General features: G+C 44.6%; 1 long non-coding RNA gene and 1 other non-coding gene across 3 annotated transcripts; both read right to left on the bottom strand.

The window, feature by feature from the left end:
- Positions 1 to 38,622: 38,622 nt before the first annotated feature.
- LOC128564029 (uncharacterized) lies at positions 38,623 to 43,435 on the bottom strand. 2 transcript variants are annotated; one of them, XR_008373946.1, is made up of 3 exons: positions 43,311 to 43,435; positions 40,349 to 40,456; positions 38,623 to 39,182 (listed from the first exon to the last, which is right to left on the bottom strand). It is a non-coding gene; the product is annotated as an uncharacterized LOC128564029 (long non-coding RNA). The 2 variants fall into 2 exon arrangements; XR_008373945.1 differs by having other exon boundaries at positions 40,349 to 40,515; positions 43,311 to 43,425.
- A 9,493-nt stretch (positions 43,436 to 52,928) lies between these two features.
- LOC128564072 (U6 spliceosomal RNA) lies at positions 52,929 to 53,035 on the bottom strand. The gene has a single exon (XR_008373961.1). It is a non-coding gene; the product is annotated as a U6 spliceosomal RNA (small nuclear RNA).
- Between the last annotated feature and the right edge of the window lie 19,054 nt (positions 53,036 to 72,089).

The following is a 72,089-nucleotide window of genomic DNA, read 5'->3' as shown; positions in this document are numbered from 1 at the left end:
CGGCTGGAAAGGAAGGGAGGAGGAGACCCTACATTCTGAGATGGCTCCTCATTCATGTTCTTCAAGAGAAACAGGTAAAGTGTGTAAGAGCTTTGCAAATACTCTTCCTTGTCGGAGTGTCTTTCTTCGAAAATGACAGTCACCAAAGAGGAATGCTTCAGGGCTCTGGGATTTGAGTACTGGTAATGGTTAGTAAAAGCAGTACTGGTAGGAGTGCAGGAGAGGGCAGTAGAGATACCACAGAGGGCTCAACAACCCAGCAAGTCACATTCACTCTTCAGACCTCAGCCTCTTTGTCTGCAAAATAAAGACATGAGAAACCCCTTCTTAGCCTCATATCCTGTGAGTTTACTCACATCCACCAAGTTTCTAGTCTTGAATGAGGTGCTACAAAGAGAAACCCAAGGATATATCACACCTGATTCTATCCCCCAGGATTTGACTTCTTGCTGTTTCCTCACACTCGTGGCTGATTTCTGCCCCAGGGCCTTTGCACTGGCTCTTTCTGCTGCTTGAAATGCTTTTCCCCAAGTGTTCACAATAGTCTGTCCCTCGCCTCTTTCAGCTTTTTGCTATGCTGTCGCTTGCTCAGTGAATCTTCCCTGACTACCTTACCTAAAATCTCTGCTCCCCTTCATTTGGCACTCTCTGTCTGCCTTCCCTGCTGGATTCTCCACTGTACTTGTCACCATCTAATATATTACAATTCAGGGGTCCTCAAACTATGGCCCACGGGCCACATGAGGCGGCGTGATTATATTTGTTCCCATTTTGTTTTTTTTTTACTTCAAAATGAGGTATGTGCAGCACGCATAGGAATTTGTTCATAGTTTTTTTTTTTAAATGATATTCCGGCCCTCCAATGGTCTGAGGGACAGTGAACTGGCCCCCTGTTTAAAAAGTTTGAGGACCCCTGCAATAATACATTGACTTATTATCTGTTATAGCACCTCAGAATTTACGGCACAGTAGGACAGGAATTCTTTTCTGTTTTACTCATTTGTACATCCCCAGCAGCCACAGTAGTGACTGACGGGTGGCAGGGGCTTGGTGAATAGCTATTAGATGAATGAAGAGGAGCTATGACATTCCTTGGTCAAACAGCAGTACAGCAAGCCTTAATACACATAAGAATCAAAAACAAATACACTCAAGGAATTCAGAGGGGCACTCAGCTGGAGCAGTTAGGAAAAGGCCGTGGGATGGGGAATATTACACAGTGTAACATGGACCTCCTCTCTGATGATCTTTGAGACAGTCAAACAAAGAGGGGGTGTGGGTTACCTTTTCATTATTTTTACTTTGGAAATCTTTAGCTATTGGGATGGGCTACTTAACATGAGCCCTTTCTGAGACTGGACCATATGAGTCCCCAAAATAATGACGATTATAATTGAAAATATATTGTATTCTTCACTGCAACACCTGCAATGCACAATTTGAGCTCTTCGAACCAATCATAGCTCTTTCATTCATTTTACCAGCGTTTCTCAAACAACTGCTGGGTGTCAGGAATCTATTAAATCACCAGGGATGATGAAGTTTTTGGTGAAGCAAGAGAAAACAGAAGAAAATTCTGCTGTACACAGAGACACCCAAGATTCAGTTCAGGGACTGTATTATGAAATGTCATTGTTTTTTTAAAATAAAGACATAAAGGCTTTGGGAATCTGGAGAATATGTGTTATTTAATAGTTAATATGGCAAAACATCAAAAGTTTGATCTTTGTGACTCCAACTCTTTTCTTGGACCTCTTCCCCTTTCCTCATAAAAACATTCTTGAACTGAGCCTTCAGTGACAGTCTATCATGATGTCTAAACTGAAGCCTTATCTGACACCCAGAAGCCATTACCACCCATTCACCCCAGGGCTTGGGCACTGCACTTGTAGGCCATCAGTGACAACCTCCCCTCCGGTGTTTGTCCATTGGCAACCCACAAAGATCAGCCAAGGAACAGGAATGTAAAGGTCTTAGCAAAATAACTAAGAAAATGCTACAAAAGCTATGTTAACTAGTGTGATGAAAATGTGTCAAACGATCTATGAATCAAGTGTATGGTGCCCCACGATCATACTAATGTACACGGCTATGGTTTAATAAAAATAAATAAAAAAAAAAAGTGTCTTAAAGATATTGCATCAGGCTTCCCCCAGTGACAGGGCTGGTTTGCCCTCTGTAAAGACACCTGCTGTGATTGCCTAGTGACTCTGATAGGCTCAGTAAACATTAGATAAGGCTTTTCTCAAGCTCCCAGATGTTATTAGGCAGCATGGAGAGAGAAGTCAAAGTGGTACAGAGGCATGACCTTCAAGAGGCAGAATAAAATACATATGATGGCCTAAGTGTGAAAGAATAAAACTGCTCTCATGCTTAGCTACATTCTCCATGATTCTGACATGTTTAGGGCCCCAGGGCCTCCAAGATCTTTGCTATTGTCTCAAAAACAAGCAAGTCATTTGGTCTAGGAAAATCTTCACAATGCGAAGTGTAAAATGGGGCTATTACCTGCACAGGATTATTTAGAAAATTTTAAAAAATTTTATATGTAAAGTGCCTAAACTAGTGTGTGTACATAGGATCAGATATACGAGGGCTCTTTTGCAGTCTCTTCCGTAACACTATTAAATGTTATAGGGCCTGGCCTGGCAGGCATTTGTTCTCCTAAGGGAAGCCGAGAGAGAAGTAAAAGACTTACAGGATTGAGCCCAATATTTCAAGAGCAAGTCATTCGAATTCAAGTGTAGCTCAATGCGATAGAAGGTGAAACTTACTAAATGCAGAATACAAATGTCTACATACAATAACTAAGAAAATGCCATGAAGGTAGCTACGTTGAACAGTTTGATGAGAATATTTCAGATTGTATATGAAACCCTCACATTGTACCCCTTGATTGCACTAATGTACACGGCTATGATTTAACAGTAAAAATAAATAAATTTAAAAAAAGAAAGAAAGAAAGACCAGAGGTTAGGAGAGCTGTACTCTAGTTCTCACTTTAACCACTCACTCATTCTTTTTACCCCAGCATGTTCCCTATAATCTACACCTAGATGTGACTTGATTTCCTCATACTAGATATAGCATAGCTCAACCTCATACATGGTGGTGTGGTTTGCATCAAATTCAAATAACAGGCAGAGGTGAAAGTGATTAGAAAATTTGAAGAAGTTATTAAATGTGAAGTCATTGTTATTATTGTTGGTAAAAATGCGTCCCTGGGACTAGATAATCTCCAAGCTCACTTCAAGCTCTGACACTGCGATGTCGGGGCCTTTCACCCACTCCAGATCCTGGTCCAGTCTCTTTGCCTCTTCCTTTCTGCATCCCTGACCCAGCCTTTCACCTGGGGCAGACACAATATTAAGAATATTTCAAATATGTGCACATTTACCACAAAAACAGTGAAAGCACTTTGTTCTAGAGCCATCCAATTTGACTTTACATCTACATTACACAATAGGACAAATCAGAATCCCAAGTATTGTTTTATTAGGTCAGCTCAAGCTCTCTGCCATGATTGATTTAACACAAATCGGCATTTTAGGCCTGAGCAAACACTTCCAAGGGAAAATCTCAAGTCAGACTCGAATTATTTCATCCCATTACTTGCAGACCAACCAGCATTTGAAATTCAGTAGCTGCAGCAGATTAAAGGCCTCTACAAATGTAAAATAAGATGGAGATTTTGTATCTTTTGTGTTTACCTAGATGGAGTTGAAACACATTCTTCCTAGTAAAGTATCTCAAGAAGTGGGGGGGGGGGGGGGGGTTTGCTCCTGTGGCTCTAAGGAGTAGGGCTCTGGCCTCATATACCAGAGGTGGTGGGTTCAAACCCAGCCCTGGCCAAAACTGAAAAAAAAAAAAAAAAGAGTGGGGGGTGGGGGAAGTATCCAATATGCTCAATACTCATATGAAACCAACGTATAAACAACTAGATGCCCACAGGAAAGAAAAAACTCTAGCCTAGCGGGGGGGGGGGGGGAGAAAGTGATTGGTGGGATCTCACCTAAGAGCAGGGAGGGAAGAAAGCGATTGGTGGGATCTCACCTAAGAGCAGGGAAGGAAGAAAGCGATTGGTGGGATCTCACCTAAGAGCAGGGAGGGAAGAAAGCGATTGGTGGGATCTCACCTAAGAGCAGGGAGGGAAGAAAGCGATTGGTGGGATCTCACCTAATTGCACAATGTGGGGCTGCTCAGCACTCTCCCTGGGTGAAGGGTTCAACCACAGCTTCTACTTTATCTTAGAAATGAAAACAATGTAACCTGAACATTTGTACCCTCATATTAATCTGAAATTTAAAAAAAGATGTCTGCAATGTCATTCAAGCTTTAAAAAGAAGGAAATTCTGACATATGCCACAACATGAACGAATCTTGAAGACAATAATGCTAAGTAAAATCAGCCACTCACCAAAGGCCAAACCCTGTAAGAATTCCTAATAGGAGCTACCTAGAGTAGTCAGATTCATAAAGATGGTGAGTAGACCTGCAGGGGCCGCCGTCTGGAGACTGAGAAGACGGGGAGTTACAGTTTAAAGTGTTGGAAGCTTCAGTGTCATGATGAGAAGAGCTCTGGAGATGGGCTGCAGGTGGATGGACGACATGGCTGTACGTGCTGCCACCGCACTGTATACTTTGAAATGGTAAATTTTACGTCACATGTATTTTAGCACAATACTAGAAAAAGATAGCTGTGAAATCTTCGCTATTTCTCCCATTGAAAAGTGGAACCTAATTCGCCCCTTGAAATTAGTCAGGTCATGGCAACTTTCTTGACTAACAGAAAGCAGAAGTGAAGCTCTGGGGTCCCAAGCTGAGGCCTTGAGAAGCTTTGTAGCTTCTGCAGGGGCCTCTTGGAATACCTGCTCAGGGTTGTCCATAGGAGAAGGGCAAGGCATTTGGTTCCCAGGTGACATATGGCAATGTCAGAGATATCTTTAATTGTCACAACTTGAGTGAGTAGAGTCCGGGGAAACTGTTAAACAGCAGTATCACCCAGGACAAGAATTATCGACCTCGAAGAGTCAACAGTGCCTATGTTGAGAATCCCAGCCCTGGGGGAAGCCAGCTGCCATGTAAGAATGCCTTCTACCCAGAAATTGTCCTGTTATGAAGAAACCCAAGCTAACTATAGGCACAGAAAATGTGGAGAAAAAGAAAATGTCTGACTCAGCACCCATGCTCAGTGGTTAGGGCACTGATCACATGCACCAGGACTGGTGGGTTCGAACGCAGTCCAGGCCTACTAAAACAACAATGACAACAACAGCAAAAAATAAATATCCAGGCATTGTGGCAGGTGCCTATAGTCCAACTACTTGGGAGACTGAGGCAAGAGAATCGTTTAAGCTCAAGAGTTTGAAGTTGCTGTGAGTTGTAACTCCACCGCACTCTACCAAGTGCAACATAGTGAGACTCTATCTCAAAAAAAGAAAGAGGAAGGAAGGAAGGAAGGAAGGAAGGAAGGAAGGAAGGAAGGAAGGAAGGAAGGAAGGAAGGAAGGAAGGAAGGAAGGAAGGAAGGAAGGAAGGAAGGAAATGCCTGACTAGCTCCAAAGGTGCTCACCCCAGCAGAAGCAGGGTGAGGAAGAACCAAAGATCGCAGCAGACAGCCCTGGATATGTGGAGTCAGACAATGAAGTTCACGAATTCATCTAGAAAAAGTGCTACATACCCCATTCCTGAATATCACTACTTCAAAGTACTCCCCTTGGCCATCTGGTGACTGTAGTAATATTCAGGAATGAGGTTATGTGAATAAGTTTACAAATTTAATTGTCAAACCTCATATAGCTCCAGCTGACCAGCTGGATGTCAACAGAAATCAACCCTACTCCAGCTGAGCACTCCAGCAAAAAGCTATCTTTGCTGCGTGTAGCCTGAATTCATGACCAGCAGACACGTGAACATGGTAAAAAGATTGTTCACGTGATTTTGGGGAGTGATTTGCTCATAGCAGCGGATAACCAGAGTAACAGCCTGTTAATGTCATAGAAGAGACTAACCCTTAGCAACTTTAGACCTGATTTCAGAAAAACCAGAACAAAGTGGACAGTGCAGGCTAATTCAAACTTAACCTCAATTATTGCACCTATAAAATGGTGATATTATTTTATAATCTCTATCCTGAAAGACATGGAGAAAATTAAGTAAGATTGAGTATTTAAAAGCACTTAGAATAATATGTGGTTTAGTAAAGCCATTCAAAAAATGGGTTCAGATTGGATTTGATCTGGTTTGCCTTACAAAGCAAAGATGACCTTTCCTTCAGACTAGCATTGCTTCAAGATGGAGTAATTTAAATGGACGTAAAGTGGTTTTGCCTCAGTAACCCTCTCCTTCCCCCCACTTTATGTAAATATCTCCTACAAATCTTCATCAAACAGTCATAAGTCGCAGTTCTGCTTCTAAACCTTACTAACTGCGTAACTATGAGTTACCAGCATCTGCCATGGTCTGAATAAGTGTTTCCCCCAAAAAAATTTATCTGTTGAACTCCTAACCTCCAAGGCAATTAGGAAATGTGGCCTTTGGGAGGTGATTGGAAGTGAATACAAAGCCCTCATGAAAGGGATTAGTGCCTTTATAAAAAAGGCCCCAGAAATCAACCTTGTCCCTTTACTGTGTGAGGACACGGCAAAAAGACACCATCTCTGTGAACAAGGAAAGGAGGACTCACCAGACACCCAACCTGCCAGCTGCCAAAACTGTGAGCAATAACTTTCTGTTGTCTATAAACCACCCTGTTGGTGACATTTTATTATAGCAGCACAAATGGCTGAAAACGGTATCTCTAAGCCTCCTTCTTTTGTATAAAATAAAGATAATGATAACACACGTATCTCACAGAGGGCTGGATGGATTAAACGGGATAAATGCACAGAAAGCCCTCGGCACAGTCCCAGTGTAAACCTTGCTCTCAGTCTCGCGTGGCTGACTTGTGGATTGCATGCCTGCCCCTCAACTTATCTGACATTTCTGAATCCCAGCAGTGGGAAAAACTCAAATTCTAATTGGTCCCTTCACAATGGTCATAAAATAAACCTTCTCCAACTTTGAATTGGTACCTAAGAAACTGTAACTGTGAAAGAAAAGACAAATCCTTTCTCCTTTTTAGTAATAATCAAAGTGCTGCTCACAGCCCAGGGACATTTTCAGAAAGTCCAAAGGGAAATGTTATGACTTCTTTGGAAGTCAGGATGTGAGGAATCCTCTGCTGTGTAAACATCCAGAAAGAAAATAGGCCCCAGATGTACCAGGCTGGAGCATCTCACTGTGCAAGATGTGGGACCCATCAGCCCCAGATGTACCAGGCTGGAGCATCTCACTGTGGAAGCTGGGGACCCATCAGCCCCAGATGTACCAGGCTGATGCACCTCACTGTGGAAGCTGGGGGATGCATCAGCCCCAGATGTATCAGGTTGGAGCACCTCACCGTGGAAGCTGGGGGACCCATCAGCCCCAGATATACCAGGCTGGTGCACCTCACTGTGGAAGCTGTAGGACCCATCAGCCCCAGATGTACCAGGCTGGAGCACCTCACTGTGGAAGCTGGGGGACCCATCAGCCCCAGATGTACCAGGCTGGAGCACCTCACTGTGGAAGCTGGGGACCCATCAGCCCCGATATACCAGGCTGGAGCACCTCACTGTGGAAGCTAGGGGATGCATCATCCCCAGATGTATCAGGCTGGAGCACCTCACTGTGGAAGCTGGGGGACCCATCAGCCCCAGATATACCAGGCTGGTGCACCTCACTGTGGAAGCTGGGGACCCATCAGCCCCGATATACCAGGCTGGAGCACCTCACTGTGGAAGCTAGGGGATGCATCATCCCCAGATGTATCAGGCTGGAGCACCTCACTGTGGAAGCTGGGGGACCCATCAGCCCCAGATGTATCAGGCTGAAGCACCTCACTGTGGAAGCCGGGGGACCCATCAGCCCCAGATGTATCAGGCTGAAGCACCTCACCGTGGAAGCTGTGGGACCCAGAAGCCCCAGATTTACCAGGCTGGAGCACCTCACTGTGGAATTGGGAGACCCACATTGGCAAGTTCTTTTTCAGGCTTCACCACCTGCTGTTCTGCCCAACACACACACAAAAAAAACATCACTCTGCAAAATATGAAGAAGTACTGATCTGAGTCAGGTTATTTTCCAGGCTTGAGTAAAAAGCATTGTACAAAAGCTATTACAACACCTATCAGCAAGAAATTAGACTGGTCATTGAGATGCACGTCCTGTTCCCTCCCTCACAGCTGGTAGAGTTCATTACAACCAGTGACCATGCCCTTCTGTCCTGAACACTGCGCCCAAGTGCTCTTGCAAGACTTTTCTGTGAAGCCTGGAAGCACAAAAGCTGCACCACAGGCAAATGATCCAAATGAACCCCTCACCCCCAATAGCGAGGCTCTCCAATTCGAGGCAAATACTTGGTGCTCAGGAAAATAAATGAGGAATACATGCAGACAAATTGGATTGATTTCTTTAAGAATCGTGAAATGAAGAGGAAAATTCCAATTTCTTATTTGAAAAATGGACTCCCCTTCTGGGCTATGGAGTCTGTGGTTTAAAATGAGCCCTGAAACCCATTTTAAGGAGGATTGCTGGATTCAATGATTATGCTGTCTGTCTGAAGGAAATACTGTGCACACACATGCTCATTAGCCCCTCAATAAAACACTTGGTTCCTTTTTTTTTCCAGGTAATGATGCCCATTTAGAGTTCTATTAATTCTATACACTCCCTGGTTTTAAAAATTCTCTAAAATTTTTAAGACTGCAGTGCTATGAATGAAACAAACAAAATAATTTTCAATACTTGGGGCAACAAAATATTTTCACATACATGATGATTAATATCACAAAAACGTTACAACTTAAATGGCCACCCACATCACCTCTGAGTGCCACCACCCTCCCTGCTGACAGGGCACATTTTCCTCATGTATGTGTTCATTTTCTGTTTTGCCTGACAGAATATGAGCTCCACGAGTTGGATATTTCCCCTGTTTTGTTCACTGCCCTCTCCAGGGGGCCTAGAACCATGCCTGGTCCACGGTCAGCCCTTGTAAAACTCAGGGTCCAGTCAGGAGACAGGCCCCACACACACCCCAGCAATTTAAGCAGACAATTAAAAATTATTAATGAGCCATAAAGTTATTAATGTTAACTAAATGATTAAAAAGAGAACTCAAAGTAACTACCTAAAGAAAAGGCTGAAATTATTAAAACGTGGAGACTCGAATAAGGAGCCTCATGGAGGCATCGAGGAGGGGACACTGCTGGGCTGAGGCTGGTGGCTCTGAGCTCAGAGGAAGACCTCAGAAGCCTGGGACCCGGATCTGGACACCGACCACTGATGTCTTCGAGGTGGAATGTGGTGAGTCTGGCTCCCTAAGTGTTAGAAAAACTGGAAATTTGATTCAGCGGCTGCTACAGAGATGATGCCATCATGAACCGTAAGCCCAAGTGAAGCCCCAGCAAGCCCCTGTCTGCTTCCTTCTCCGGCTTTCAAATGTGGTCTGGGAAGTCCCAATCCCCAAATCAAAAGGCTAAGTGTGGAAGGCTCAGTGTTTACAGGTAACAATGTCAAGTGATAGGTAAAGATTTATAGAAGAAAGAAAACAAAAGTAGAGAAAGAAAGAAAGAAGAGGAAAAGAGAAGAAAATTAAAGAGATTGGACATCGCAGAAGATAAATAACTTCATGACATTGAGAGTAAGAACATAACGACACCCACCAAGTGAGCTATTTACACATATCCTCTCTCGAACTCTCACAACTCTGTAATATGGGATTTATTTTTCTCATTTTATAGATGAAAAAACTGAGAAGGTTGGGGTCCTTGCCCAAGGTAACAGAGTTAATAAATGCTGGAGCGGAGATTTGAACCCAGGTCTGTTTAGTCCTAAAGCCCATATTTTCTCATCCCATGGTCATTGGCAAATGTGTAGTTGGAATGTTGGTTATTTCAGGTTAAGGGTAGAGTCAGAAAAGAATCATGGTCCAATAAACTCAAAGTTAGAACACATGGGTCTGAGGGTTGATGCTCCAACAAAGTCACTCTACATGTTCTCGGTCATTTATCATCCTCCAGCTTCACATCTGTATAGAATGGAAATAACAAAACCTATTCTGGGGTGGGTAACAGATGAATGACTTCTGTGAAACCATGTTGATGACATCAAAGGAGTCATTTAGATGCAGTTTCCTTCAACAGTGACCCACACTTTCTTCCTTGCTGAAGGAGGTTCAGTTTAGCTTCAGAAATTAGGGGCCACAGGATTTGTGATTCCTCCCAGTCCCAAAAATGAAGTTGATTGCTCTAAGTCAGTCATATTAGTTCTATTCTCCCTACCGAAGACTGACATAGAAATGAGCATGTGACACAGCCCTAGTCAAACAGGCCACTTCATTTTTCTCACTCTTAATAATAGGCAAGACAGGGACTGCTTGTTTTCTCCCTCTGAACATAAGTAGGTGAAAAGGTGAAGACTGGAGCTGCTGCTGTTATGTTATAACCATGAGGAGAAGCCATTCGCTGAAACCATCCTACCTATCACTATCAGAAATAATAACTACTTTATTGTTTAAGCCCGTTGCAGTGTCTGAGTTTTCTGATATTTTAAGTAAAAGTATTTGAACTGATCAGAAGTATTCTCAGCGGTATATTTTCTCAAACTGCTATCCCCCACTCTCCTTAGGCGACGTAGCCTAAAGCAGTGAGGGGTGGAAAGTTTTCAATTTGATGAGAATATACAGTATCAATGATTGCACTAGACTCTACCAGAGTTATACTATTATACTAGTACTGGAGTTATGCAATTTTTATTGAGAGATTTTTAATGTCAAAACCAGGCATCCTCAAACTGCGGCCCGCGGGCCACATGAAGCCGTGTGATTGTATTTGTTCCCATTTTCTTTTTTTACTTCAAAATAAGATATGTGCAATGTGCATAGGAATTTGTTCATAGTTTTTTGTTTTTTTTTAAACTATAGTCCGGCCCTCCAACGGTCTGAGGAACAGTGAATTGGCCCCCTGTTTAAAAAGTTTGAGGACGCCTAGTCAAAACAAAGGGACTAGTCATTTATTTTCTAGTAATGATTTAGAAAAAGAAACTTGGGAGACTGTTCACAATTGTCTTTAGGAAAAGAGAAGTAGTTGTTCACAAAGGATGGTTGAAAGGATATTGAGTATCCATCCAATCAGCTAGTTACAGGTGCACCAGTCATGCAGGGGCCTGGCCCGGCCACCCTCACTCTGTCACTGTGCTCTGTGCTGAGCCACGTTGATCATGTAACAGCCCTAAGTCATATGATGTAAAGTGACAAGGAATCAAAATTACGGTCTTTCACTTCACCAAATCCAAGGCTCTTTCCAGGGAACTGACTGGTGTCCATTCGGGGACACAGCGCTGCATAGCAGTGGCCCTGCCTGAAGTAGAGTATGTGGGGTCTTGTTCACTTATTCATTTGTTTTTTGTTTTGTTTATTTGGCTGCGTGCTGCACATGGCAGGGAAGGGGGCAGAGCTAAGATGGGGCATCCAGGGGAGAGAAGAGAGGAGAGCGGAAGACAAGTCGGGGTCTCAGCCTCTGTGTTCCAGTGTTAGGCCCTAACTCCATCTTGCTAAAGACTTTGCTAAGGGCTGTTAACACTCCTCCAGTAAATAGGCAGCTCAGCTGAAAGACTTTAGTAATAACTGTAAAATCCTGTGACAAGCCAGCTCCCCCTTGTAAGCAAGCACTCCCCTTACCAGGTGTTGCCTCTTATGAAATTCAGCTTGCGTTAAAGACTCCCTCTCCCCTACTGAAAGCCCCTTATAAAAGGCTTCCACCCCTGCTTCTAGGGGTCGAGAAAGTTTGAGGTATAAGCTTGCTCTCGGCCTGGCCAATCAATAGAGGACCTTGCTTAGTTTGGACTCAGTGTGCTGGTATTTCTCTATTCTACTCTCTTCGGGTAGAACACCAGGGGCAAGGTCCTAAGGGGCTATGACATCTTTGGGGGCCATGGGTGACCTCACCCCAAGCAGCCAGGCTAAACAGGAGCAGTAGACGCTGTGCCCCCAGGTGCCACCCTCCCACCAGGGGGTACCAACAGCACTGGCCACTGCAAGGCTCCCTGGTAAGCCTAGCGGAAAGTGGACATCATGAAAGAATGCTTCGGGGAGAGGAAAAACATGAGCACCTGGGGAGAAGGGCATTCTCTGGGGCAGAAGACGGCTTTGGCCTTCACAGGGGTCCAAGGGTCTACACAGCATGAGGGGGTCGTATGTTGTACCCACTGGTGACACTTTTCTCATGTTGGTGAACTTTGAGTAATGCAAATTGCCCTCCCTCATCCAATAAGTTGAAGGCCTGGCTAGAAAGCAGGAAGGCTTTAACAAAGGATGGAAAGAAAAAAAGAATGGAAGAAAGAAAAAAAAAAAGAGGAGAGGAAAGGAGGGGAGGAGAAGAGTGCAGGGGGGAGAAAGACAAGGGAGGGAGAAAGACCATTCCGCTTGTTACCCTCCCCATGCAGACAACTGCAGGAGAGATTCAACTTCTCTCCCTTTCTTTCAACCAGAGAAAAACAAGCTGTAATGAGGTTATTTATTCCCCCCAAGAAGCACTGCGGTAATAAGTCCCTTAGCTGACTGCTCTGGGGTTGTGCTTCCTCACAAATGGATGGAATGCCCAAACCCAGCGATCAGTACCTCTAATTGAAATGCCAACTGGAAGTTCACTACATGCCTGCCGCTGGGGTCACAGTCATTACCAGCGATTAAATGTTATGTGAAAAGATCCACGAAGAGACACAGTTTTAGTGATATGCTTTAACCCTAGACCCCACCATGGGAAAAGACAAAGAAAGATGAAGGTTGGAAGGGAAAGCTGGGTTGGAACCAAGACAGGGTCTGGCTGTGGGGCTTCGCAGGAAATCTCAGACAGACAGCAGCAGGGAGGCCGGGGGGCTAACTCTCGGAAAGCAGACGGCAAGAACCTGCATGGACTTGACTTTCTTTACTGAACCTCTTGATCAGGATGGCATAGCAGGCCCAGGAATTAGAGCTGGATGCCAATCATGACTTCAGTTCTCTTTTCTCACCTATGAAAGAAAGATAATCATATCTGTATCTTTGAATTGCCAGAAGAACTAAATACATGAGTAATATAAATGCCCGGATGAATGCTGCCATAAAGCAGTTACTCAATAGTTAAATATTTCTATCATCAGCTGGCCAACAACAAATCAATAAATTTTTATTGGGTATTTATCATACCTAGGAGCTCTTAAAGGGGTGCAAAGATGAAACATGACCCTGTTTCTGACCTTAACAGGCTCTCAAATTGAGATCAGTGAAGCAGCATTTGTGTAGCACATAATCAGGTCCTAGGGTTTGTGCTAAATATTATTCTACGTAAATTAGAACCTTCTGTCCCAAGGCTCCAGGATCACACGACAGCACCCAGAAGCTGTGTGTCAAAGCCTGGCATGTCTGTCTCCCAGGGCCATATCACTTCCCTACATGGCTCAGCCTCCTATGATAGAATCATGTAAAATGTTCAGAACCAAGGGGCACAGGACCAGAGCCCTCAGTAAACAGGGCGTTCCAAGGCAGCACATGTTCCCCAGCCCAGTGAGCACCTCACCCATTTAGGAGGAAGGGGGGTCATGCTGGGTTGCTCATGCCTGAATTTGTGTCCTTGGGCTGCAGTAACAAGTCACCACAACCCTGGAGCTCAGAAACAACAGAAATGCATTCTGTCAAAGTGCTGAAGGCAAGAAGTCCTGAGTCACGTTAGCAGCAGGTCTGCCCTCCCTCGGGCAGTCTGGCTCCCAGCAACCCTTGGCATCCTTGGCAGCATTGCTCCAATGTCTCCTCCATGGTCAAGTCACTGTCTGTGTATTTCTGTGTCTTCTCTTCTGACTCTTATACCTTGTGAGAACCTTACCTTTGGATTTAGGCCGCGGTCAGATAATCCAAGACAATCTCATCCCAACATTTTCAATGTAATTATATCTGCAAAGATTCTTTTCCCACATAAGGTAACATTCACAGGGTCTGGGTATCGGGATGTGGGGCGGGTATTTGGGGCGGGGACTATAGGATAGAGCATAAGGTTAAAAGTGCTAGGCACTAGGGACAAAGTGACCTGGGAAAAAAAACAAGTACTGGCCCTGAATACTAAAAACAACACTCCCTAGACACAGCATACTGTCTCAGCCCTAAGTCATATTTAGCAGTGATAAGAAAAAGGTAAGGGGGAAGTGCAGTAACAGAATGTATTAAGAGTTAAACCACACAGCTAAAAAAAAAAAAACTGCTTGTTTTTTAACCTTGACTCTCTCTTTGAAGCTTGCCACTGTGATGTATTTTGTCATGCCTGAGATTTCAATAAAGGCCTGTGAGGATCATTAGGAGGGGCTCCTTCCTTGTCTCTCTCTGCTTGTTTGGTGTTGGCCTCCTGGGGTCCCTCAGTTCAATACAAATAGACTTAATAAGTGTTACTATTTTGCATCCAGTAGCACAATAGGAAACACCACTCATCCCACTGCAACACCCTAACCTTCCACCTGCCCAAGTCTGGGCCTTCCCCTCACCAGCTGTTCCCTCTCTCCCTCATTAGTCTGCCCAAATCCATGAGCAAGTTTCGCTTTCTTTAAAACCCACTTCTGCACCTTTTCTTCATTCTCTAAACACTAAACCTCCTGAAAAAGTTGTCTCAAGAGCAGCTCCAGCTTCCTCACCCCTACTTGTAACTGATAAGATCTGATGGCACCTGGCTTCCTGCTAGCCTGGCAGTCCTCTCCTGGGTCCAGTGGTCTGTTCCCACAGCCTGTTTCCACAAGTCCTCACTTTGCCCTTGCCCCCTCCTCCACCCAGCCCCAGCCATACCAGCCTTCCTGCTGACCCCAAGGCTCTCTCCTTGTCTCAGAGACTGCTGTTCTCTCTGCCCAGAATATCTCTCACCCTGAATTAGTCAGGGTTCTCCAGAGAAACGGAACCAATCAGGTATGCACATATATAGAAAAAGATTTACTTAGGGAACTGGTTCATGTTATCATGGAGGCTGACAAGTTCAGAATCTGGCAGACTAGAGAACCAGGAAAGTCAGCATCTTACCCTCTCTTGCTTGAGAGGAGTCAGTCTTTTTTGTTCTTTCTAGCCAGGTCTTCAACTTACTAGGAGAGGTTCACCCACACCATGGAGGGCAATCTGCTTTACTCAAAGTTCCCCAATTTAAATGTGAATCTCATCTACAGAAACATCCAGAATGTTTCCTACATTTCCTACATTGTTTCTTCCAATAAATTGGCAGATGCCATTAGCCATTATGTACCCAGCTCCACTGCTTGCATAGCTCACCTGGGCTTCCTGGTCTTATGTCAAATATCACCATTTCAAAGGCCCTCATTTACCCTCCCATTGAATGCAGACTCTCTGTTCTGGTTTTTGTTGGGGTTTTTTTCTCCCTTTGGTAGCAAGTTTCACTGTTTAAAATTAGCATTTTTTTCATGTACCTACTTATTCCCTGTCATCCTTCCACCTTCACCATCAGCTATGTGACATTAAGAGTATTCTTCTTGGCTGCCACCACACGTCCCATGAATAAAGGAGCATAGGACACTCATTGGGCCCTGCGTTAGTCTCTGTCAGTTTGGATCATCTGGACAGCCAACGCAAGGTGGGGGTGGAAGACCAAAAGATGGGCTGGGTACCCCCTGTGAAAGCCAAAGTAGGCAGGGGAAGGGGCCCGGGACCCTGACCAGCTTTGAGAGCTGCTGTTCTCTCTGCCCAGAATATCTCTCACCCTGAATTAGTGAATTAGAGGAGGGTAAGGGAGGGGGCTTAGCCTGCTGCACAGTTCTAAGAATGTAGACAGTAGGTGCGTGGTGACTGACGAGCACCTAAGGATTCCCGCCCTGCCTGCAGAGCCCCTGTCAGTGGGAAAAGGGTTAACAGTACTGGTGGAGAAAGCTTGGCTTTGGGCAACCTCTTTTAAATAACGAGCCCCTGGTATTCTTGCTAATGACATTCTCCTCTTCCTGCTTCAGGTTCTACTCACAGGAGTAATGAATTAATTAGTGAATATGGGTGAGATGCTCTTTGAAGTCGTAAAAAGCCCAGAGTACAAATGCTAAGAAAAGGGACCAAACAGACTGAATCAGATACCCTGTGAGAGCTGAACAGCTCGGTGGGGCTAAACCACCAGCTCTCTGGGGACAAGTGCAGACAGAACAAAGAAAAGGAAGAAGAGGCACCTGATGGCCCCATGAACACAGCCAGACACCCAGGCCAGCCTTCAGGGGCTCCCTGTCCCCTCCCAGAAGCCTGGCAGACAGTTTATTTGGTCTGCTCACTCCCATGGACTGAGTGTGGCTACCTGGGTAGCTGTGGCCACAAGAAAGAGCCCCATGTTATCAGAATCTGCGGGAGTGTTGTGTTGGTTTAACTAATGCTACAAAATCACTATATAACCAGCCACCCCAGGGCTCAGGGGTTAACAACCACCATCATGCATTCCCACAGTCTGCAGGTCCTGTGAGAATAGTGGAGGATAGTGGAGCTTGGCTGGTGCAGCTCGGCTCTGCTGCACGTCTCTCCTTCCCCCGTGGGGTCATGGCAAGGGGACAAACCCTCACACTCAAGTGCACCCGGTCTGTGCTCATCTAACATACTGTTGCCCAAACTGAGTTACACAAATGAGAAGAGCCCAGAGACAAAAAGCAAGGAAGTGGGCTGACCGCAGTGGAGGGGGCACTGCAAAAATTATGTTTAAAAGGGCTGGATACAGCAGGGGTGGGGGAGGTGTCGGTTTAAGACAAACATAGGAAAGGAAGAGGAGCAGCTCCTTGCCCTGCTGCTTCTCCAAGGCAACCACTGGAGCTGGACAGGGACCCCCTGAGTGAGGCATGAGCTCTCTGATTCATCAGTCCCAGCCAGGCCTGCGTCCCTCACATCCATCTATCTGTCTAGCTTGGGAGAATCAGAGGCTGGAACCACCATCATAAAATGCACTTACCATTGCAGGTAGCATACATACATAACACCCCCTACACCGAGGAACCTGCCACCTAGAAAAAGAAGTATTGCTAATTCAGTTGCCCTGAGAGATAAATAGCTAAATAACCATGTGGCCGTTGCTTAAACAGTCTCAGCCTGGTGAAGCACAAGCATGAAACTGATCTTCCTTCTAACTGCTGCCTTCAATGTTGCCACGATGAACCATCACCTTTTCCAGCCCTTAGTGACATCCTGTAGTTTTTCAGTCACTTTTAAATATTAAAATGCAGCACAGTGCCCTGTTTCCTCCAGTCCTCACGTCGCCCCCTCCTCTCATTTTTTGCTGTATCTTGGCCCGAAGACTGTGGGTGGAAGGGGAAAGGCTATGTCCTTCTTCCTCTACTCTGGCTTCTCCAGGGGAGGGATGGAGAGAAGAGGGAATTAGGGGGAAAGATCTTTTATTTACAGGTGTTCTTTAGAAACCCTGTGAGCTCTGAGTGGTGGGTGCCCGGAGGCCCTGAGGGAGGCTCTCCACTTCTCCATTCCTGATATAAGAGGCTCCCTGGAATAACTTTCAGCTCCTCCACACCCACACCCAGATCTATCCCTGGCAACTCCCCCCCTCCGACAGCCCTCTGGTCTGGGTACCAGCGACACAATGTGGCAGGTGTCTTTGATCCCCATCTCTCATCCTCTAGGCCACTGTCATGCCGGGACCACTGTCCTGGAGACAAGCTCTAGCATCTTGCTTCTGCTGCACCAGGCATCTCTTGCTTTCTACCTGGGCCTCTCACTTTGTGAGCTATGTGTTGGAGTCTGCCAGACTGGAAGTGCAAGGCTATTAACACCTCCAGGACACTGCACGACCAGTGAAGACCCAAACACAGTTTTCCATGTCCTTGGTGAACAATTCCAAGACAGCATACCACAGGATCAAGACCCAGTTGCCCCCAGTTGTAACACAGTTGGCACAGTGGTAAGCAGCTCAAGAATGCACCATCCTCCCCCCAGCTTTCCCTCCTCACTCCTCACCTCACTCTTCCCAGTTCCACCAGCCCTGGTCTCTGGAACATTCAACAAGTTAATATAAATGAATATTTAGTGTGGTCCTTGGTACATAATGGCTGGTAAGTTTTAAATATTATTCTAATATTCTGGCATAAAAGTGTTTCTCATTTTACCACAGAATTTTCAAAACGTTGCCAGAAAATTTTAAATATATAGTGTGTGTATGAACGTGATTTATTATACATATAAGATAGATATAAAATCTATATAGGTGGTGTGTCCACATACTGGTGTGTAGATAACTGCTCCTGTGATAGCCACTAGCCATAGGTATCTTTTGAGTATTTGTTCCTATGGTAAAATGATAATGTTTGGGGTGTATTGGGCTAAATGAAGTATGTTATCAAAATTAATTTCATCTTTTTTTACTTTATTAATGTAAAATTTTTATGCTAATGTTAACAGACATGTTACATTGTACGTGTACGTTTTTTTAATTATATTATGTAGCTCACATTATTATTATTGGACAACATTGCTTAACACAGGATCAGAAATAGAGTAAATCTTCAATAAAATCATTCTTTTCTTACTCAGAGTTATAAAGTAGGAGCTATTATCCATTTTACATATAAAGAAACTCATGCTTAACAGAGAAATTAAATAACCTGAGGGCAGCTACTGTGCCAAGCAGTGGTAACAGAGCTGAGAGTCCCATCCCATCCCTGCATTTCCAGAACGTGTGCCCACTTCACTGTGACTTGTTTGCTTTTTTGAAGACATCAGCTATCTGGTTCTCCTAAGTGACCCACAGCAAAATCCTGAAACCCAAAAGCCCCAACATTTGTCCACGTGGAGAGTGAGGACACTCAGGGTGTTTAACCATGGAAGGTTCCTCAGCTGGGATTGAGGGCTAAGTACATACACAGGACAGAGGACCTGGAAGGTGGGGACAGCTCCTGAAGGGGTGGGAGGTCAATGAGTCCCAAGGACCAGTGCCAGGAAAGACAGGCAGGCTGGGACCTGATCACTGAGTGAGAAGTGTGATGGTCACAGTTGTTCACCCACCTTTTGTCTCTCCTGGCAGCTCCATTCTAATCATTCCCATGTGTCTAAGAGAAAGTGATGTGGGCTGCCATTGACTGGCAACAGTGCGGACTGCACCGCCAGAGCCCCTGGCTTCTGCCTCCTGAGGAGAGGCAACAGAGAGAGCTGGGTGACACCTGAACCCTCAACCCCCCAAACCTAGGATGATGTGGGGACACCTGGCCAAAGTCTGAAGTCTGATCCTTCCAAGTGGTGGTGGAGAATCAGACCTGAGAGTTCAAATAGTGAGAAGGAGCTCCACAGGCAGAGGTTAGAAGGGACTGGGGGACATGGAGTTCTGGAGTATGAAGAGGAAAATACCTGGTCACGCCCAAATGCTGTCTCTGCCAAGGCCCGCAGCCAGCTCAATCTTAGGTGTCTCCTGCACCAGCCATAGTCTTTGGAGACTAACCCTCACACCCCTGCCGTCACTGTGCCCTGGCCTGGACCAGGGGCTCCCAGCCTCCCTTCTGTGGCCCTGAACTGAGGCTCATGGTGCTGGGACAATATGGACCCGTGCTTTGAGACTTGAAAACCACTGGAGCAGATTGCAGTGTGAGCTTCAGAGCTGGGAAGGTACAGTGCCAAAGAATAGTGAGGACCCACAAGAAGACCCCTTCAACCAAAAGTTCACATTCAAAGCGTCTAAGGGAGGGCCACTGGTATCCCCCAGAACTTGAAGCACAGAGCTCTCTGTAGTAACATAAAGGACTCAATAGCACCACCTTCTGGCAAAAATAAAAACCATAAGCCGCAGAATTTAAAATTAATAGAAGCATCGAGCAATTCAAATCAGAGGGACATTCAGAAATCATTTCCTGGGTCAAGCCCCTCACTTTATAAAAAGGGAAACTGAGAGTGAGGCCCCGAGAGGAGAAGAGACTTGCAAAAGATCAGCACAGAAGCTTGAATCTGAGGGTCCCAACTTGCCATGGAAGGTGTTCTTGTGAGGAAACAGAAATGGAGCTTAAGGCCCCATGACCACTTAGCTGCCGTGCCAAGTAGCACACAGAGATCAGCACTGTCCCCACTTCCCGGAGGCGGCTGTTTGATCGGGGTCAGGTCTCAGCACTCTATCCTGGCATGCTGGCTCAACAGCCAGTGTTCTCAACACCAACATTGCTCTGCCTCCTGGAGAAATGAGAACGAAGATCTGGAAGATTTCTTTTGTGGCCACCTCACCACCACCCCACCCCCAGTCCCCCAACAAGAAGGGAAGGAGGCCCGGGGTGCTCCAGAGAAAACGAAGATTGGCAGCAGCGCAGTCCACACACATTTACCAGTTACAGAGAAAACTCTAGCGACATGTCCAGCTTGTGTATGTTTCGTGATTTTTCCAAACACACCACAGAGCTGGGCTTTTGGACTGTTTATGGTCAAACAGTATCTAATCTTTCTGGAGTTCTGCCCAGTGCAGAACTCCTCAGGGACCACCTGCACAGACCCCACCTGGTGCTTCACTTAGAAATGAGGCTGGTCCATTCCAGGGGACCTCACACGCCCTGGCCAAAGACGCTGCTCTGCCCAGAGTGGGGACCAGAAGGAAGAAAAGAGACTGGAGAGAGGAAGAGGAAGGAGAAGGGGCAGTGGCTGCTGGGTTGTGACACAGGGAGTGGGCTGAAAGTGCTGGGGGGGGGTTGGGGGGCGGGACCGCGGTAGGAGCAGGGCGTGGCCGGGGAGGGACCAATGCATAACCATTGGGTGATGTTGAGAGCGCTAGGGGAGGGGCGAGGCGGGGCCAAAACACCATGGGGGAGGGGTTGGGGCAGGTGTGGGAGGAGACAGGGGAGGAGCAGGGCGGGGCCGGGGTGAGTCTGGGGATGGGGAGCCTCGGTGGAGAAGGGCTGGCTTAGGGAGGTGTGGAGGAGGAGCTGGTGCGCCACAGTGGGAAAGAAGTGGGAAAGGAGGGGCTGGGCTGCTTCTAGGGCAGAGGGGTGGGAAGTACTGGATGGAGCTCCTCGAGGTGGGGGTGGTGATGCGGGACGAGCAAAGCTGGGCTGTGGGAAGGAGCTGGGGTAGGAGCTCCTGTAGACTTCGGTGGCTTGAGGAGCGGTGGGCAGAGCTACAGGGTGCGGAGGTGTAGGAGGATGAGGGCGGGACTGGGAGGAGGAAGGACGCGAGAGGCGGATTTGGAGCAGGAGCTAGCTTTGGGAGGAAATGAGTCTGAGCTACAGTAAGAACCAGGCTGAGCTGATGGGGAAGGAGGTAGGAACGTGGGAGGAGGAGAGCGGAAATGTGGAAGGTGGGGGCCATAAGTGGGAAGAGGGGCTGCGGAAAGAGGGGCGTGGTGCTTGTGGAACAGGGCACAGGTGGAGGAGGGAGCTTTGGCGCTTCATGCTAAGGCATGAGTGAAAGTGGCAACGCCAGGCCCTTCAGCTACTCAGCCCGACCCAATGTCTACCCCCAAGGGCACCCCACAGAGCACTCCAGAGGGCCTGGAAGCTGCTAGAAGGGCAGGAACACTTTTCTGGAGTCCAGGGAGCTCCAGGCTGAGTCTTGCACCACAGGGCTGATTCTCCACCCCCAGGCCAGCCTGGCTCTGTCCCAGCAGGAATGATTTTTTTTTTTTTTTTTGAGACAGAGCCTCAAGCTGTCCACCCTGGGTAGGGTGCTGTGACCTCACAGCTCACAGCAACCTCCAACCCCTGGGCTTAAGCGATTCTCTTGCCTCAGCCTTCCAAGTAGTTGGACTCCAGGCACCCGCCACAACGCCCGGCTATTTTTTGGTTGTAGTTCCCAGTCAGCTCTGGTGTATGTGGCTGGCTACAGGTGTCGAGCCCGAAGGGATAATCCTTGCAATTGAGGAGAAAAATCTCCACTCTGTATGTTCTGCTGCCCTTCAGACCTAAGTAGCTAAAAAAAACCCAACCCGAGTTCCAGTCAAACCTTTTGCAGTTAAGGGTCTCATCCTTCTCTCGGTGATGCCCTGGTTTGCTTCTCTGTCCCTTCCTTTCCCTCATTCCCCATGGAGCCTAAAGCTAGGCAGAGTAAGTTAGATAAATGTGAAGAGGAAGGAACTACTCACTCTAGGCAAGGGGCTGGGGAAAGCTTCACAGAGGAGGGGGTGTGGAGCTGGGTCTTCAAATCAAACACATTTTCTAAGGTGGGAAATGGGGGCAGGGCAGCCTAAGTCAGAGAACTGAAGGAAGGTACTAGGCTGGAGCAGACCGATTTTTTGAGTAAGTTCATGGGGGAATGAGGCAGGAAACTAGATTGGGCCCAACTCATGAAGGCCCCCAAAGGTGTCTGGGCTGCACTCTGGCCGCGGTGGGTCAGTATCCTCACGTGGGTTTCACCGTGAGCATTTTTAAAGGTGGCCTGTTGTTTCTCTTCCCAAGAAGAATTCATTATTCCCTCATTTGATCAGTCATCCAACAAACCTTTTCATGCTTCTGATAGACCAGGAGTGTGTGCAGACAACAGGCCCACAAAGACCACATGATGCAATTCTGTGTGGCTCAGCAACAGCCTTCCACAGACGAATGCTTGGTCCCAGCAGTGTGCTCCTGTCCTTGATGATCTGAACATATGGTGTCGGAGACTGAGCACCATGCTTATAGGAATGGTCACCGGTTCTTGAGGGAGGCTCTGGGAACGGGACAATCTCCTGGCCGGCATGGAGATGGTTTTGCAGCCTGGAGACAAGCCTCAAGCAACTTAGTGCTCCAACGAGATAAGATTGGACACTCATTAGTAAGCAGGTGTTAGACTTGGAACATTTATGGTGCATCCGTGTGGGAGTCGAGCCCGTGGGGAAAGAGCACTTAGCGATCATTAAGCAAGGAGTCCTTGTGTGTGGGGATCCCCACACCTGTTGTGTATTGTTTCAATTAAAGGCCACGGCAGAGGGTACTGGAGGCTTTTCTGCACCTATGGGGAGCCTCACCTCTTGCAAGCTTGTACTTTCAAAAAAAAAGAAATGAGGCTGGTCCTCTCCCCCACACAGGAGAAATGCCAGATGGGGCTCTCCCCACAGGACGATTGCTTCCTAAACTGCTGCTGGTACTCAAGCAAAGGACTGTCCCTCAGTAAACAAGTGTCAATGAAGGGACGATGTGACACCCGGAGAGAGAGCACCCAGGCATCCATTATGTTACCTACAACAGACCCCCAGTTTACCTCCCTCATTCATTTGTCCCAGACTCCTGACTCCCAAAAAGTCAGTCACGCCTGGATTCTTCATTTGTCGCTCTGTACTCATCCCTCCCATGACTTCCACTTCCATCTAAATGCAAAGCCCCCAAACTCTACTCTCTAGACTCATCCTCTCTGGAGGGCTAGATTTAATGTCAGGACCCTTCTGCATCAGTTAAGGGTACAGTCACCCAACTTACTGGACAGCCTCATGTCCACCCCGGCAATAAACAAGCTGGACTTTGTCTGTTCACGTATCAGCTGGTCTGGAGTTAAGTGCTTGTTGGCATCCAATCAACAGCTCAGTAAGGTCCAGATCAGCATCAAGGCTGTTTTCTTGAATTTTTCTCCCGCCGATTGGTTCAAAGTCTCATGAATCTACCATGTCCGAGGCAGGAAGGAAGAGTGAAGAGACATTGTTTTTTGTCCATTTCCATTTCATTAGGGAAAACAATTTGTCCTCGAGCAGCTGGTGGGTTCAGGACCCTGTGATGGAGCCGCCCCGCCCTGCAGGACACATCCCGCACAATCCAGGTGCTGTTAGCCAGGAAGATGTGCAGCCCTGGTATTGTCTCAGAGGTCAGTAATGTTGGCCCCGAAATCTGTAACTCTGGAGACCACACTTTCACCCTCAGCCCATCATCGATTTGTTACCCCTTCTGCACTGCCAATGCAGAAGTTCCTCTCAAATCAATTCTCTCTTTCCTGTCCCCTCTGTCAGGATCTTAGTTCAAGGGATTATCATTCCTCATGTAATAACTTTCACGGTATTGGAAAGTCCCTTGTTATCTGGCTTCCACCTTCCTCTCTCTCACCGCTGTCCATCCTGTACTGCTCCTTGCAGGCGCCCAGCGACCAACGCACACGTGCTTGCTGTCAGCTTCAGGGCTTCACATACTGTGCCTTGCTCCTCCTTGATCACAGCCTTCCCCAATCTGCCAGTCCCCAGCCCATCCTGCCCTCAGCAAATCCCCACTCTCTCCCTCCAGTATATTTGTTTCCGTCTCAATCTTCATGATGGCCGAGATGACCATTCCTCCAGAAAGACTTCCTTGATTCCTCTTGTACGTGAGGGGTCCTTTTCCCGTGTGCTTGCAATGCCCAGTATTATGCAATTTCCATTTCCACCTAAACACTGATGGCCCCAAGCCCCACCCCTCTCCTCTCTGGAGGGCTGGACTTCATGGTCTTATAAGAAACCCGTATCAATTAGGAATTTGTTCACTCACTTTATCAGAAGGCCTAGTGTGCGTCCCTGAACTAAGCAAGCAAGGATTTAGTGTGCTCACATATCAGATAATCTAGACGGAGATGGATGGATGCTGGCATTAGGTCAATGGCTCAATCATTAAGGCTGTTCTCTTGACCCCCTGAGAAAGTCCAATACTAATGTTGTCTTCCCTGCCCACTTCTGAATTAACTGAGAAATCAGACAAAAGAGTCAACGTATAGAGAACCAGTGCATCATCTTTTCACTGACAAAAAGCAGACGCTGGGGAATGTGTAGCATAAATTAGAGCAAGTGGAGTTCCGAGTCCTGAGGCCCGGAATTAGACTTACCCATTCAGCTTCACCGAGCTGTGGCAGGCCCCAGGCTACCCCACCTCTGCAGGGACAGAACAGGACACATGCCAGGGTGTTTCCCAAAGACTCTCAGAAATGCCATGTGGAAGGGAATACCTGGTGTGGGAAGAAGCATCCCCTCCACACCCTGTTCATAACTTCACCTCTACTGGATTATTCTCAAGCTGTTTCTAGCTCTGTCCCCATCACACTGCGTGTTTTGTGTGACTTGCTCTGTGTCATTTCTGGAAGAATTACACAGACTTGCCCCTCTGCACATCTCTTCCTCAACATGGCAATCAGAGTGGTCTTGCTAAAGTTCCATAGCTAATCACGCCCCTCCCTTCTCCCAGCTGTCAGGAGAAAAGGTCTTGCAACCCAGTCTGGCCCAACCCTCCTCACCTGCAGCCTCTCCCGCCCTCACCTGCTGTGTTTCAGCCACACCATACCCCCCACCCTTCCCTGGACATCCAGGCTTTTCCTGCCTCTTCCTCCAGGCACCTGCTGCTCTCTGGCCCTGAACTAAGCATCTTTTTTATTCTGCCTTCCACATATAACCCTATCTGTCCTTTAAGACTAACCAAAGTTTTTCTTCTCTGGAAAGCCTTCTTCTAACACCTGTCCAGGGTCAGGACTATATACTTGGGTCTTTGATAATTATCTGGAATTTAATAGGAGCTCAATAAAAACCTGTAGAATGAAGGGATTATTGATTGAATATGTGAATGAAGGAATGAATGAATAAACTTATTGTCCCATCTAGATTGTATATTTTCTTTCAGGCAGTAACTATGCCTTATAACTTTGGGGGTATTCATTTGAATCACCAATAATTATCTCTAAAACATAACAAGAGATTTAATAAAAGCTTTCATAATGAAGGCATTGTTGGATGAATGTATGAATGAATGAATGAATGAACTTGTCTACCCAAGTAGACTGTGGATTTCTTACAGGCAGGAGTCATGCCTTACACTCTTTCGTACCTCACCACAAACAAAAATGATGATAATGACCGCTACTAAATTGGCAGCCTTCTTGTCTCCCTCTCTTCCTCCCAGATGTACAGCACATCCGAGAAAGCTCTCCAGTCTCACAGAGCTGGTGAAAGAAATAAATGATAATGTGTCAGAGCAACATTTTGCAAATATAAAACGTTCTCCAAATGGTTTCACCCCTGGGGGCAGTCCCCGGCTTTGAAGGAAGTAGCTGTCTAACCACTTTAGCAAAGACTCGTGTTCTGGAAAACACCCTGGGCAATACCTTGTCATCTGCTAAAAGGTTTCAGAGCAAGAAAACATCCTGCCTGAGCAGAAATATGGGCAACTTCAAATTTGCTGGCAGTAGTAGAGGGCTGCCTGATGCCCTGTGTCTGGACACAGGGTTTGGCTGCATCTCACTCTCCCCTTTTGTTTGGGACAGGATCTGAGGACATGGTTTCTGAGAGACAATGAGACCTTTTGTCTCTGGGACCAGGGTGCTGATCTCCCTGTGGACCTGTGCCTATCAGGAGGGGACAGTGGTCTCTGTAACAGAAATTGGGGTCTGCCCCAAGGTATAGAGATCAAATCCCAAACAGCTGTATGAGCCTCTCTGAGCCTCGGTTTCCCTTTCACTAAGTCGGCAGAGGCCAGGGACTATGCTCTTTCCACCTTTCAAATCAATCCAGTACGAGTTGTTTCTTTTCTGTGCTTCCTGAGCTTCAACTACACTGCCCTTCGTGCGTCTCCAGGGCATCCCAGACACATGGCGCTTTAGGACGTTTACACTATCTTTTCCTCCCCCCATATAGTAGCATGGCTCCCCCTTGCCACCCTTCAGCCTGTGCCTCCCTTCCTATTTATAATTTCAATCCCATAACCACTCCCCAGGGCCCCTTTCCCCAATTTATTTTTCTCCATAACCCTTACCACCTTCTCACATACTATGTCACATGATTACTTATTTAATTATCTCTCTCCCACCTCCTACCTGATTACAATGGAAGGAAACACTCAGGGATGGCAGAAATGTTTATCTCTTTTGTTCACTATTTAGAACAGTGCCTAATGCATAGCAGGAGCTCAAAAGTATCTTTGGAAGGAGCAAATATGCTCCACACATTTACTGAGCATGTGTCAGGCCCCGGGACACAGGAATGAATGAGATGGGCCTCAGGGTGCTAAGGCGCCCAGCAGGAAAGACAAATAAGAACCAAAACATTCATTGATCAATAAAATGGGAGCAGAAATGGAAGATTGATAGGGTCAGGGGCAACTCATCAGAAGAACAAACTAATTCTCTTGGGAGGAGAGAGGAGACAGAGGTTTCCTGAGGGACTGACTCCTGCTGGGAGCTTACAGTGATAAATAGCATTTTCTAGGGTTTAGGGACCTGGGAAGACTATTCCAAGGCAGAAGCCATGTTCTAGAAAACACCAAAGCTAAGACCTTCTTATCTGTTGAAAATGTTCTGTTAAGAGCAGAGATGGGTAGCACCAAGATTGTTTAGTAAGTATATCTTGAATGGATGGATAAATAAATAATTTAAACAAAAAGAGGTAATCTCAGGCATCTTCTATCCCTTCTTCTCTGTGTGTCTTGGTTCTATGGCACATCACAGGTTGAACACCCCAAATCCAAAAATTGAAAATCCCAAATGCTCCAAAATCATAAACTTTTTGATACTCAAAGGAGACACTGAAACATTTCAGGTTTTGGAGTTTCAGATTTGAGATGCTTAATGGTAAATATAACAGAAATATTCCAAAATCTGAAAAGAAAAAAATTCTCTTTCCAGAACATTTCTAGTCCCAATCATTTTGGATGAGAAATATTCAACCTGCACTAAAACTCCTTTCCAAAAAGTTGTTGGGGAAAGAAACACTTTCCCTCTACCCTCTGAGATTCAAAAACTAGGTCTGAAAAATAGACTGACAAGAGATGGATTAACAGGAGAAAAGGTGAATGAATTTATTACATGCACAGAGGCAGCACAGAAAAAAGTGCATCCCCACAAAAGCAGTGAGATTTAGTACCTTCCTCCTGAGGGACAGGAGGATGGAGGCAACTTGGGAGAATAAATGATTTTCAGGAAAGATGAATGGGCCTTTCAGAGAATAGATGGGAAAGATGAAAGTTTGTGACAAGGTAGGTCTGGGTGGGGTGTCCATGTTGAGTCCCCTCTCCAAGTTAATCTTCCCTAGTTGATGAAATTCCCAGGGAGGGGACTGATGGCAATTGAGTTTCTTTAGGACCATCTGTCTTCAGGCAGACAAGGAGTGCCCTGAGATTTTTTCTTCCTGCGTTTGCTGTTTTTCAAGTGTCATCAGTTCAAAGTAATCAATATCCCAAAGTGCCATATTTTGGGGTGGCATATCCTAAACTCTTTCAACCCCCCCAAAAAAAAATTTTGATCATTATAACATTTCTGAGGAAGGCATTCTCACCAGAAGCCTCAATGAAAATGTACATTTTCAGAGGGAGCAGATATCAGGCTCGTGTTACCAGAACAGATCGTTTTACTAATTACTTTAATTGACCCCTGCAAATAAGTAGGATGCTGACAGAATAAGAGTCAGTACAGGGAAATTTCAACAGAGATAGCAACAGTATGGAGCAGGGGTCAGCAAAGTGCGGCCTATGCCTGTTTTGAGCTAAGAATGGTGGTTTGTATATTTTTAAATCACAAGGGGGGGATGAAAATAAGAATGCTCTTCTGTGACATATAAAAAGTATATACAATACAAATATCCTTCTCTGTCAATAAGGTTCTACCAGAGCACAGCTGGCTGGCTTGCACATAATTAATGGATACTTTCTTTCCCAAGGGTACAGTTGAGTTATTGCAACATACCACACAGCCTCCAAGGCCAAAGGATTTACCCTCTAGCCTTTTACAGAAAAAGTTTGCAGGGTGGTGCCTGTGGCTCAGTGAGTAAGGTGCCAGCCCCATATACCAAGGGTGGCGGGTTCAAACCCAGCCCCGGCTGAACTGCAACCAAAAAATAGCCGGGCGTTGTGGCGGGCGCCTGTAATCCCAGCTGCTTGGGAGGCTGAGGCAGGAGAATCGCGGAAGCCCAAGAGCTAGAGGTTGCTGTGAGTCCTGTGTACATCATGGCACTCTACTGAAGGCGGTAAGGTGAGACTCTGTCTCTACAAAAAAAAAAAAATAAAAAGTTTGCAGGAAGAGAGTAGCAGTTCTCAACCCCGTGTGTACATAGGAATCACCCAGGTAAGAATACTTCAGATGGTATATGAAACCAGCTCATTGTACCCCTTGATTGCACTAATGTACACAGCTATGATTTAACACTAAATAAATATATGTATATATATATATATCAATGCCTGAGCTCACCTCCCAGAGATTCTGATTTAACGGGTTTGAAGCAAGCCCAGATAGCAGAGTTTTTTAAAAGCTGCCCTAAGTAGGTAGCGTTCCTGGTCTCAGGTAGGCCATGGCCAGTGTTAGCAGAGTCTAAGGCGCACGGGAAGAGCCAGTAAGGGGCATGCTAGGCAATTCCAAGTTGCTTTCTTGCCAAAGCCCTTGTATACATCTCCTCAGTAAGTTTGGAAAGGAGTGTGAAACCCAACTGCGGGGAGCAACCTCACATCCTGGGAAAGGCCAATTCAGTTTTATAACCATAGGAGAGTCACGGGCACCAAAGCCTCAGGTTTTGCAACTGAAAACCAAAACAATAACATAGGCTGAGTTGTGGCGGACACTCAGTAAGATCATAGTTGCATTTTACTCCATCACTTGGTTGCTATAAGCCAATTTAGAAATACACAACTATTGGGTTCTTTTTGGTAAATAATAGTAGCTCAAAAGTTACTAAACGTTAGAGATTAAGCTGCTCACGTACGTATTCACTACCAGGTTGTGCAGAAGTGGAACTCAGACCAAATGGTGCTTGAGGTGATTGATTTTATGTATCAACTTGGCTAGGCTGTGGTACCCAGACATTTGGTCAAAACACCAGTCTGGATAGTGGTGGGGAGATACATTTTAGGTGAGGTTAACATTGAAATCAGCAGACTTTGAGTAGCGCACAGTATGCTTCATAATGTGGGTGGGCTTTACCCAAACAGGCGAAGGCCTTAAGAGAAAACAGACTGAGGTGCCTTGGGGGAGGCACAGCTGTACTGTCAACTCCTCCCTGGGACTCAGCCTGGCATCCCGCCCTGCAGATTTTGACTTGCCAGCTTCCACAAGGGTGTTAACTCATTTCTTAAAATAAATCCCTTGGTAGAGTGAGTGAACCAGCTATAGTTAGAATGTTTTTTGTTCTCGCCATCATTCCTGTTGAAACTCAACCCAGTGCAACAGCATGGGGAACTGGAACCTTTGGGAGTTGATTGAGTCATCCAGGTGAATGACATTCGGTGTGCTTTAAAAGGACTTGAGGAAGGTAATTTACTCCTTTATGCCCTTCTGCGTGAAGACACAGAAAGAAGGTCCTCCCCAAACATCAGATGCTGGCACCTTGACCTCGTGCTTCCCTGCCCCAAGAACTATGAGAAATAAAATTCTATTCTGTATAAGCAAAGGCTTTTTTTTGTAGCAGCACAAACAAAGGTAGATAGATATGTTATACACACACACCCACGCATATGCACACACACAGGCTATTGGCTCTGTTTCCCTGGAGAGCCCTGATTAACACAAGCCTATACACACAGTGACTTATTAAGCAAGCATCTATTAGTAAGACAGTAGAAAACAGTTGACACAACTTGTTCCATCAGCTCAATGAACAGCCAGCTCTCTGTCCATTATGTGAACTATTTTATGTGCCAGAATAATACTCTACAAGATATAGATTTATGGTTCCCTTCTAATTAGCAATGGGCGACTAGAATTATCAACCTACCAGTGGACAGACCCTCTAGAGATCAGGCATTGGGCACCAGTCCTAAAGACACAGATTCTAGGGCTTGCTATATTCTCACACCTGGTCTTGCAAGTGTGGGGATTCTCTCTAAAATATTTAAATCAGACTACATGCTGTAAGTAGCACTAATTTTGCCAATAAGAGTCTTTTTCTAGCATTTATTATGCTAATTAATAACCCACATCTATCACCAATGAAACTCGTTGCACTAATTAGCAAAGTCAGCAGTATTGATAAAAGAAAAGGGTAACAGAAGAGATTGTCACGGCCATTTCCAGAATATGAGCTTTCTGATTAGATTACTTGCTGGCCACTCTGAGGAGGTGAATCTCTGATTTATGGTAACAGACTGCACCTAGGGTGTGGTGTGAACTAATTGGCACAGATGTGAAATCACACTGTGACACTAAAGTATTTAAAATTAAATTACAGACCTCATAACAATGAGGAATAAGAAATGTCACGTTTCTAAATTAAATTTTAATCTGCTAAATTAAGCCTCTAAGCCACTGTAAATCCCAGTCCCCAGTGGGGTCCTCTTCCCATACCCCTCCTTTAAGGTCACCTGAGGGGCCTTGGATTCTTATGTCCCCAGGATCTGAGAAAGCCCCCCCTAGTCTCTCCTCCACGTGATCTTCCAACGTGCTCACCAACCAAGATGACCTCAAGCCTGGTGAAGGGAACCTTTTCCAGGCCCTTGGTCAGCCTGCAGGTGGACCACATAGCCCCACCCATCATGAAACCTCCAAATGCCCCCCGTCCCCTTTTCTTCTCCTGTTTACTAAGAAATGCTCTACCTCCCTCCATCTTCAGAATGAGAAGAACCCAAAGGACCACTAGAGTGTGGCAGGTGCAGAGGAAGAGAAAAGCAGATTTGATTGCGTCTTGTAGCAAGAAAGAAAGAAAAAGAGGCAGGTTGGGCGTGAGCCAAGAAAGAGCTACATGAGATTTCAGAAGGTGTAGAATCAAGGAAGGCTTCTCAGAGGAGGTGACTCTGAGCAGGCCTCAAGTGGGGATGTGCAAAGATGGAGGAGGCCATTGTAGGCTGATGAGAGCTGGGCTCAGAAATGCATTTTTGGAGGTGAGCCCTGGCTGGAGTCTCCATTCTACAGGTTACCGGCCTGTGCCCTTTGCCTCCTGACTGAGACGACAAAATCTCCTCTGGGATCATCACTATAATGCTCGGCTCTCCAGATGCCATGAGCTGCCCACCTGCTGGAGGGACCAGTGCTGCTTCTCGTCCGAGGACTGTCACAGCCTGGCTGCCCCCACCCTGGACTCCGGAAGGGGCCCTGAGAGTCTTTCCAGCTATCTCCACACTCCAGGGCAGCTGGGTTGGACCAATGAGTCTATGAGGAAATCTCAGGTTATTGGCCCTGAATGGAAGTGTCTGGGCCTTCACTGGCCTCCCCGGCCTTGGAAATCACCTCCTTCCTCCCTGCCAGCCCACCTGCATCCAACCCCATGCCAGTGCTGTGTTCCCTGATCCCGAGCCCCATTTTAGCAGTTCCTCTAATGTGGCAGTAGAAAGGCCTGCTGGCACCTGAAACTCCAGTTTGGCCTCTCCCCAGACCAGCCATGGAGCTGCTCTCTCCATAGCCACAGACAGAGGCGACACTGGCCACACAGTGACTCTGACTCAGGGAAACTCAAGTCGGATGAGATTGGAGAGAACATTCCACTCTCTCCACATCCCAGTGCTCAGGAGAGGGGCCGGTTAGTGTCTCCCTGCTCTGTGTCCAGACTGCCCTCATCCCAAGCTGGACTGTGTCCCTGCCCCATCCAAGCCTGGTGGGGCTGCCAGCAGGGGTGGCCTCCCCCACTCTGTGCCCTCCAAGCTTCAGGGATGATTAATTCTAGGTCCTAACTTGATGAGACACAGTACCCAGACACTTGATCAAACACCAGTCTGAATGCTGCTGTGAAGGTTAACTTTTAGGTGAGGTTAACATTTAACTCAGTGGACTTTGAGTAAAGAACATTAACCTCCATAATGTGAGTGCAATCAGCAGAAGGCCTTAAGGGAAAACAGACTGAGTTTCCCTCAGGAAAGAGAGAGTTCTGCCTCCAGACTACATTTGGACACAGCAGCAACATCCCTGGGTCTCTAGCCTGCTGACCTCACCCACACATTGTGACCTCGCAGCCCTCAAAACCAAGTGAGCCAATTCCTTAAAATATATCCCTCTGTCTTGCTTTCTTTCTCTATGTATACACACACACAGCCTATTGGCTCTATTTCTCTGGAGAACACTGAAGAATACTACTTCGGAGATCAATTGTTGTATTTTACATAGTTCCGAAGGTAGAAGACAAAGAAAAGAGGGTAAGAAAATGGCAGAAAGGCAAGGATGTTTTAAGGGCCAAGGAAAAATAAGTGGCTGACTTCCAAGAAAGGCCCCACATCCTCCAGGAAGCAGATGGAAAGAAAGTCAGCCATGCAAGATGTGTATCGGAGGGGACAGTTGGGTGCGTAAGACGCTGGAGGGAGCAAGGGCAGGCAGAGGGACTTCAGACCATGATGCAGGGCTGACCTCTGTGAAGAGCGAGAGAGACAAAAGAAGGAAAATCAGGTAGAAAGAGCTTCAAACTGCAGTGCTGCTCTGACAAGGTCTTAGGCAGACCAGGGGCTCCAGCACAAAGATGGTGGAAACGTCCAGCCCTGGAAGCCCTTCTGTGCTCGGCCCTGGCTGCTGCTCCAACTCAGCAGTGGGTTTGGAAAGCCTGCAGCTGTCAGCCTACAGCATCCTCACAGAAGCTTCTCTCCTGCAGGGACATTCAGGCAAGACAGCCACCAGGCTCCCTCACACCCCCTCAAGGTTCCTCCCCACGGATGGATGATGGGGGAGGGACACCGAATCCACCCTTTCATGTTCTTTATTATGAGTGTGAATACTTGCATGACAAATACTATTAATTTACTTTCAGAGAAGGCATCGGTAACAAAACGATGGCCCTATAAGGTTGTGGCTCAGTGAGTAAGGCGCCAGCCCCATATACCGAGGGTGGCGGGTTCAAACCCAGCCCCGGCTGAACTGCAACCAAAAAAAAAATAGCCGGCGTTGTGGCGGGCGCCTGTAATCCCAGCTGCTTGGGAGGCTGAGGCAGGAGAATCGCGGAAGCCCAAGAGCTAGAGGTTGCTGTGAGTCCTGTGGTTAGCTGTATCTGATGTTATCATCGTAGTGGGCAGATGCTGCAGTCACCCCAGAACCTCCTTGGAGAGCTTCCCCTCCCATCTTTCTCAGCCATGGTGTTCAGCGCCACTATTCTCATCCCTGAGTTTCAGGAGGGCAGGTCACCTGGGTGTGGCCAACCAAGGTGCTTCAGTCTCAGGTTAAATGATGGGCTGAGAGATGAGCTTGGGACCTCAGCCAGGTAAATCAAAGCCCTGTCAGCAAAACGGCCAGGAAACGGCTGTTGGCTGGTCTTTGCAATCACAGGCTGTGAAGACAATGCAGGTCTGCAGACGTCCGCACCTCCCTGTGCTGGGCATGAGGCCAGCAGAAGGCAGCAGAGCCGGGAGCACAGACACCTAAGCCTGGGCTAAAGACTTTTTTTAAAGATGAGAAATCCAAAAGGGTTTATCATTAATACAGTTTTCACTGAAAAAATAATTAACATATGTGTTTCCTCTAGAAGAAAATGGAAATCAGAAAGAAAGTTCTAGAAGGAATGGTAAACAAGAAAAATTGATCTTTTTAAAAAGTGGGCAAATCTAAGCCAGCATTTACATGTCAATAATAAATCAATTAATCAATTAAATCCTATCAAATTGATTAACTTGGGATAAAAACAGGTCAGAAGTAAATAATAAACCACAATAACATGTAAAACCACAGGACGGAGGCCCAGGATTAAACTATTCCAAGGCCTTACATTTGTCAGGAAGAGTCGACATATAATTGAACTTAATCCCTTGTTTAGTTAAGGTGTATATTAAAATGAATGGTAAGCACTAAACAATTAAAAATATAAAATAATTTCCAAATGGTTGTAGGGGAAAGAAAAGACTAAAGAAAATACAGTCAAACTAAAACATGGGAAAAGGGATGTTGAAAAGAAGAAAAACAATATGAATAGGACATAAACAAAATAAAGTAACAGGTGAATCCAATATATCCAAATAAATACAGACCAAACCTTCCAATTACAGGCAAAATGGTTATTGTGTTCAGAGAAGAAAATATACCACGTGGGCCATGTGACTGTGAGCAGTGAGTCCTCGGTGGGAAGGAAACTGACTGCAGTAGGTCAGAGAGCCACATATCCATGCAAGGAGCCAGGATGGCACCTTCACCCATTTGCTGCCTTCTCCAAAATCTCTCTCAAGCTGTACCCCTTCCTCCCTTCTCCTTGCCAGAACCTAAGCCCCCTCGTTTCTCAGCTGTCACCTCCTCCTCTGTCTTCCTGACTGCCTTCTCACCCTGCCAGCCCCACCAGTGTCTCTTCCTCCCCTCAAACCACAGAGCTCCAGCCACACGTGGCAGGGTAGAAGGATGGATTAGGGTGATGAACCCACAAGCCCAGGAACTCCAAGGATCACCTGCCTTATCCCGTGCCCCCTCCTCGCTTCAATCCTTCTCCTTCGGATCTCTGCTCCAATGTCACCCTCCTGGAGTCCCCATTGGCCCTCTCCCTAGTCCATACTCCATCCTGTCATTCTCCCCTGAGGACCAACACCATCTCCAAGTACACAGATCCATGCATGTGTGTATCTGTTTGGATATCTGTCTCCTTCCCTGCCAGATAACAGACTCCATGAGGTCAGACACAGTCTTTCTCACTCACCACTCCATTCTCAGGGCCTGGCGCTGCCGCAAACACAGTAAGTACTCTGTTATTCCAAGGATCAGATGATGCATTGATCCATAGGTCACTGGGAGAGGAACATTGCCCAACAACATCAAGTTACAAACAAAAAGGGTTTTTCCCTCCATTAGTGAAAGAAGTTTGGGAGGCAATGGGAATCAATAAAAATCACTTTTTATTGTTCAAAGTTATTCTAAGTCTAAAGAATGACCACAGCACCAGACCTGTTCCTTCCACACAAGCTGTGTGGCCTCTGCAAAGTTACTTCACCTCTTGGAGACTTAATTTCTTTCAGTCAGTTGGGGAAGTAATACAATTTTGAATTATTATTTTTTTGAAACAGAGTCTCATTCTGGTGCCCGGGGTAGAGAGCCCTGGCGTCACAGCTCACAGCAACCTCACACTCTCGGGTTTGAGCAATCCCCTTGCCTCAGCCTCCTGAATAGCTGGGACTACAGGTGCCCACCAGAACACTGGGCTAGTTTTCTAGTTTGTTTGTTTGTTTGTTAGTTAATATGAAGGTACAAATGTTTAGGTTACATTGCTTTCAATTCTAAGGCAAAGTTCAAGTTGTAGTTGAGCCCTTCGCCCAGGGGGTGTGCGAACTCCCTCACATTGCACAGATTAGGTGAGAATCCGCCAATTGCCCTCAGTCCTCCCTCCTCCTCTTTCCCACCTCTCCCCTCTCCCTTGCTAGCCCAAGGGAGAGGAGAGAGGGATATTTGTGTTTTATCATTCATGTGGGCAGGTAGTTGTTCGTAAATTGGTTTCATATTGGTAGTGACTAGACTGGATACTTTTTTTCATTCTTGAGATATTTTACTATTTTTAGTAGAGATGGGGTCTCACTCTTGCTCAGCCTGGTCTCAAACTTCTGATCTCAAGTGATCCACTTGCCTCAACATCCCAGAATGCTAGGATTACAGGCCTGAGTCACCACACTTGACTGAATTTTGAATTATTGATAGCCTCAGATAAAAGATATGAAAGTACTTATAGACTCTGAAAGCACGGGTAGTTCATGGGGTCTAAGTCCAGGTAGGAACAGAGCAGGCAGACAGGACTGGGAATGTGCAACGTCCGCCTCTGACACGTTCCACACAGACGTATGTGTGCCTGTGTGGTTCTGGGTTGAACAGAGTTCCCCCAAATTCATGCACACCCAGAACTGTTGTGGAATGTATAAATGTGATCTTACTTACAAACAAGGTCTTTCCAGATGCAGTCAAGTAAAAATGAAGTCACAACTGGATTAGGATGGGTCCTAATGCAAGGAATGGTGTCTGTATAAGGATAGAAAAGACTGAACGACTTAGCAATTATGAAACTTAGTAAATGTAGAATATAAATGTCTTAACACAATAACTAAGAAAGGGAAGGCTATGTTAACCAGTGGGATGAAAATGTGTCAAACAGTCTATAAAACCAGTGTATGGTGCCCCATGATTGCATTAATGTACACAGCTATGATTTAATAATAAAAAAATTAAATTTAATTTAAAAAAAAAGAAAAGATTGAACGTGGAGACACAGAGGAGAAGGCCGTGCCAAAATGAAGGCACAGGTTGGAGTGATTCATGGGCAAGTCAGGGAACTCCTAGGATTGCCAGCAACCACAGGAAGCTAAGAATAGACAAGTGAGGACTCTCCACTATGACCTTCAGAGAGATCATGGCTGTGACAACACCTTGATTTGGGAGCTTGATTTAGCCTCTAAAGCTATGAAATAATAAATTTCTTCTGTTTTAAACCACTTTGTTGGAAGCCCTAAGACACATCTAATATGCACATGCTTGCAATCTGCCATTGTGAATCCCTTCAGGTGGCACATGCACCCCACCTTTGCCCTAGTAAGTAAGACTTTGTAACCAAGGAAACAGTTCTAGTTCTTAGCCTTAAAAAAAAAAAGAGCTACCAAGAAGATCTCTCAGCAAAAGATAAAGAACAAAGATGAATTGTTTCTCTGGAACTGCCTGTTCCTTGGGTGAAGCCTGTCAATCTTCATGCCCCAGTTCCCAGCTTGCACATGACAGCAACCATGGTTGGTGGCAGCAGCCAAGGCCAGTTTTCCCTGTCTCCTGTGGTCTTGTCAACAGCTGGCATCCCCTTCTCTTTACCTCAAACCATTGGTGCACAATTCCATCACAGATCCAACCTGGCTCAGGAATAAGTGGCCAGGAGTGGTTTTTATTTGCAGCACTAGGTATGTGCTTCTATAAAGGACCTATACAGAAAAACAAGCCAGAGTGTCTTGGGTCACCTCCCCAGCAGGACTCTTGGTGCTTCTAGTCTCTGATCTCTAAAATGCAGTCAAAAATTGACTAGATGCACAGATGACTGGAAGCACAGTCATCACTCAGCAGTGAGAGAAGAGAAGTCCCAGCTCATTCCCAAAGCCCACAGCTGGGTCTGTACCATCCTCTGACGTGTTAGATGTGAACACCCCTCCCCTACATCTGCTGCCCACAGGTCCCCTTGCCCGTTACTGCTCTCCATAGAGGTGGAATGAGTTTCCTGATCCTTGAGCAACAGCCATTGTTCCAAATTCCTCAACAGGGAGGAGTTAATTCATCAAAAGCATTGAGTGAGGCCATTGTTCCCTTTGTCTTTCCCTCTCCACCCACCCCCATGGGCAGTGGAGCCTCAAGAAAGTATGGTCTGCTCTGCAGAACCCAATTCACCTTGAGTAGACAAGACAGGATAAGGAGTAAGCAAGCCAATCATGCTCGGTGCTACAGCCCCCCACATCTTCATCTGTCATGAAAGTGGCATTTAGTCTCCACATCTTAGTCATTTGTGTGGTTTCTCACGTAATTGAGAACCTGGGTGGTAAAGAGACTTGCTCCTTCTTGGACCCCCAAATGACGCTGAGTTGATTCTTGTTATTCATGGTAGTTATTCTTTAAAGTTGTTACAAATACTGAACCATCACTCCTACGGTAAATGTGTGTTTGTGTGTGTCTATACACACAATACACACATCTATATCTACATAGATATATACAAACATATCTCACATAAATTATAACTTTAAATCTTAAAGAAGAACTCATCCTATTAGGTTCCATTTTTCTTTAGTTTACAAAAGAGAAACAAGATCCAGAAGGACTGAGCCTTTACTTGCCTACAGCTAACTCACTAATGGGGCCGGAGTCGGGATTCAGATTTAGTCCAACTGGCCCAGTATCAGAGCTTCTTGAGCTGCACTGCACAGCCTGCTCCCAGCTCCACCCTCTGCTTCTCTCTACGTGGGAGCTGAAACAAGGTGACAAGGTCGCCTCGTGCAACCTCAGCTGGGGAGGTGCACATTGGAAAACTCAAAGTTTTCACCATTCTGTGTGTGTCTGCCCAAGACCACAAAATGCATGACTGTTAGTTTGGGGATTACAAATAAATTTTAGTGAGTAGGCAAATTCGCAAATACAGAATCATGAATAGAGAGGATGAACTGTGCATTGTCTTACCGCTCCTGGTTATTCCCTGACCATGGTAAAAGGATTATCCATCCACCCACTGCTAGGTGACCTGCTCGTCTCCCTGTGGGGAGGAGTATACCTCTGTCCACTGTCATCAGACCTGGCCATGTGACGCGCTTTGACCAGAGAAATGCAAGTGGCAGTGGCATACACCCACGTTGAAGAGGACTTCTGAGAATTGTGGTTTTATCCACTTTCTTATTCCTTTCCCTCCTTCCAATGCTCCTTCATCATGGATCCTGGAATGAGGAAAACACACGAGTCATCCCTGACAGGTAACATAAGTAAAAAATATACCTTTGGGCTTCTAAGCCACTGAGATTTTGTGGTTTGAACTGTAGAGTAACCAAGCAAAAGCTGACTAATACCGATCCCAGTGGTGATAAATAAATAATTGCTGTGACCCATATCTTGTGGGTTAGATAATACATCCCCTTTTGTTTAAATAGTAGTTGTTGGAACTTTTGCTTTCTGCAAACCAATAAAGAGGTAAAGTCAACCTATGTGGTCTAGAATATAAACAGCGAGTCAAACAGAGACAGGACTTCATCCCACAGTAGCCTGGGGTGCTATCCAGGTCTTCCGGGAGGCAAGGCCAAGACGGAACTAGATGGATGCACAAGAGTTTCACTACCAGTGGGGAGTTAGGAGGGGAAGAGCAGAGAAGACCTTGAGAGCCTTCAGACAGTAAGATAGGTCTGCCATCTGTGAAAGGAGAGAGCAAAGAAGAGACTGGGGCAGGGGAGGCTCCGACTGCAGTGCCAGGTGAATTTCAACCAAGAGAGTGGGGAGTCCCAGAGCCAAAGCTGCTCAACAGGGTCATCTTGGGTTGAGCAGATAACCCCTGCCATGCTCAGTTATTGGCTGGGAGCAGCCCAAGGGAAAGCATAGCCTTGGCTCATGGGGCAGCTGCTGGGGGTTGCCAACCCATTATGCTCACTTTAGCCCATTCTTTTGAAGGAGAGCCAAGTGGTACATTCCAATGACTGCCATGCCCGGCAAGAGTTAGAAGAGGGCCTTAGGCTTTAAAATAAAGATCCCTTTGTGGGGCCCAAATTGATGCCAAGTGGGTCATATGAGGGACACATTAGAGATAAAATCCAAACAACATTGCCCCCCATGGCCTTTATAACACATGTAAACATACTTGACACCTGGAACCTATCTCCATTTCTACACAGTACTTGAGGACTGCGTCATCTGTCACCCATAGGACTGTTGCTTCTCCAAAGAGGAGGAGCAATAAGGTTCAGCCACTTTTTCAAAGTTGTTCAGCAAGTACAGGCAGAACCAGAAGTCGGGTGATGAGCGTGTATTCCCTAGATAGCCTCTGCTTGCTCCCAGGAGATTTGTGTAGTTTCTCCAACAAAAGTAAGCTGAACTTTCTGGCCCTGCCCATACTTACCCTACTCCTCTGACTTGGAGGACGTGTCCATGCAGGAGCCACACAGGGTCACAATATCCACTCCCAGCTCCTCATTTCAGGCAGAAAGTATTTAAAGTACATAGGGCCCTTCCATGCAGGAGATGTAATGAGAAGTCATATATTCTTTACATATTCTTAATTCTTATCTTTATAATTATTTGAAGAAAAAAATATTTAAATACTTAAGGGTAGCATCATGATCCTTAGATTCCACTTAGTTAACATTGACTATAACACTGACTATAACTTAGGTTACATTTCCTCATTTCACATGGAAGGCAAATGGCGCCCAGGCCAGGGAAGGGTGATTCCCAGGGCCAGGTAATCAAATGGAGACAAGAACCCAGACCCTCTAAGTCTATCCAGTGATTATAGTAAGGAAACTGAGGCCTGGATTTCAAGCCTCTGCATGTGCTGTGGTGTCCGTTCATTCACCTGCCGTGTGTTCACTGAGCATCTACTGTGATCACTGCCCTAGGCCCTGGGAACCTGGATGAAAGGTGCCAGAGACCCTGCCCTCCTGACACTTGTCTTTTCAATGTCTTCCCAGAGTCACAGCTCCAGAATCCCCTTGTGTTGTTCTAAATACACCAGAGCAAGACCACAGCCTTTCCCTGAGGTGTGTGAGCTTGTGATTTTTTCCCTATGTCTTATGAGGTCAATTACTCTCCTGCAGCCTTACAGCAAAGCTTTTCAGAGTCTCCAGCCACTGCTCTTATTAATTACTATATCAGCTGTTTTACATACCCAAATTATCTCTCTATGGCACAATGGTCTTTTTTAAGATTTTTTTTCTTACATTTTCTGTTAAAAATAGAAAATATGAATACGTGTGTATTTTTTAAGCTTTTTCAAAATTTAAACACAACATGAGTGCCACCTGCTGGTTACCATGAGAAATATCTGCATTAATTATAGTCTCAACTTTGAACATCCTAATAATAAAATTAATGGTAATTTAAGAAGTGATGTATTTTTAAATAATATTTGTAAGCACTATTTAAGTACCTATTGAATTCCTCTCTTATAAGTGCCTTAAACTCTTATAGTATAATTATTCTAAAATGCTCACCATAAATATCATAGCTGACACTTGGTAAAAATTTGTTACATATAATCACATATAATTATTACACACAATATTATATATTTTATTAAGTATATGATATGTATTATTACATATTATACAATATTTTATATATTAAATATGTAATATGTTATATAATATATTAACTCTATCTTATTTATTAAATATATAAATATGTATATCTTAAATATTTATTTATTATATATTTAATAGTAAATGTATATTAAATGATATAAAATATGTAGTAGTATATATTTTATATAATACATATTTAATATAAAATAGGAAATATAACATATTCACTATAACTTTATATATTATACAAATATATAACACATTTAATACTATATTATGTATTAGCATATGTAATCTCAATAAATCTTCATAATAATCCTATGTGAAAAGGTTCTGTTGCTATTGGAATTTTAAAATTTTGGAAATAAATGCAGATAGGGGAAAGTGATTTGCCCAGGAAGTACATGGCACAGCCCAGATTTGAACTCCCATGGGTCTGACTTCTATTCTGCCCCAGTGTTGTAAATTAACCCTAACAAAAGGAGGCAGAAAGTATTTAAAGTACATAGGGTCCTTCCTCTATTCTTCCTGCACTCTCTTTTGCACTTTCCACACCGCCCAGTTTCCTGGGGTAAGGAGCCACCCCAGCTCTGGCCACCCTCTTCTGAATCACACACACACACATACACTTTCTGGTCCTGACTGGTTCTTCAGTTAGCTTTTCCTAGGACTCCAACAGCAGGTATTACATTGGTGATCCTTGCTGTCTCCCAAACGGTGCTTTGTACACATTGTTGGTGATTCATTGAGGTCTAAGGCGTGGCCAAGAATGGACAAATCCCAAGACCACAGCCATTCAGAGCCAGCTAGGTAGGTTTAGGCACAACTCCATCCTTTACGGAAAGTTATTCAGCTCTTTAAACTTCAGTTTCTTCATCTTTAAATGAGAATAATAATCCCAGGCTTTGTGCTATAGTTTGGATGTCTGTACCCCCAAACCTCATGTTGAAATTTGATCTGCAATGTTAGAAGTGGGGCTAATGGGAGTTCTTTGGGTGAAAGGATGGATCCCTCATGAATAGGTTAACAGCCTCCCTCGGGGATGAGTGAGTTCTCACTCTTAGTATAATGTTTTCATGACAGCTTGCTGTTAAAAGGAACCTGGCACCTCTCTCTCTCTTCCTTTCTCAACATACGATCTCCGCACATGCTGGTGAGAAGCAGCCTGAGGTCCTCAGCAGATGCCCAATCTTGGAACACCCAGCCATGAGCTAAATAAACCTCTGCTCCCAGTCTCAGGTATTCACTAAGTGGACTAGACACCCTGAAAAGTTCAGTGATGACTAAAAGTTCATCACACTGGAAAAAGCCTCATCAGGTATTAACTCCTTCGTGTGTGCCAGAGAAAGGCCTTCCTCCTTTGTGAAGGAGGAAGCTTTGTGAAGTGCAAATTCCTCCCAAACTCAAAGCTGATTGGAAACCACATAGATGTAAAGACTAACTGTAATATGCTACAGGAACATTGTTATCATTATTGAACAAGAAGAATTAGAGTTCCACAGTGATTTTTGAGTTCTGTCATCTATTGAGTATTTTTGCCACTGAGGACCACTGGGGGCACTGAAGAGCAAAGTATTCAGAATACACCACAGTCCTGAGCCTGGGGACTTATTACCCAGCAAGAAGACTGTGTTCCTTCCATTCTCTCAGGCTGACACAATTAAGACTAATGAGTAGTTGTAAAGAAGCCAGTGTCAGGCCAGCATGCAGAGCAGCACAGTACAGCAGCAAGGGCATAGCATCAAAACATCTTTCAGCAATTCTCACTCTGCTGCTTACCTGTGTGTCCTTCAACAAACCCGTATCAGCCCAGATAATGGATATAAAAATGATTTGTGAAGTGCTAAGCAAATATCATTGCCAAGGCTGCTAATATTCTTGAATTCCATTTCCTCCTCCTTCCAAAGCTGGGAACATGGCTGCTGAGGATATAAACTACCTTTCCCAGACTTCCTTGCAGTAGGAGTGGTCATATGACTAAGTTCTGCCAATGGAGGGTAAACAACATGTCCTGTGGCAGTTCTTGTTGAATCTGGGAACTCTATTTAAAGAGAGAGATAGCCCACCCAATTCTGCACACTTCTTCCCACCTTCCTTCATCTGCCTTTGGAATGGTCATGCAACTACCAAAACTCCTCTCAGGCCAGGAAGGCAGCAGCTAAGCCCTACAGAGAGTGGAGTGGAGGGTTATAATGGCACAGGTCCCTGTTGGATCTTTCTAGAGCAGAACCATCATAGCAATCTTGGATTGGCTATGGATATTTATGTGAGAGAGGATAAATATCTATTTAAGCCACTTTCACTTTGACTTTCTATTACTGACATCTGAATCTAATTCTAACTCACGTAAATAGTTTATTATCATTACTAATGGTATGCCAAAAGGGCTTTATCACAATGGTTATTAAACAATGGAATGGGACGGGCAAATAACCACGTCAGCTCGTACCACACACAATACCCCAATAGAGACTGTGGAAGCTTCTGTTAAGGTTATTCTAGAACAGAATCTCCCAGTAGCTGGAGTCCACAGATCAGCAACTCAGTGGACATGAGGCCCAGGTGCATAGGAAGATCCATGATGGAAATCAAACCATACTATGAATAATTCATGCAAAATATGTTCCCAAAGCATTTCCCATGTGCCAGATGCTCAGGCCACATGGGAGCTAAGACATGATCCCTGCCCTCAGGAAGCTCACAGTCTTGTGGGAGACAGAGGGGGATAATGACAACAGCATGAGGTCTGTGCTGTATCTGAAAGGTTTGAGGCGCTGCAGGACACAAGGGTGATGAGACATGGTCATCGCTCGTGGTAAGGAACCAAAGGGATAAGTGAGAAAGATTTCTTAGAGGGGACATTTAAGATTGGTCTTAATGTATAAAATGGGAGTTATCCACAAACAGAAGAGCGGAGAAAACAGTCCAGGAGGAGCGCAAAGCAATAGTCATCCAAGAGGATGTTAGATGGAAACTCAGAGCAGAGGCCACCCTACCACAGAACCTGCAGCGACACCTGCTGCTGAGAGAGGAGTGGCCAGTCCAGGTGAGTGCCACCAGCCTTCCCAAGCTTCTCAGTGTGCACACGATGTGGACGTGCTGTGGGCTCCCCAGGGGATTTTAACAGGGGCAGCTTCTGCATTTCAAGTCATTGCAATGACCAAGACAGACACAGCAAACTGCTCAGAGCAGGAAGACAGAGACATGGGTTAAGTGACAGAGAAGCAAATCTTATTGATCCCATTTTTGGCGACGACACGGGACCCAGGCTGCTGCCTTTGTGCTGCCCCCACCATAAACAGAAGCTCTCAAACTGCGAGCTACCTGAACCCAAGGGGCCAAGTGGAATTGTCCCAGAGCCTCCTTGGCTACCCTTGCTCTTTCTTCTACATAAGAACTCAAGTGTTCCCCTCTACAGAGAATTTGAACAAGGTTTTGCAGCCTCCAAAAGCCATTTCCAGCCCACCCCAGGGGTCTACCTTCTGGAAATTCAGGACACAGTTCATGTCTTCTGGGACCTGCATGAGCTCAGTCCTGGCCTGACTGAAACCCAGCTAAGCCCCCATGTGGAAATGGTCTCAGTAAGAAGGATGATGCTTGGAAGGGCAAAACATCATTCCCATCTCATATATGAGCTTACGCAAATGTCCTCCCTGTGACCCTTTGTGAAAGGCACACGTACCCACTCTGCTCAGATGAGAAATGCAGGGATGAAGTCATTGTACCAAGGCTTATGCCACGTCAGTGACATTCTTATCACTGTACTGCTGCTGCTCTGAGGAGAAAGTGTCCGTTTCTGGACCATTTTCACATGGCATGTATGACTAAAGACACTCTCTGCCATCCTCCCAGCTTGATGCCACGTGAGTGTAAAAGATTCCTGTGTGTACCAGGCAGTAACCTAAGTCATGTCATTTCAGCCTTGTGGCGTCTATTTTGAGGTTGAAATCATCATACCTATGGTACAGACTCGGGGAAGCTAAAAGTGATTTATGAAAGACCCAACAACCAATAACCAGAAGCCTGAGTCCCAAACCAGTGCTCTTTCCACCATACCAGAGGCCACCACTGTGAGCAATGCAGATTCCTGGGCCCCACCCCAGACCAGCCTGATCAGAATCTCTGAGAGCAGAACCCAGCAATGTACTTTTAATAAAGCCATTTCTATCTATGGTTTTTATGACTGGTAAGGTGTGAGGCTGGTGTCCTACACCCCAAGACCCAGTGATATTAGGTAACAGCTCCAGATTAGTCACCAGAGCACATGGCCTGGGAGGCTGATGCCCATGGATTAAGAACATGGGATCTAGAGCCGAGTTGTTTGCCCCATCCCAGCGACGTCACCTCAGTCGAGTTAGGTGTCCTCACTGGGACCTTAGTTTCCTTACCTGAAAAACTGGTGTCAAAATAATACATCATCTGTAAGGTGGCATGGGGGATCCCTTGAGTTAATATGCAGAGAGCTCAGAACAGTGCCCATGGTTATTGTCATTGTGATGTGATTAATTGCCCAAAACCACACAGAAAAGAGAAGAATCCTTGCTAATGTCCCTGATGGAAGACACCAAAGAGCAGAGTTCCAAAGGATTTGGATGGATAAAGAGAGAAGAGACAAGTAACTAGCTCTTTCTTTAGTTTCTGGGCTAGTTCTTCTGGCACTGTTTGTTTGGGAAATGTCACCAAGAGCAAGTCGCTGCAGTGGAAACAGGTCATGAATCATTCTGCAGGGCTGAATCACAGTCAGAGCACACCTCCCGGATCCTCGGGAGAGCAACGTGATCTTACCCAACCTGCGGACACCTCTCCCGAAGGAGCCAGTTGAGTTTGCTTGTGATGGCCACCAGGAGGAGACAAATAGACCTTAACTAACCTTACAAAGAATGAAAGGGATTTGAACTATTTTGCACTCCTGTTTTTACTGGTGCTGTTCCCCTTCTTAGAATGTCCCTGCTTTCACCTGTTAACTTGTTCTCATCCTCCCAGGTGACTTCATGCTCAAACTAACTTGAGCGAGGCTCTGCGCTAAGGGCTATGGAAGATTAAAAAAAAAAATCAGAGACATTACCCTTCCCCTAGAGGGACGGAGTATCTAGGGAACCCCCACTGTGGGCCAGGCACTGCGCTGGACACCTGAGGTGCACCATCTCATTTAATCCCACCTGCAACTGCAAAGAGGTGGGTTTTTTACATTCCTTGTCCAAGGCTCAGTTTCATCATGATAATATCCACTATTGCCAAGTGCAAGGCACTGTGCTAGCATTTTCTACAGATCTGCTCATTTAACTTTCAGCAGCGTCCAATGAGGAGATAGCATTGTTTCCCCATTTTAAGCACAAAAGACTGAAGCTTAATGACATTAAATAACATATCCTCGCCCAAGAACACAGTGCTGATAAGGGAGGTGAAATTCGGGTATGAACCCAAGGAGTTGGGTTATAGCACCAAAGTCCCCATCCTGGAAGTGTTTGACTCCTCCCACACAGCATTCTCTCTTCTCTGAATTCTGGGTGTATGGATAGCCCAGCTCACAGGGATTTGTACTAATTCCTTCTCTCACACACAGGGTCTCTCAGACCCTGTCCTACACTTCACCATCTCCAGGTAAAGAACAAGTTCCTTAAAGGCGGTGACCTGCCTCGGGCTTCTGTCTCCATAGCTAGCGTTTATTGGTCACCTACTGCGTCCAGCATTATATAGGGCACTTTTGTTCTTCAGATTTGTTGTCTATCGGTCTCCACATGACACTGGGAACTGCGTATGGTCACCCACATTTTATAGATGGAAGATCAAAGCTCAGAAGTTAGATAATGGTAGGCCAATGTCAGCTAGCTCACAAGTAGAAAAACGCAGGACCCCAGAGCCAGGATCTCCCCATCTCATTAAGCTACTGTGCGCCCCTCTGCTTTGCCCAGATTTGCTATGATGAAGGAAGACTTCTGAATGTGGATGCGAAGATGTCAATGATTAACTCACTGTGAGATGTGAGCAGGTCACCTCCTCCCTGCGATTCAGGTCATACACATAATCTGTCAATTCCTGCCCCAATGCAGTTCCCAGACTCAGCTGTCTGCTATTCTCAGCCTGCTCCTGCCTCTTGGATTCCACATTTGAATTTCACTAGTCCGAGGCGTCCTTTAGGATGAGAACTGGGTCACCTTCACCCACGTGTCCCTGGAGCTGAGCACAGAGACCAGCACACAGTGAACATGAAATATGCTCCAACCGATAAACAAACAAGCAAATGGATATGTGAAGTCCCTTGGGCACTCTGTGGACCGGCTGGACCACTTCCCACCGATTTACTGCCCTGAATTTCATCATGTAAACGTGGACAAGAAAAAGCACTTTGAATTTTTAAGAGGCTACGGAACTGCAGATCTCTCTCATGTGGTCTCTCTCACTCTCTCTTCTCTCTTTTCTTCTCAACGATCAACTCTGACTATTGGAAGAGCTTTCCACTAGTATTAGGATGTCTCAAATCACCTCCCACTTTGGGAGAGAGATAATACTTGGTCTATCCCTCGGATCTAAGACACTGGGAAGGGCCCAGGGGCAGCCTACCTGCAGCTCTGGTGCTGGGACCAACATGCAGGAAGGGCTTAGACTTATTTCATGGTAGCAGTGGTTTCAAGAGTCCAGCGATATGGCCGGCGTCTGTGGCTCAGTAAGTAGAGCGCCGGCCCCATCTACCGAGAGTGGCGGGTTCAAACCCAGCCCCAGCCAAACTGCAACAAAAAAATAGCCGGGCGTTGTGGCGGGCGCCTGTAGTCCCAGCTACTCAGGAGGCTGAGGCAAGAGAATCGCCTAAGCCCAGGAGTCGGAGGTTGCTGTGAGCTATGTGATGCCACGGCACTCTACCAAGGGCAACAAAGTGAGATTCTGTCTCTACAAAAAAAAATAGATTCCAGCAATAGCTGGAGTCAGAGGTGTTGTCCACAGAGCTGATGGAATATTCTAGAGGCCCTTCTGAGGCTGATCTGGATTTTTAAGCAGCTTCTAGGGAATGCTGACTTAGTGGACACCAGACCACCCTCTAAGACACACTGCCCTTCAATCTTGTGATGTCCCCCAAAATGTCCATCATATCCTCAAAACATCTCAATATTTTTTATTTAATTTTTGTTGTTGTTGTTCTTGAGACAGAGTCTCACTCTGTCTCCCTAGGTAGAGTACTGTGGCATCATAGCTCACAACAACCTCAAATTCTCAGGCTTAGGAGATCCTCTGGCTCAGCCGCCCCAGTAGCCAGGACTACAGATGCCCACCACGACACCCTGCTAGTTTTTCTATTTTTAGTACAGGTGAGGTCTAGCTCTTGCTCAGGCTGATCTCAAACTCCTGAGCTCAGGAGATCCACCCACCTTGTCCTCCCAGAGTGTGAGGATTATAGGCATGAGCCACCACAGCTGACTTTTGACTTAGTTGTTTATGCATCGTTTTTATCTCAATCAATATGCTTTTGCAGGGTGGCGCCTGTGGCTCAGTGGGTAGGGTACCAGCCCCATATACTGAGGGTGGTGGGTTCAAACCCAGCTCTGGCCAAACTGCAACAAAAAAATAGCCAGGCATTGTGGCAGGTGTCTGTAGTCCCAGCTACTCGGGAGGCTGAGGCAAGAGAATCGCCTAATCCCTGGAGTTGGAGGTTGCTGTGAGCTGAGATGCCACAGCACTCTACCAAGGGTGATAAAGTGAGACTCTGTCTCTACAAAAACAAAAAGAAAAAAATATATATATATATGCTTTTGCAACTTTAAATAAATACATTTTAATATCTTTACATCAGAACTATAAATGAAAATATATTGAAAGGAAATATTACAGGGTGATTAACAGGAACATGGGCTCTCAGGCCAAATTTCCTGATAGAAACCCCATCTCTGCTGTTTACCAACTGTCTATGTTTGGACAGTTTGTACAGCTTCGTAAGTCTCTGCATCTCTATATCTTTGTGTGGACAAAAGAAGAAATGAGAGTATCTAATCTCTTATTACTCGGTAGCAATGATCAAATGCTTTCCTGAAAAGCACTTAAAATGGTACTTAGTAAGCACTCAGTAGAAGGGGTTATTCTTATTATGACAAATGAAAAAAAAAAGCAGTGTCACTTGCTATAGATAGAAAATAACCACCAAAAAAATGTGTAACTATGAAAAGTTATTAAAAGTTCATCATGGACCATCTAAAACAAACTGTGTGTCATGGGTAGTATTCACTCCACACCTAAGCACACATTGTTCTAGAAAGTGCCAAGTCACCATATCAAATGGGGTTGTCATCGGGCTTGCTGGGGAGTTATTTTGGTGTTGCTTTAGACCTAATTTTGAGTTTCCCTTTAACCTGAGAGCTACATGTGTCTAAAGAAAATTCCTTTCGGAATCTGCTGTTTTGGTTCATCCAGACACAGCCAGAAAACATCCATCTGCCCAGGGATTAGGAACCGATTCCTCCTGTGTGGGAAACAAAGCAGTCTCTCAAGGCAAGTTGCTCAACAGCAGCCTCATTAGCACTTTGTACTTCTTGAGGTTTGTTTATCTGCAGATCTCAACTGCCTCAAAACATTCATTAATGCTCACAACAACACCCTGTCAGCCCAGGAATCACAGTCCCCACTCCGCAGATGGGAAAATTGATAGAAAGGGGTATTTAGCAACTGCTCTCGTGGGTGACTGATATGTTAAGTGACTGGGAGGCATATAAGGGCTTGTGGCTAAAGAAAAGCAATGGCACTTGAAGATCCAGGCCTGCAGCACCATCCCACAAATCAGGTATCAGCCCTGGGACAGAGACACACAGATGGCAGAAGGTCACACGGTTCCCTTCATTGCTCCCATGACAAGATAGAAACAAGACAGGGTCTTTAGAGACAATTTCAGAAGTCTGCCAGGCAGTGGTCATGTCATAAATTTTTACAGGATGTAAGACCAGAGGGAAAGTTCTCAAAGGAGTCCAATTTCTCATCCTATTCCCCTCCAGAGGAGTGAAGATGAATCTAGAGCATGGGCCAGATTTGGTCGGTAGATATATGGCCCAGAATAACAAAGAGGTCTGCGGACAGTAGTAGGAAAGGAGATCCCCAACACAGAGGCATCCAATCCAGGGAGCAAGATGAATGACTGAGCCAGGAAGCAGGACCTTGTTCAGGAGCTGTATAGACAAGGTTCAAAACTCCGGCTGGGCTAACAGGAGGTACAAAGAAGCCTCAAAATGTTCATTTCTTTCAACGGAGCAAACAAACATCCAGCAATCTATCCAAAGCAAATGCTGGGTAAATTATGTGATGCTTTTGATGAAACTGTATAAAGATATATGTAAATACTTTGGGGTTTTTTGGTAAATACTTTGTTTTAAGAAGTATAATTTATATTAACAAAAAATATAAATAATATAAATATTTAAAATCATGGGTTGGTCTAAAGAGATGATATGATACTCATACTAGGCAAACATTAAAATATATATATATATTTTTTTAGAGACAGAGTCTCACTTTGTCACCCTCCGTAGAGTACCGTGGCTCACAGCAAACTCCAGTTCTTGGGCTTAGGTGATTCTCTTGCCTCAGCCTCCTGAGTAGCTGAGACTACAGGCGCCCGCCACAACACCCAGCTATTTTTTGTTGCAGTTTGGCCAGGGCTGGGTTCGAACCTGCCACCCTCAGTATATGGGGCCGGCGCCCTACTCACTGAGCCCAGGTGCCACCCAAAATATTTTTAAGAATCTTAATTATATGAAGAAAAGATCATGGCACATAAATGAAACTTCAGGGCACAAAATAATTAATATAATCATAAAGATATCAACGGAAACAGAATATCATACTTAAGTAAAAATAGAAGGAAATAGAGTGAAAGTGTGGGGATAATTTGGGTGGTGGAATTGAGTGTGATTTAAATGTTGTATGTATGAGTATTCCCTAAAATTTCAACAGCGAGTACAACTTTCTCGTAATTTTAAAATGTTAATTTTTAAACGTTTTTATTAAAATAAACATATAGTTTACCACCTTTACCATTTTTAAGAGTATAATGCAATGGTAATAAATATATTTATGATTTTTCTTCCGTCTTCACCCCTCCATTTCTGGCCTCTAGTAACTAGCAATCTACTCTCCATCTTCAATGAGAGTCTATGTTTTAGCTCCCACGGATGCATCACAACCCACAACTTATGTCTTTCTGTGCTTGGCCTATTTCATTTAACATAATGACCCTCAGTTCCATCCATGTTGCTGCAAATGATGGGATTTCGTTCTTTTTATGACTGAATAATATTTTATTATGTATATACACCGCATTTTCTTTATCCATTCATCTGTTGATGGGCACTTAGGTTGAGTCTACATCTCAGCCATGGTGAATAATGTTGCAATGAACATGGGAGCGCAGATATCTCCTTGATATGCTAATTTCCCTTCTTTTCGATATATACCCAGTGGTGGAATTGCTGGATCATATGGTAATTCTATTTTTAGTTTTTTGAGAAACCTCTGTATTATTCTCTCTACTGTAGTAATTTACATTCCCACCAACAGTGCATGAGGGTTCTCCTCTCTCCACATCCCTGCCAACATCTGTTACTGCCTCCCTTTTTGGGGGGGGGCATTCTAAAAAGCCATTTTAACTGGGGTGAGATGATATCTCTTTGCGTTTTTTATGTACATTTCGCTGATGATTAGCAATGTTGAGCATGACTTTCATATACCTGTTGGCCATTTGTATGTCTTCTTTTGAGAAATGTCTGTTCAGATCTTTTGCCTATTTTTAATTGGATTATTTGGTTTTTTGCTATTGAGTTTTTTGAGTTGCTTATATATTCTGATTACCAATCCCTTGTCAGACGGGTAGTTTGAAAATATTTTCGCCCGTTCTGTGAGTTGTCTCTGCACTTGGTTGATTGTTTTCCTCTGCTGCGAGGGAGATTTTTAACTTGAGATAATCCAAAATAATCTATTTTTGCTTTGGTTGCCTATGCTTTTGATGTCTTACCAAAAAAAAAATCTTCACCCAAACCAACATTCTAGAGTGTTTCCCCAACGTTTTCTTCTAGTAGTTTCACAGTTTGAGGTCTTAGATTTATGTCTTTAATCTACGTGGATCTGATTTTTTGTGTATAGTGGGAGATGGGGTCTGGTTCATTCTTTTGCATATTGCTATTCAGTTTTCCCAGAGCCATTTCCTGAAAAGGCTATCCTTTCCCCAGTGGGTGTCCTTGACACCATTGTCGAAGAAGAGTTAGCTGTACATGCTTGGATTTGGCTGGGTTCTCCATTCCATCCCTTTGCTTTATGTGTCTGTTTTTATGCCAGTAGTATGCTGTTTTGGTTACCATATTTTTATTTTACATTAAAATTTTTTTTAATTGTTACAGGCACATAATGGTTATATATCTTTTTTTTTTTTTAAATATGGAACGCTTCACGAATTTGCATGTCATCCTTGCGCAGGGACCATGCTAATCTTCTCTGTATCGTTCCAATTTTAGTATATGTGCTGCTGAAGCAAGCACGGTTATATATCTTTTTTAACTTCATTTTTATTAAATCATAACTGTATACACTCATGGGGTACAATATGATGATTTGATATGCAATGTGGAATGCCTAAATAAAACTAATTACCATAACCATCACCTCACTTATTTTATTTTATTTTATTTTATTTTATTTTAGAGACAGAGTCTCACTTTGTCACCCTCAGTAGAGTGCTGTGGCATCACAGCTCACAGCAACCTCCAACTCCTGGGCTTAGGCGATTCTCTTGCCTCAGCCTCCCGAGTAGCTGGGACTACAGGTGCCCACCACAATGCCTGGCTATTTTTTGTTGCAGTTTGACCGGGGCCGGGTTTGAACCCACCACCCTCAGTGTATGGGGCCGGTGCCTTACTCACTGAGCCACAGGCGCTACCCCACTTACTTATTTTTGTGGTAAGACACTTATAATATACTCTTAGCTGTTTTGAAATGTACTCTTGCATTGGGTACATTAGGTGAGATCCCACCAAATACCCTCCCTCCACTTGCCCTTCTCCCTCCTCACCACTCCCCTTCATCTCCCCTCTTTCTTTCTGGACTACCTTTGTATTTTATCATTGTTATGAATGTGTAAGTGTTTACATATTGGTTTCATAATAGTATTGAGTACATTGGATACTTTTTTTCCATCCTTGAAATACTTTACTAAGAAGAATATGTTCCAGCTCCATCCAGGTAAACATAAGTTTCGTAGTACATTTTGAAATAGGTAATGTGATGCCTCCAGCTTTGTTCATTTTGCTCAGGATTGCTTTGGCTGTTTGGGGCCTTTAGTGGTTTCATATAAATTTTAGAATTTATTTTTGTATTTCCATGAAGAATATCATTAGCATTTTGGTAGGGGTTACATTGAATTGTAAATTGCTTTATGTAGTAATTGTCCTTTAATGTCAATTCTTCCAATCTTCCGATTTAACATTAATTATTCCAATCTATGAGGATGAGTATCTTTCCATTTTTCATGTTCTCTTCTATTTCTCTCATCAGAGTTTTATAATTTTCCCTGTGTATACATCTTCCACTTATTTGATTATAGTGATTTCTAGGTATTGTATGTTTTGTGGCTGTCATTCATGGAATTTACTTTTTATTTCTTTTTCAGGATGTTCACATATATACATGCTGTTGGCATATATAAATACTAAATGATTTTGATGCATTGATTTTGTATCCTACAACTTTACTGAATTTATTTATTAGTTCTAAGAGATTTTTCATGGAGTCTGTCGATTTTTCTAGATATAAGATTATGTCATCTGCAAACATGGATAATTCAACTTCCTATTTCCAATTTGGATGCCCTTTATTTTTTCTTCTTGTCTAATTGTTCTGGCCAATATTTTTAACTTTTTCTGTAAATACCATGGGGGCTTTACTTAGACTGAAGTTTTTATGCATCATTTTTATTCTTAGCAATATACTTTGATCACTTTAAATAAATCTATTTTTCTTTTTTTTTTTTTTTTTTTCTGTAGAGACAGAGTCTCACTTTATGGCCCTCAGTAGAGTGCCGTGGCCTCACACAGCTCACAGCAACCTCCAACTCCTGGGCTTAAGCAATTCTCTTGCCTCAGCCTCCCGAGTAGCTGGGACTACAGGCGCCCGCCACAACGCCCGGCTATTTTTTTGTTGCAGTTTGGCCGGGGCCGGGTTTGAACCCGTCACCCTCGGTATATGGGGCCGGCGCCTTACTGACTGAGCCACAGGTGCCGCCCAATAAATCTTTTTTCATATTTTACTTTTATTGTCAATTGTCATTGTCAATTGTGCAATTATTGTGTTCAATGAAGCCAACATAGCCGCTTGCACAACCTCATCAGAAGCCTCAAATCATGAAACTATCACTGGATAAAAAGTCAGGATCTCAGTGCCATGACACTGGGAAAATGGCTTAACTGCCCTGGCCTCAGATCCCTCACTAGCATAATAAAAGGAGAAGTTTGGACTCCATTAACTTCTTTAAATTTAGATTCTATTCATTTTTACTGAACAAGATAAAACAAATCCTCAAAGCTTGGAACATAGAAATGTCAGCCATGCACAGGGGCTCTGCCACGTGCTTTGCACACATGACTACAGATGATGTTCTCAGCCCTTCCTGATATCATTCACATTTTACAGGAAGGGAAACTGAGGATAAAAGCAATAATTTGTCCAAAGTTACCTGGGGAAGCGACAGAACTGAACTAGAAACTCAGGTCTGCCAACTACATTATGCTGACCTCACTAAAGACCTGAGGAGAAGGGCATGGCCACAGGCCCTCTCCGTATGGTCCAGACTGTAGCTACCACTCTGCCTACAGGCACACTATTCAGCCTGCTCTCTTTATCCTTCTGTTTAAGGATCTTTGAAAGGATCCCTACACTTGGAGATACTTCATATTATTGAAATTTAAGTATTAGGCCATAAAGAGAAAGACGCAAGTCAGATGTTCCTCCTGCCCTTTGCTCCCTCTGGAAAGCTTAACATTTCCCACACAGACTCCAGGCCCCTGACTAAATCTTCAATGTCTTTGATGCCTGATTCTCAGCTTACCCGAGGGGTGGGGCAGAGTTAGCCTGCAGAGGAGGACATGTGGGGATTACTGGACATGCTCCAGTGAAGACTCATGGTGAGGTCAGGAGATGGAAGGAACAGCTGTCACTTTCCTAGATTACATATCCTGGGCCTATAGAAAATCTAGTCATCTGATAGAAACATACACATTGAAATGAACAACAAGCCAGCAAATTCCTAAACAGAAGCACTTACATAGAGGACACTCTATCTGGTGTTCTTTGGCCCTGATGCAGCTGTTCAACCCATCTTCAGGAAATGGGGCTACATATTTGACACACCTGGCTTAAGAACAGTGGCCATGATCTTTTCTCTCATCTGAGATCCCACAGGAAGGAAAAAAAAAAAAAAAAAGCCAATGTATTGCCAGAGATCTCAGAGTCTCAGAGATCTCGGGCTCTGCCTGTTGGAGCATTTTTTGAAGGCTTTCCATTACTAGGATAAACACCTTTTCTCCATCCATGCCCAGCATTTGACCAAGAAGGAGAACCAACGGCCCATCAAAGTGCCCTAAACCAATGTATTGCTTTTATCCTGGGATCTGATCACTGGTCCCAAATTTCATTGGACAGTTATAACAATTACTTGTCATTATACCTCTGACTTAGAGGTTTATTTTCCTGTTCTGCAAACTCATGATTTTTGGGAGGGCTGTCTAGTTGTGTTATGAGTTGCTCTATTTGTGCTATACAATTGCTCACTCCACCTCTGAGCTCACTGCTTACACCCGTGTTTACGTTTAGTCAGTCTTTGGCCCCAGTTCTGGAACTCAAGGAGACAGAGACACACCCAAGCTATGGCTGGGAGACTATCCTTTGGTTCTTGATTCTCACCTCTGCTTCTAAAAGCAGAATTTCTTCTGAATGAGACATCAAACACAAAAAGAAGGTCAAGAAAGAAAATATGACCTTTCAAATTCTATAAAAGCATGGGCCCCTAGTTGTTCCGTTATCATGATAATTATTATTATTCTTACGGTTGTTATTGTTGATGGTGGCATTGTTTTTATTATTTTGTAAGACAGAGTTTCACAAAGTAAAGTGTCTGCATCTAAGGAAAGCCACCAGAAACTTCAGCCAGGACCTTGAGCATCAACAAATTCACCTCCACTGAATGTCTGCAGCATTGCTGAGTTGGTATAACCTCTGTGCACAGTGGCAATCCCCTGACACTCCAAAGTAACTTTGGGGTTTCCAATTGCCCCACCCATGGAAGGACAGCCACAGCCTTCTTAGTAAATCAAACTCATGTCCTCGAAGGTTGGTCATGGAAGGAAGTCAGTGTCTGAGAGCTGAAGTTATGGCTTTAAAGAATTAGCACCTGCATCTCAGGAAGATTCTCCTCTCATTGCCAACACCAAAGGACCCAGCTTCGTCTTGACTAAAGAATTTGGAGACATTTCACCTGAATCCCAGACTGCCTACTAGTCCCCTTTTCTCTTCTCATCCCATATTTTCCCCAAACCCCTAAACAGATCTTTGGGTTTGGAGGCAGAGATTATTGAGAATAAGAGATTATGAGAATAAGAGATTATTATTTCTTATTGAGAAAAGTTGATCAAAAAAGAAGGAGTCTTGGGCCAGGCATATCTGGGTTTGAGTCTGGCTCTAAAGCTCTCTGGCTGCATAATAAGAGTGAACACCTCATTCTGTTGTTAGTAACTTGAGAGTACCTGTAGGGTTAGTAAAAATAAAACCTGCATGTAAAACACTAGTATCTTGCTGGTGACATCCTTCAATCATTCAGCAAGTCCTAGGAGCTAACAATTGTTGAGTGCCGACTATGAGCTTTGTGTACATTAAATCATTTCATTCTCACAAAACTCTTGGTGCAATTGCTCTACTGTCCGTATTATTACAGATAAAGAAACTGATATACAGAAAAGTTAAAAATATGTCTGAGTAATGAGGATAGTAAATATTAGACCTAATATTTGTACTTAGGATTTAAACTTAGGCAGTCTGGCTCTAGCATACACTCTTAAGCATCACACTTTGTTACTTCTGCACATATTTATTAAATACCCGCCATGTGTTAGGCACAGGAGTTACAAAGACCAAGACTTGGTACCTTCTGTCAGAAATCTAATAGTTTAGCAGAAAAAATAGCATGTAATCAATTAACAGTAACGGAACGAGCACAGAGTACTATGGAAGCCCGTTAGAGATGCCTAGTCCAAACAGAATGGGTCAGGAGATGCTTGCTCGAGGAGGAGGCATGTAAACTAGAGGAATGGAAAGAGCAGTGTTTGCAATTGGAGATGATGTGGTACCTCCAGGAGCTGCATGGTCAAAGGTGAAAAGTGTCATCAGAACAGAAGAATGAGGCCTTGCATGCCAGACAGTGCTAAGCAGCCTGGATTTCCTCTGCAATAGTGGACTCCTGGGGAAATATAAAGCATGGGAGGGATGTGATAGGATTTAGGGCTTGGACACAGTAGGGAGAAAGAATATGAATGATTCACCAGTGAGGGGGACCCAGACCACCAAATAGCCATGGGAAGTGTGGGGAAAGAGAAGTCAAAGTATGAATAAGAAGGAGATGGCATCAGGGGCCTCCAGGCAGATGCGATAGGAGAAGCATGGCAGGCTCCAACATGGGGTATCTCTAAGACGTCAGCACTGCTCACAGAGCAGGCATGAATTCAGGCTGCAGTGAGTTGTGTTTAAGGAAGAGAAACTCAGCTCACAGTGACAGGTGCAGGCTTGGCACTCAGTGGAGCACTGTGAGCTGGACCTACACACCTAGGAACCATGGGAAGTCAGTGGTCCTAAAGCCATCAGAGCATACAGGCTGCTCAGGAAAACTGATCAATGACTTGTGTGGAATTAGCAGTGAAAGAGCCAAAGCCATAAACCTGAGGGACAGCTGAGTCTGCGAAGGTAAGCAGAGAGGCAGGATCCAGCAAAGGAAACTGAGAAAACAAAGAGGGGAAGAGTTACATGGTGTCATGGAAGTCAAGAAAGAAGAGAGTTGCTGGGAAAGAAAATGATTAATTGCATCTGCTATGGACTGAATTGTGCCCCCCTTAAAATTCATAGTTTGAAGCCCTAACCTGTAAGTGTGATGACATTTGAAGATGGCTTGTAAGAGGTAATTAAGGTTAAAGAGGTGCTTAGAGAATGGAGACCAAAGACCCCATTCTTGGCAAGGGAAAGCACCCCCGGAAAAAGAGGAAAAGTAAAAAGTAAGCTAAGTGAGTCAGAACCAAGAAAAGTCAGCTAGTTTACATTTAAGCTAGCCATTGCTAGCAAGATTCTTGCCTTTTCTGAAATTCTAGCATGTTGGGGATACATGTTATAAACACCCTGCTTGGTCTGTGAGCACTCTGAGGAGAATAATGTCCATAGAAGAGATTGTGGTAAGTCCTAGAAAAGATACATCTTCTAGGGCATTTCCTGCCCATTAAACAGGCAAAGCAGATACCCATTGTGGAGATTTGCATTTGCCTGGGGCAGAGACCAAGGGAGTAGCTCAAGCCCTGAGATATGGGCAGAAGAGTTTATATCCCTTATCACAGAGGAAAATCCTCTGTGGTGGCGATGGGAGGAAAATGCCTCCCTCTCACCGATTCCTCATAGGAGATTAACACAGGTGGCATTTTACTCCACAGAGAACTATTGGAGTTTAACACCTCCCTAGAAATCTGTGTGTGTGATCTCAAGCAGGAGGCTCTCCCAATACAAGGCTCAGATTTCAGATTTCTGAAGGCTACCCTTAAGATTAATAATAACAATAGGAGAGGGTATGCTCAATCAGAGAAACTGCTGATGTCTTCGTTCCCTCCCTCATCTTACCCTCTGGGCAAATAGACTTCAATATTTGCTCCAGAGTGGAGCAAACACTCTGGGCCATTGCTGGAATCCCACAAATGGGCAATGGCCTCCTGAGATCCCACTTTTAATTCTACTCTATGTCTCTTGTCTTTCTTTACCATCATTTCTAATTCTATATTTCTTCAGTCAATAGCAGCCAGTTTACACAGGTCTTAGCGGACCCTGCTCCAGGGTAGGACCTAGACAAAGAGGTCATAAGGCAGAGTCAAAATCCAATGGGATTGATGATTTAAAAAGAAAATCCCTCCCTTTCTCTGTCCCTCTCTCTTTCTTCCTATGAGCTCAGGCTCTCACTCTCACATACACACACACAGAGAGAGAGAGAGAGAGAAAACGTCATGTGAGGACATGGTGGGAACAAGAGTCCTAACCAGAAACAAAATCAGTCAGCATCTTGATCTTGGACTTCTCAGCCTCCCAAACCATGTGAAATAAATGTCTGTTGTGTGAGCCACCCAGTGGGTGGTATTTTGTCATGGAAGCCCAAGCAGACTCTAAGACAGCACCAATAATGCAGAATGTCACAGACCAGTTAGTATGCTTATCTGGAAATCCCTACTCAAGCTGGATCACTGTCACACACAACTAAAAAGACCAGCGGTAGGTAACCTTCAGGTAAGGCTTGATCAGGGGTCTAGTTTTCCTTCCCCACAATTGTCCCAGATTTATTCTCTTTCAGATGGCTTCCTTCCTGGTGGTACAATGGTCATACAGGTTGAGTATCCCTAATCTGAAAATTCAAAATCTGAAATGCTCCAAAGCTGAAACATTTTAAGCATCAATATGATAATGCCACAGATGGAAAATTCCACACCTGAACTTAGGATACATCAAAACACAGGCAGACAGCACACAGTTTATTTAGCAATACCAAAGGAGAAAAAAAAAAAAAGAAAGCCTTTCCACCCCCCTTCATTTGTAATTGATATTTTCTTCACACACCCTGATTCCCCCATGCAAGCATGCCCACAAATGGTTAAAAAAAAACAACTTTCTTTTATGCACAAAATTATTAAAAATATTATATAAAATCAACTTCAGGCTATGTATATACGGTATATGTGAAACATAAATAAATTTTGTGTTTAGGCTTGGGTCTCATCTTCAAGATATCTCATTTTTTATAAGTAAGTATTCCAAAATCCATAGTCAGAAACCTTCTGGCTCCAAGAATTTCAGATAAGTTATATTCAACCAGTAGTACTAGTGAGGCTTCCTAGTCATATATGATATTATTCAGAAAGAGAAGGGCTGAGTGTCTCTGGATAAATCTTATAACTTCCCTGAGCCTCAGTTTCTTTACCGTGTAAAATGAACACAGTTAAACCTAACTCTCAGCATTATGAGGACTGAATGAGTCAACTCCTATATATGTGAAACTTAACAAGTAACTGTACCCCTCACAGGAATCCTCCAATGAGCTGGAAATAGGGAAGATACGGAGCATTGACAAGGGAAAGAAGAACTTACAAAATAAACTACATCAAATTGTGTCACTCCCTCTCTCAAATGTTATCCATGGCCCCGTATTGCCTGAAGTCTAAGCGTGAAATTCAGGGCCTTCCACTTTCAAGGACCAAACCACCACCATCTCCTAATCCTTTAATTCTGCTCTCTAATAATACTAGCCTACTTATAGCTACTTTCAAAATGATCTTGAACCTCATCCCTCCTCTCCTGTGATTCCAAAGTTCCAATCAATACGCACACATATTCACACATACTATTTTACTCTCTTCTTATTGTTTGCGGTCCTGTTCTGGCCTGCCAGAGTTTATTTGTGTTCTGAATCTGTTAGCAAGATATCCAGTCTCTCATTTCTCTGTGGCATACACACATATCTCTGTGTTCTCCCAAGCCATAAAAGTCTTGACTGACACAGAACAGGGACTGTGTACTTACTGTCCTCTCCTAAAGCACACATTGATTTGCTACCCAGCCCTTTGAGGGTAAATGTTTATTTTAGTAGCTTATAATCTACATAACTGTTTCATCAATATCATCCATGGCCCATGGCCCATGCCCCCAACTTGTCCAGAGAAGACTTCAATATCTCCAGGAAAGATCTTATTGAAGGCTCTGCTGGAATCCAGACACTCTGCTCATGAGACAACTAGTCAGCAACAGATTGGTCAGGAAATCTCTGCAGTTTAACATAATATAGCTTTCTGTTTTTGTGCTCATAAAGTCCAAGACACATCAGAAATTTCTGCCCCATCTTGTAATTTCATCATCTGGAATACAGTCCTTCCAGGAGGCCACAGCAGGAAAAGAGAGGTCCAGGAAGGCAGACCAGCAAGGAGTCACATGGCTCCAGCCACCCTCCAAGGGCACCTGTGAAATGTTAGAGAGAAAATGAATGTTTGGTGGCACTAACCATCTCTGTCACAGCTAGGTGTGGTTCTCTGTGTGACCTCCTGATTGCTTTTTTCCTTCCCCTGTGTTTAGAAATCTCGATCATGCACCTTAGCATAATTAGCATTTGTGAAATCCTCCACACTGCAGTCTTTGGACAAATTCCCTCAGCAGCAACCATTAAAATCATAAATGCCAGTACAATCACCTAGATGTTCCCAAATATTGCTTAAGAAATCCCTTTCATGTTTCTGGAAACACACACACCATCTAATCCTCGGAGCACTGCAGGATAAGAACTCTCAGTTCCGAACAGTGTGCTTGACTAAGTCTGATTAATGAATTTCTGAAGTTATTTTTGTTGATCCTCCCACCCTTGATGCCACAATTTGCCTGTGGCAACATGTGTGTAGATAAATGAGGCTTTTGGTAGCTAGTGGAAAAGTGTTCATTACTTTAATTATCCACACCTTCAGGTTGAGGACAACTCGGGGCTGTCAGGACACAGCAGGGTGTCTGTGCTGGAAAGGGCACCTGCTCCATGTGGCTCAGCCAGGCTGTCCTCCCTGGAGAAGCAAGGGGAGAAATGGGGGAAAGAAGTGGGTGCACAGAGACAGAACAGCAAGAGACTTAATGTGGCCGCCCTGCCGCATGCTGACAGTGGGCGTGTTTTCTAAGTCCAGAGCACCACTAAACCCACCAGAGCAGGCGCCTCCTGAGCTCCCAGAATGCTTGATCCCTACACAGCCCCAGGACCAGCCTTTGCTAAGTCAGTGGCAATGGAACAGATGGATCTTTGCCAGGGCCAAACAACAAAGCACACGTCTGTCCTGCTCCCGGATCTATCTGATTTTATGTCTCAGTTCTGGCTGTCTCCCACCTTGGACCTTGGTGTCAATGACTCAGAGCCTGCCCAGTGTCTCTGGATGCCATGCTTTGCTCCCAACGTCCCCCACCCCTCTCCTGGATGGATCTGGTCCTGTTTCTGAGGCTCAGGCCCAAGGAGGAAGTCTCTCCTCCTCCTTCATGTGCCCTCCTGTGGCCAAGACCTTGGCCTGGTGCCTCTCTCTGTCTTCCTATCACTGTGCTCTGCCCACTGGGACCTGTCCTTCACTTCCCATCCCAGTCACAGAGCTTCTGCTCTGACCCTCACCACCCATTGCCCTTCAGCAGTTCACAGAGCTCCCTGGAGCTCTGAGTCATTGACACCAAGGTGCAAGGTGGGAGACAGCCAGAACTGCAGGGTGCAGAGATGGTCCCCTGAGAATTTCTGGCACTTAGGAGATAAGACTCACCTCAGAGAACAATAGAAGAAAAAGGACTCCAGCAACTTCAAAATCAGTCTTTCTCTAACTCCCTTGATCATTCAGAATCCCTTGGAACCTTCTAATGATACTAAGTTCCAAGGTCCCACCCAAGAAATTCTGAGATTAGACCCAAATATTTTCAACTAGCACCCAGAAGGTATGGAAAGCACTAGGAAATGACCCCGGGACAGAGTAGTGACCATTGTTAAAACTGCCACAAGCCAGTCAGGGTACTAAGACATTTACGTATATTGACTAATTGAATTCTCTCAAATCCTTTTCAGACAGGTGCTAAATTCCCATCTGACTACTAAAAAACCGAGATCCAGGTTCATTAAGTGGTCAACATCATACTTTCAGTAAGTAGGAGAGCCAGGATTCAAACCTTCGTCTCCCTGGCCTCTAACCCACATCAACTAAAATATCTGTTATTAAAGGCTAAACACCAAGTAAGGAGCGTAGCCAGCACTCTTGGAGCTTTTCACAGTCTGGTCCTGTATCAATAACAAGATCTCAAGTTGGTACTTCCAATATCTTCCTATGTATTTTTAGTTCATATGCACACACTGTTTTTCTAACATATTTATATTAGGAAATATACATAAAAATAGCCATTTTTTAAAGTCAAAACCAAGATGAATTAAGCAACTTAAAACTTTTCTTTAGTAACACCTAACCAACATTTTTGCTTTCCTAAAACAATTTATAATAATAAAAATTATTTTAGTAAGCACAATGTGATTTTAAACATGCTTTCCTAATTTTTTTCAGTCCTGGTCTAATCTCTATGGCATAGCTGTATTAGATGATTTGAACCCAAATTCAGTTTATTCTGATATTTTAACAGCTGTCAGAGCTGGAAAAGATATCTCAAGAAGATACATAAATCTAAATGAAAGAAACGCAGCCTGGTTGGCTTATTCAGTCATAATACTCATTTCTCAGCTCCATTGACCAATTATTCAAAGGCTTTACTGACATTCAGCTAGTAAATTTCCAACTTCCTTGATGACCATTCATTTTTCCCACAATTTATTGAAAGTTGTTTTTAAAAACACACACACAGAGAATAATTTAATAGACACTGAAACATTTCATTTGGAAGCTTAAAACAGGCTAGAATATTCTATTTTAATCTTTTCAAAAAAAGAGATAGAGGTTATACACATTAGGTTTAACAATTTTTTTTTTCTTTCAGTTTTTGGCTGGGGCTGGGTTTGAACTTGCCACCTCCAGTATATGGGGCTGGCGCCCTACTCCTTTGAGCCACAGGTGCTGCCCCATGGTTTAACAATGTTAACACAGAAAATTTTTCAAATCACTGATGTTCAAACACTGGTCTTCACAGAACAAGTGACTTTTCCGTTTATTCAAGAATCATATGCACACAAAAAGTGTACCTATTCTAAGTGTACAGATCAAAGTATTTGCACAAAGTGAGCACACCTTGCTCAAAAAAGATAAAGGAACACAACATAGGGCAGCGCCTGTGGTTCAGTGGGTAGGGTGCCAGCCCCATATACCGAGGGTGGGAGGTTCGAACCCAGCCCTGACCAAATAAAACAGCAGTGGCAACTGCAACAAAAAATAGCTGGGCGTTGTGGCGGGCACCTGTAGTCCCAGCTCCTAGGGAGGCTGAGGCAAGAGAATCGCTTAAGCCCAAAAGTTGGAGATGGCTGTGAGCTGTGACACCACAGCACTCTACTGTGGGCGACATAGTGAGACTCTGTCTCAAAAAAGAAAAAAGAAAAAAAGAAACAATATAATGGGCACCAGGAGCTACTTCCTGCTCTTGGCAGTTATTTTCCCTCCAAGGGTAGCCTCCATCCTAACTTTCAGATTCATATCACCTGTGTTTTCTTCTGCCTATAAGTGGAATTCTACAGAAGGCAACTTTTTTGTGTTTCTGGCTCCTTTTGCTCAAAATTTCACTTGTGAGATTTCTCCCTGTTCCTGAGTATTGATCAGTCATTCTTGTAACACTCTCTTGTGTGAACACAACAATCAGTTTATCCATGTTACTTTTGCTGGCCCCTTAGGTAATGTCCTAGGTAATGTCTTAGGTAATGCCCTTAGGTAATGTCCAGTGTTAGAGTGTGGGAATAGAGCCACTGCGAACATCTCAGTGTCTGTCTTAGGGGAACACAGGCATGCTGTCTGTGACGTACACACCTAGCATGGAATTGGTGGATCGTGGTTTTACTCATGTTCTGCTTTCCCAGATACTGCTAACCAGCTGGCTGAACTGGTTCCATGAACTGACACTCCCACCACCATGGAATTTCTAGTTGCTCCACATTCTTGCCAACTCTGGGTCTTACCTGCCTTTTTCACGTTAGCCATTTTGGTACATGCATGATGCTATGTCACTGTGGCTTGAAAGTTTCTATTAAAAATCAGTTCCATGTACCCTGAAGAGACAACTTAAGTGTATGTCCGTGTTTTCTTCAAATGTACCTGTGCAATATCTTAGACTCAATGGTCACTTGTCATCCTTGAGAAGATCAAATAATTTGAAACCTTGGGTTTTATGTCCACTCATGGTTCCAAATATTTTGCTAAAATTCAATGAGGAGCTCTTTCCTTGCACAAACTATTTTCTGGTTCATTCCCTATCTAATTACAAAGTGCTGCAAAGCACCTCTTGCCTTTGTATAACGTCTCACATCATTGTCCTTCTATTGTTTTCTGTTCTCTGTGACTTTAACTTCTCTGCTTTAATATCTTGATTTAGACGATGTAGCAAATAAATTTCACATGAGATGCTAGCTCAGGAAATTTACCTAGGTTTCTTTTTCCCATGTTCCAGTCAACACAAATTCCAAAATATATTGCTTTTTTTAGGAAATTCATTGACCATTGAGAATATTTTATGGTAAATTTTTCTTTTAAGGACTCATAAGAAAGGACCCTCCAATGTATTTTATTATTAAAATGAAGAATCCAGCAATGACATCAGCTGAAATATATTGGAAACATATATTTTTCCAATTTCGAGCAATTGTATCACCAACCTCTCACCCTAACTTATTTGTTTCTTCCATTTGGGCAACAAGTTCTATGTGTCTTCCAACAGTATTGAATGACCCAGGTGTCCATTTTACCTTCTTTTTTTTGTATATTGTTCTGTATTTAAGAACTATAGATTTTTTTTTGATGTTCTTTATTTATTTTTTTTTCTCTTTTTTTTTTTTATTGTTGGGGATTCATTGAGGGTACAATAAGCCAGGTTACACTGATTGCATTTGTTAGGTAAAGTCCCTCTTGCAATTGTGTCTTGCCCCCAGTGTCCATTTTAATTTCATCATGTCATTTTTAGGTATTTCTTCAGTCATTTCATAGCAATAGTAACAAGTGTTTGACCCATGAAATATGGCCATTCAATTTCGCTATCAAGTAATAAATTCAAAAATTATCAAATTAAACTGAAATTTGTAAAAAGCTGCATTTACTATCTCATGACTTTAAACAGCTGAAAATGTACTTTTTTAAGTCTTGTTAATTGCAATGGCTTCACATTCTCTTTAGCTTTATTAAGACACAGTATTCACTCAAGGAGAGAATAATTAATAACAGTGGGTGAAGGACCACATTTCAAGCAGTCTTCTTAATAATTTTTAAGTCTTTCAACCAATTTTGTGATTGATGTAATTAGACTGCCATTAATTTTACCCTGTAATTAGCTGGAAAGTGGCAAGCACCAGGAATTGCAGAGTATCGAGTCAGCCGTTCTCCTGCCGTTTCCCTGGGCTTGTGTCATTAATATTATCTTCAGCTTGCAGTTTCTTCACGGGAATTATTTAAATCACTTGTCCATTTTGTGAGGATTAAATTGAAATGAGATATCATGAGCTGTAAATCCACTTAACCGGGCAATAGGCTAAATGCTTATAGGGAGCAAGAACAAATTTCCATTTCAAAAAGATCCTCCTCCTCTGAAGGGTTCTTTTGAGTCAACACGGCCCTGCACTTCATCATGGGAGTCTCTAACGTCAGCACTCTAAGAGTTTCCAGAAAGCATCTTGAATCAGAGGAAGTGTGGAGGCCATGTGGACTAACGGTTCAGGATATAGGCTCTGGCGATAAAGGACACAGTTTCCAATTGCAGCCTCACCACGTCCCCTCTGCACATGCTTGAGGGAGTCATTTTACTCTCTAAACCTGTCTCCTCGGCTGTATCCCTAAATAGAGCAAGTGCTACTGGATATAAATATCTCAATAAACCCATCTTTAGAAGGAAGTGGGTGGGGGAAGGGAAAGGAAGGAAAGGGAAGGGAACAAAAAAGGAAGGAAGGAAGGAAGGAATGAAAGGAGGGAGGGAGGAAGGGAGGGCAGGGGCCGAATCTCTGTCTTGGGTATCTCAGTAGCTCTGATATATTTGGCACAGTGCCAGGCACAGGGTAGGTATTCAGGGGTTATTCTTGATTGTAGTGGGTTAAATGGTGGCACCAAAAGACAGACCATGTGCAAATTCCTGGAAACTGTGAATATGATTTTATTTGGGAAAAGGGTTTTTGTAGATGTAGTTAAGGATTCCAAGGTTAGAACATCATGGCTTATCCAGGTGGACCCTGTATCTAACGGCAAGTGTTCACGTAAGAGGCAGGAAAGGAGAAGCCCCAAACACACGGGGAGAAGGCAGGTGAGGACAGAGGCAGAGATTGGATTTGCACAGCGGCAAGCAGAGGACCACTGAGGATTGCCTGAGATGCTTAGGAAAAGGCATCGATGGCTTCTCCCCTGGAACCTTTGGAGCACCCCCTGCAGACACTCTGATGTAGAATTTCTGGTCTCCAGAACTCTGAAGGAATAAATTTCTGTTGTTTCAAGCTATTAATCAAAAACAACCAAAAAACCCCCAAGGTTCATAATTTGAAATTCGAAAAGGAGAGCTTTATTTCTCATAAAAGGCTGCAGCCTGTGGGTGGCCAATCCATGGACAGGCTAGAAAGCAGGGCCCCTGGCCAGAAGCCAGGAAAGCCTGGCTGAAGGGAGGAACAACAGGAACAGGAATTCATGCTGAGCAGAATGGTCAAATATACGTCGGAGTCATGAATATTTATGAAAGGAGAAGCACGCACAGGTGCAGCCATGCTTTATACCCCTCAGAGAGTCCATTCGTCAGGGAGTGCTTAGGACTTTCAGCCCACAAAGCCAACAAATTTGTGGTTAGTTCTTACAGCAACCCCGGGAACCTCACACGGATCCTGCTGGCTTCTCATAATCAAAACAAGTTCAATGTTACCTAACCCAGGGATTTCCAAACTTAACCTCTGCAAAAACTTCTGTGGCCCCCATGAGACAGGAACAGGTATGGTACCTATTTTGTGTTTGGAGGTTAAAGTATTCTGCCCCTTAAAAAAAAATAAATGAATGAAAAAAATCCAATCAACTAACCATGAATGTTATCCAACTCTAGATGTTAACACCGAAGATCGGAGAATTTATGGGACCCATCCAAGCTCTCCAGCAAGCAAGATATAGAGTCGCAGGCAGGCCCCAGTCTTCTCATGGCCTATACAGGTCTCTGCCTAGACATTAAAGAGAAAGTCCAGTAAATAAATGTCCTTGGAAAAGAAAGAGGAAAACCTCAGCAGTCAAAGACAAGACAAAGAGGCTCTTTGTTACCAGCACTGCCAAACCATCAAGTAGGGGGCCCCAAACTTCCCTTTTACATCTGCTTTCTTTATCTTATTATGATAAATAAAGACAGAAAATGGAAAAAGAAAAAGAAAGGAGAACTCAAGTGTGTGTGTTGGTGGTGGGCGAAGAGACCCAGGTAAAGTACCCCTGGTTTCTACGCCGGAAAAGGGAGAGGATCCTTACTCCATGGACTGACCTGTCAGCTCAGCCTGCCGTCACCTTGGAGACAATAGCAAATTTCTTCTGCAGTCCTGTCACTTCTAACTGTGTGACCTTGAGCAGATTTAGCTTCTCTGCACCGCCATGTCCTCTGAGCACATGGGAACAAGGCTGCCTTACAGGGTTGCTGAAAGACTTAACCAAAGGTTGTGAGACTTAAGTGAGATGCAAAGTCTGCCAGTCTGAGCCCAAACACTGAAGCTAGTTGATGTCTCCCTTTATAATGTACTAGCTGCAGACCTCGGACAATTTACCTTTCTGTGCCCCAATTTCCTCATCTGTGAAAAAAGGGCAATGTTTCCTGCTTCAGGGGGTTTTCATGAAAGTAAGAATGTACTAATGTTCATGACATGGATAGAATGACAGTTGACAGAAAGTGCTATCTGAAGGTTTATTATATTAGAATTTAATATGGAAATGTGCCTATGGAAGGAACTTCTGATTCAGAATTTGGTAAAAAAAAAAAAAAAAAAACAGAATTTGATTGTAAGGTATCACAATGCATCCAAGTCAGTTTTAGCAAAAGAAACATTTGTTCTTCTGACGGACGCTCCTCTCTGAAGATTCAGAAAGACAGAAAATCTCCTCTGCCTGTGGCAGTGTGGACAGAAAGTTTGATATGGAAAGTAAAGCTCTGAAGGTTTCCATGACTGGCTGACAGTCAGAGGTTTCTTTCTGCTGACGAATTGTCCCAACAGCATGAGCCTAAGTGAGGGTGTGGTCTGTCCAGCCCCTGGCACAGAAGCGTTGAGCAATTCTCTTCCTGTTCCTGCGTGCCTCCCCTCCCAGGGGGTTAGGGACCAGGCATCCCCAAGCAGTGACCATTATCTTCCTGACTTGTCTAATTCCTGCAAAACTAGTCTGCAGGCCTCTAGCTCACATCAGCTGATCTCTGGCTTCTCACATTCCTTCTGACAAAATAATAAGAAAAAGAAGCAGCACCAAGTATGGATCAGGCTCCCCGCTGCTAGAGATGAGCTCATGGTGAAATGAGATGAACAGACAGAACGCTACAAGTGCCATTAGGTGGGAGCACGAAGGAGACTATTTAGCTCAACCAGGGAGGGGGTGGTGAGCACAGAACCTTTCCAGAGCACCTGCTGTGCGCTAAACCTAATTCCATGCACCTCCACTTAGCAGCGCCCTCAACCCTCATAGCCCCTCAATCACCTAGATGACGTATCTCAGTTTGCAGAGACATTAAATAAGTTGCCTCTAAAATCACACGGCCAGTCGGTGTAGAATCAATGTGCATCTAGGCCATGGGACCCCAGACCCCAAGTTCTCTCCCACACACTGCCTTGTAGTCAAGGCCGAGGTGTCACTTGCCCTGTGGCTCACTTTCGGTCCCCAATTCCTGAAACACTGGAAAAGAAGGGGGGCTATCTTCCTCTCTGAGAGAGCTGCTGCTCACGGTTATTACTACAGGAAGGGTGAGACTTCAAGGAACAGACTTTGATGGTGCAGTGTGAGTTACATTCCCATTGAATCAGCTTCAATCCAATTCAGTATGTCAAGGCCCAGTCTGATCAGACCTCACATTTCATATTCATCCCAACTCTCATGTCCCCATTTCACAGATAAGGAAAGCAGAGGACTAGGGAGGTCAACTGCTTAGGTCATGAAAGGAATAAAAGAACTCTAAATCTCATGCCTTTATCACTGTGCCACATTGGTCCTGGAATCACTCGGAAAGACAATGCTAGAAGCCAGAAAATTCAGAGCTTCTGTTGTATGAAAGGGCCAAAAACTGAAGGTGAAGAATAATACATGGTAACAGTGGCAACTAACACTGGCCAAGCTCCTAGCATGTTGCAAGCACCATGCTAAACTCATTCTCTCATTTAATCCTCTTGACGGCACTGTGACATAGGTTCTTTTTAATCCTTACTTAAAAATACAGGAAGATGAAGCTCCGATGATAAATAATTTGCCCAATTTGGATGTGGCACAGCAAGAATTGAAACCCACTCCAGTTTGAATCCAGAGTCTATACTTAAATTCCTCTTGCCCTTGCAGCCAAAGGGAAGGTGCCCTAACAGCCCCAGCTTCAGCACTGCCAGTGCCATTGAACAACACACTCAACCTCTCTGAGATTTCACTTCATTGACTACAAATGTGGGGACTGTTCATACCCACCTTCTGACATGGTAGTAAAGAGGAGTGAAATTAGGATCCCTGGGACCAGGGCTGACCTTAGAGCTGGGAAACCTCTGCAGCTGATTCTAACAAACAGTCAGGGTTGGGCTCCATCTATTAGGCCCTGTGGGTCATAGAGCTGCTCACACTTTAATGTGATATGAATCACCTGGGATCCTGTCAGCGACAGCATCTGATTCAGCAAATCTGGGGTGGGGCTGAGATTCTGCATTTCTAAAAAGGCCTTCTTCCTCCCCCACCTCAGCTCCCTGAGGCCTGGTGGACCACATTTTGAACACCAAGGCTGCATGTCCCCCTAGCGTGGTGGATTTTCTCTTAAATGTCAAAGAAAGGCCCGGAGAGTATTAAGTAGCAAGTGTTATGCTCCGTTCTGCAACCGAGAAGTGTTATTCTGGCTGCTCTGGGTGGCAAAGGGGCAGGTGAGCTACAGGGAAGTGGGGGTCTCAGTATCTACCTGGCCCAGGAACAACATAAAAAGACTCCTAGCTCTCTTCCAGGCAGAAATGTATACAGGAAGCCAAGCACAGTATCCAGCACAGGAAGCCAACAATTTACAGGCGTAGTTGTCATTATCAAGCCTGAGAATGGGCACGCAAAAGGCCCGAGGTAATGGTCTTCCTGTCACATCTCACCTGGGCCACCTGGAGAGGAAGATGCTTCCTGTGGATGAGAGCATCCTCTCCCCAGCTGGGACTGGGCACAGGGCAGAAAGAAATGGGAAGGCCGTTTGGAGAATTATTTTTCTGAATTCCATAAGGCTACCTAGACCTAGCTCAGAGGCCAACACCAGCTGGCTGGCCCTTCCGAAAGGCCCAGTGCATCCGGACTTCCATGCCCTTTCTTGTGGGTGCTCAGATCAGAGAGTTTGAAGGGAAAGAGTTTCCCTTCCCAAGGAGGAGCTGTGAGAATTTGATAACAAAGACTCATCTCTCCAGGCTCTGTTTCCCTCTCG

This window comes from Nycticebus coucang, chromosome 13 (assembly GCF_027406575.1).
Source record: "Nycticebus coucang isolate mNycCou1 chromosome 13, mNycCou1.pri, whole genome shotgun sequence".
Lineage (NCBI taxonomy): Eukaryota > Metazoa > Chordata > Mammalia > Primates > Lorisidae > Nycticebus > Nycticebus coucang.
Note: the sequence above shows the minus strand (reverse complement) of the source record. Positions and strands in the feature narration are given on the sequence as shown.